Here is a 72089-nt window from a genome sequence, read left to right as displayed (position 1 = left end):
CCATGCCTCTAGAGGGTCAAGACTAAAGAGAAATCCCTATGCCTGAAATGATCAACAGCCTACATAAGCAACTTCTCAAAGATAATGAGGAGACATTTATCAAAGCAGCCACATATACAAACAGTTACTGTAGGCAACATGAAAGATACTTAGTAAATGATCCGGTCCCCTTTTAGAGTTCAAATATGCCAGCAGATTATAGACTATATCTGCCTAACACGGCCATACTGGCTATTCTGTATGTGTGTAACCCTGTGTGATCTGCTGGTCAGGTGTGCTATTCTATTGAGTCATCCTTCCAGACCTGCAGGCCAGTGTTGAGCTCTTATTAACCAGAGCTCAGGGAACAGAACACACACACACACACACACACACACACACACACACACACACACACACACACACACACACACACACACACACACACACACACACACACACACACACACACACACACACACACACACACACACACACACACACACACACACACACACACTCTGCTACAGCGAATTGGACCCCAGGACAACAGTACCATGTAATTGTACAATGCACCAGGGATATGGACCTCGTAGTTAAGCCCTGAGCTGAATATTTAATTAGATTCACAAAGAAATGGGAGGTTACATAACTAGTTATAGACTACTCTGTTAACCATGCTAGTTAAATATGACCTTCAGGAGAACGCATGTGGATCAGGTTTTTTTCAGGGCCGTTCTGATACTCTTTCATGACCAATAGCACATAGAGAATGATTGCACTGTAGGTGGCCTAGTAACCATTCTGACCTCTCCCTCTCATTATATGATTCTGGGTGTTGTTGTATCTGATACAATCAGTGTTTGATTGCTGATCCACAGGCGTCATCAGCCCAGTCCACCTCTCACTCGACTTTTCAACTCCAATCCAGGAACGCCCTGAACATGGTGCGTTGACAGTACTTGGCCAAATCACAGCCCACCTGTGGATGGCTTCCAGCTCGGTGCAGATCTTTTCTACCATAATAACCAGAAAAAGGCCTTTTCAGCAGCTCTTGCTAGGTGCTATAGCGCATATCTTCTGTCCTTTTCTTTGATGCCCAGAGCGGAAAGCAGTCTCCATGTTGATTAGGCAGGGAAGCCATGCCAGCCGACTTCAACTGGGTAAACCCAGACACTCCATACCTTCCTTCGCATCTTATCTGCAAGGAAGTCATACTTTTTGATTCTTGTGCTGGTATGCTTCCACACACCTCTCTGAGGGCACTGTGAGTTCCACAGTCACCAGCTTTTTCTCCTTCACCGCCCATATGATGATGTCTGGACGGAGAGTGGTGACAACCATGTCAGGGAGGAAGATCAGCTTTCTGTCTAGGTCAGCACACATCTACCACGATCTTGCATCTCCCACATTCTGGCTTGTTCCAGAATGCCGTCCTTCCTGGGTGTGGCTACTTCTGCTTCCCGTGGCCTGACTAAGTTGATGTGGTGGCCTTTGTTGGTGGGAGTCCTATTTTTCCTCTGTTGATTCTCGAGGATCATGGCCAGTTCCCTTAACTTGGTCGTGCCTCCATCTGAATTTGCCTAGGGAGAGGGGAGAGGGCAAGAGTGCACTATGTTAAAACATTCTCTATGGTGCCAAGTTTGTTGCAGAGAGAGAGAGGTTTGGGTTTTCAGCGAGGCCCCACCTGTGTAAGTTAGTGAGCGACGGGAGCACGTCATTGTCATGCAGGTGAAAGAGGACCCAAAAGCGACTTGGCGAAAACAGAGTCTTTAATCCAGTAAAGTAAATACAAACAAAAAACACAACTTTCACTCGAAATGACGAGGACAAACTGGAGACTCGATCTTGAACAGCAGGTGAACAGCAGGTTGCCTCGGGAAGGCACTTGAACCAGACAGACTCAGACACCTGCTCACCACGCAGCATCTGAGGAAAACACGACACGACAGGGCGATACACAATCACAGCACGGTGAATTCTAAACAAGGAACCGACAGGACAGGAACGGAACACAAAGGAAGAAATAGGGACTCTAATCAGGGGAAAGGATCGGGAACAGGTGTGGGAAGACTAAATGATTGATTAGGGGAATAGGAACAGCTGGGAGCAGGAACGGAACGATAGAGAGAAGAGAGAGCGAGAGAGTGAAAGAGGGAGGGGAGAGAGAGGGATAGAAAGAGGGAAAGAACCTAATAAGACCAGCAGAGGGAAACGAATAGAATGGGAAGCACAGGGACAAGACAAGATAATAAATGACAAAACATGACAGTACCCCCCACTCACCGAGCGCCTCCTGGCGCACTCGAGGAGGAATCCTGGCGGCAACGGAGGAAATCATCAATGAGTGAACGGTCCAGCACGTCCCGAGACGGAACCCAACTCCTCTCCTCAGGACCGTAACCCTCCCAATCCACTAAGTATTGGTGACCCCGTCCCCGAGAACGCATGTCCATGATCTTATGTACCTTGTAAATAGGTGCGCTCTCGACAAGGACGGGAGGGGGAGGGAAGACGAACGGGGTGCGAAGAAAGGGCTTAACACAGGAGACATGGAAGACAGGATGGACGCGACGAAGATGTCGCGGAAGAAGCAGTCGCACAGCGACAGGATTGACGACCTGGGAAACACGGAACGGACCAATGAACCGCGGAGTCAACTTACGAGAAGCTGTCGTAAGAGGAAGGTTGCGAGTGGAAAGCCACACTCTCTGGCCGCAACAATACCTTGGACTCTTAATCCTGCGTTTATTGGCGGCTCTCACAGTCTGTGCCCTGTAACGGCAAAGTGCAGACCTCACCCTCCTCCAGGTGCGCTCACAACGTTGGACAAACGCTTGAGCGGAGGGAACGCTGGACTCGGCAAGCTGGGATGAGAACAGAGGAGGCTGGTAACCCAGACTACTCTGAAACGGAGATAACCCGGTAGCAGACGAAGGAAGCGAATTGTGAGCGTATTCTGCCCAGGGGAGCTGTTCTGCCCAAGACGCAGGGTTTCTGAAAGAAAGGCTGCGTAGTATGCGACCAATCGTCTGATTGGCCCTCTCTGCTTGACCGTTAGACTGGGGATGAAACCCGGAAGAGAGACTGACGGACGCACCAATCAAACGACAGAACTCCCTCCAAAACTGTGACGTGAATTGCGGGCCTCTGTCTGAAACGGCGTCTAACGGGAGGCCATGAATTCTGAATACATTCTCGATAATGATTTGTGCCGTCTCCTTAGCGGAAGGAAGTTTAGCGAGGGGAATGAAATGTGCCTCCTTAGAGAACCTATCGACAACCGTAAGAATCACAGTCTTCCCCGCAGACAAAGGCAGACCGGTAATGAAGTCTAGGGCGATGTGAGACCATGGTCGAGAAGGAATGGGGAGCGGTCTGAGACGACCGGCAGGAGGAGAGTTACCCGACTTAGTCTGCGCGCAGTCCGAACAAGCAGCCACGAAACGGCGCGTGTCACGCTCCTGAGTCGGCCACCAAAAGCGCTGGCGAATAGACGCAAGAGTGCCTCGAACACCGGGATGACCAGCTAACTTGGCAGAGTGAGCCCACTGAAGAACAGCCAGACGAGTGGAAACAGGAACGAAAAGGAGGTTACTAGGACAAGCGCGCGGCGACGCAGTGTGCGTGAGTGCTTGCTTAACCTGTCTTTCAATTCCCCAGACTGTTAACCCGACAACACGCCCATAAGGAAGAATCCCCTCGGGATCAGTAGAAGCCACAGAAGAACTAAACAGACGGGATAAGGCATCAGGCTTGGTGTTCTTGCTACCCGGACGGTAAGAAATCACAAACTCGAAACGAGCGAAAAACAACGCCCAACGAGCTTGACGGGCATTAAGTCGTTTGGCAGAACGGATGTACTCAAGGTTCTTATGGTCTGTCCAAACGACAAAAGGAACGGTCGCCCCTCCAACCACTGTCGCCATTCGCCTAGGGCTAAGCGGATGGCGAGCAGTTCACGGTTACCCACATCATAGTTGCGCTCAGATGGCGACAGGCGATGAGAAAAATAAGCGCAAGGATGAACCTTATCGTCAGACTGGAAGCGCTGGGATAGAATGGCTCCCACGCCTACCTCTGAAGCGTCAACCTCGACAATGAATTGTCTAGTGACGTCAGGAGTAACGAGGATAGGAGCGGACGTAAAACGTTCTTTTAGAAGATCAAAAGCTCCCTGGGCGGAACCGGACCACTTAAAACACGTCTTGACAGAAGTAAGAGCTGTGAGAGGGGCAGCAACTTGACCGAAATTACGAATGAAACGCCGATAGAAATTAGCGAAACCTAAAAAGCGCTGCAACTCGACACGTGACCTTGGAACGGGCCAATCACTGACAGCTTGGACCTTAGCGGAATCCATCTGAATGCCTTCAGCGGAAATAACGGAACCGAGAAAAGTAACGGAGGAGACATGAAAAGAGCACTTCTCAGCCTTTACGTAGAGACAATTCTCTAAAAGGCGCTGTAGAACACGTCGAACGTGCTGAACATGAATCTCGAGTGACGGAGAAAAAATCAGGATATCGTCAAGATAGACAAAAACAAAGATGTTCAGCATGTCTCTCAGAACATCATTAACTAATGCCTGAAAAACAGCTGGCGCATTGGCGAGACCGAACGGCAGAACCCGGTACTCAAAATGCCCTAACGGAGTGTTAAACGCCGTTTTCCACTCGTCCCCCTCTCTGATGCGCACGAGATGGTAAGCGTTACGAAGGTCCAACTTAGTAAAGCACCTGGCTCCCTGCAGAATCTCGAAGGCTGATGACATAAGGGGAAGCGGATAACGATTCTTAACCGTTATGTCATTCAGCCCTCGATAATCCACGCAGGGGCGCAGAGTACCGTCCTTCTTCTTAACAAAAAGAACCCCGCCCCGGCCGGAGAGGAAGAAGGCACTATGGTACCGGCGTCAAGAGACACAGACAAATAATCCTCGAGAGCCTTACGTTCGGGAGCCGACAGAGAGTATAGTCTACCCCGAGGAGGAGTGGTCCCCGGAAGGAGATCAATACTACAATCATACGACCGGTGAGGAGGAAGGGAGTTGGCTCGGGACCGACTGAAGACCGTGCGCAGATCATGATATTCCTCCGGCACTCCTGTCAAATCGCCAGGTTCCTCCTGAGAAGTAGGGACAGAAGAAACGGGAGGGATGGCAGACATTAAACACTTCACATGACAAGAAACGTTCCAGGATAGGATAGAATTACTAGACCAATTAATAGAAGGATTATGACATACTAGCCAGGGATGACCCAAAACAACAGGTGTAAACGGTGAACGGAAAATCAAAAAAGAAATAGTCTCACTGTGGTTACCAGATACTGTGAGGGTTAAAGGTAGTGTCTCAAATCTGATACTGGGAAGATGACTACCATCTAAGGCGAACATGGGCGTAGGCTTCTCTAACTCTCTGAAAGGAATGTCATGTTTCCGAACCCATGCTTCGTCCATGAAACAACCCTCAGCCCCAGAGTCTATCAAGGCACTACATGTAGCACCCGAACCGGTCCAGCGTAGATGGACCGACAAAGTAGTACAGGATTTTGATGGAGAGACTTGAGTAGTTGCGCTCACCTGTAGCCCTCCGCTTACAGATGAGCTCTGGCTTTTACTGGACATGAATTAACAAAATGTCCAGCAACTCCGCAATAGAGGCACAGGCGGTTGGTGATCCTCCGTTCCCTCTCCTTAGTCGAGATGCGAATCCCTCCCAGCTGCATGGGCTCAGTCTCTGAGCCAGAGGAGGGAGATGGTTGCGATGCGGAGCAGGGAAACACCGTTGATGCGAGCTCTCTTCCACGAGCCCGGTGACGAAGATCTACCCGTCGTTCTATGCGGATGGCGAGAGCAATCAAAGAGTCCACATCTGAAGGAACCTCCCGGGAGAGAATCTCATCCTTAACCACTGCGTGGAGTCCCTCCAGAAAACGAGCGAGCAGCGCCGGCTCGTTCCACTCACTAGAGGCAGCAAGAGTGCGAAACTCAATAGAATAATCCGTTATGGACCGTTCACCTTGGCATAAGGAAGCCAGGGCCCTAGAAGCCTCCCTACCAAAAACTGAACGGTCAAAAACCCGAATCATCTCCTCTTTAAAGTTCTGGAACTTGTTAGAGCAATCAGCCCTTGCCTCCCAGATAGCTGTGCCCCATTCTCGAGCCCGGCCAGTAAGGAGTGAAATGACGTAAGCAACCCGAGCTCTCTCTCTAGAGAATGTGTTGGGTTGGAGAGAGAACACAATCTCACACTGCGTGAGAAAGGAGCGGCACTCAGTGGGCTGCCCGGAGTAGCAAGGTGGGTTATTAACCCTAGGTTCTGGAGGCTCGGCAGGCCAGGAAGTAACAGGTGGCACGAGACGTAGACTCTGGAACTGTCCAGAGAGGTCGGAAACCTGAGCGGCCAGGTTCTCCACGGCATGGCGAGCAGCAGACAATTCCTGCTCGTGTCTGCCGAGCATGGCTCCTTGGATCTTGACGGCAGTGTAACGAGCGTCTGAAGTCGCTGGGTCCATTCCTTGGTCGGTTCCTTCTGTCATGCAGGTGAAAGAGGACCCAAAAGCGACTTGGCGAAAACAGAGTCTTTAATCCAGTAAAGTAAATACAAACAAAAAACACAACTTTCACTCGAAATGACGAGGACAAACTGGAGACTCGATCTTGAACAGCAGGTGAACAGCAGGTTGCCTCGGGAAGGCACTTGAACCAGACAGACTCAGACACCTGCTCACCACGCAGCATCTGAGGAAAACACGACACGACAGGGCGATACACAATCACAGCACGGTGAATTCTAAACAAGGAACCGACAGGACAGGAACGGAACACAAAGGAAGAAATAGGGACTCTAATCAGGGGAAAGGATCGGGAACAGGTGTGGGAAGACTAAATGATTGATTAGGGGAATAGGAACAGCTGGGAGCAGGAACGGAACGATAGAGAGAAGAGAGAGCGAGAGAGTGAAAGAGGGAGGGGGGAGAGAGAGGGATAGAAAGAGGGAAAGAACCTAATAAGACCAGCAGAGGGAAACGAATAGAATGGGAAGCACAGGGACAAGACAAGATAATAAATGACAAAACATGACAGTCATAGACAGATCTGAACAGGAACAGGATTCTGTCAGGATCCATCCTCCACAGCTCACCCAAAGAGACTCCAGGCTCCCAACCTTACTGCTTTGGCCCTTCTCTGATCCTTCATTTGCCTGACTTCTTGCTGCACCAGGAGCCTCCTTTCAGTGGCGTTGGCTTTGGCCCAGCATGTGGTCTTCGTTGTTTCAAGGCCCTGTCTATATCGGCAGATATTCCCCTCTTTTTTGCCAGCAGCACACCCCCTTGCATCCCACTGCTGGCTTGCCTCTGAAGCTAAGCAGGGTTGGTCCTGGCTGCTCCCTGGATGGAAGACCAGATGCTGGTGGAAGTGGTGTTGGAAGGCCAGTACGAGGCACTCTTTCCTCGTCTATTAAAATATCCCAATGTCTCTGGGCAGTGATTGGGGACATTGCCCTGTGTAGGGTGCCGTCTTTCGGATGGGAAGTTAATCAAATGTCCTGACTCACTAAAGATCCCATGGCACTCATTGTAAGAGAAGGGGTCTTAACCCCGGTGTCCTGGGTAAATTCCCAATCTGGCCCTCATACCATCATGGCCACCTAATCATCCCCAGCTTCCAATTGGCTCATTCATCCCAGTAACTATTCCCCAGGGCATTGCTGTAAATGAGAATGTGTTCTCAGTCAACATACCTGGTAAAATAAGGGTTCAAAAAAATACTACACAAATGTCACCGTGCTTCAGCCTGTTTGACGGCTTTGGTGGCAGACCACTTTCTTTGTGTCCTGAACTCAATAATGGCCCCTTGTATCTTCAGGTCTTTGGAGTCCCTGAGGATCATCACCAGTCAGTCTCTACCACTTTGAATTCTACCAGTGATGAGATTGGTAGTTGTAGCTTTGCTATTCCACTGTACAGGCCCACACATGAGAAGCTGGGGGAGACGCCAAGCCATCTGCGTAGGTCTCGGTTCGCACTTCTCTCTCGTGCCCGTTGCTGATGAGGTGACCTCATACAGGGTTAGCGGCCAGGTCATTTGGGGGAGGACACTGTGCTGGTACATCCAGCACAGTGTACATGTGGTTCTTCTGTCCATTAGGGTCTAGTCAAATAACTTTCCCAGGCACTTATTGACGGGGTTATTGACGAATTATGGATTTTCTTTCTCTCTCTGGATCGTCATGCTGAACCCGTCTGTCACCTTTCCTTGTCTTTCTGTCACCTTTCCTTATCACCATGCTTCTCGAATTGCAAGGTTTATTAATCAAAAGTAAAACATTACATTTAGTAAAATATTTTAAGCATTCAGCATAGTTAAACATGATTACTGTCAGTTATTGTGAATCATTCTTTGCAACACAATACATTCAATCAATTGTTGAAATGAGATTAATTGTGTTACTCAGGGTTCCTTTGTTTCTCTGCTACAGGAAGAACAACAGAAAAACCTGCGTTTAGCTATCGACCATCATTTTAAGTGTTCAGCCTCTCTCCCGCTGGTCACAACTGCACGAAGCCAGAGGGGGAGTCGTGTCATCAAAGACCTAACTCAGTGGGATGAGGCCTCAGGTGTAAACCTTTCTTGTCTCCTCTGATAAAAGCCACTTCTTTTGAAGATGAGGATGTGTACTGGGGCTAGGCTGCTGTTTTGTGGAACTCACACATGGAGGGGATTGCAATTAAAAGACAAATGAAGCAGGGATCAAGCTCCACATCACTGGGGAGTGGTGGTCGTGTACTTCAAAATGATGAATAATTCTGTGTGTAAGAGCTCACATGAACTCATGTCCAAAGTGGATGAGACATCTCATTAAAGGAAGCAGCTCAATAAAACATGCATCTGGTCTAATGGATTCTCTCTAAAGATACTCTTCTCCACTATGTCATGTCAGCTGTAAGTTGGAGTGGACAGATCTGGGGAGCACGAAGCTGAATGTTAAGGGGTCAGGATTGATTGATTTTCTCCATAACAAACTTCTCTCTAACCCAGAAAAACATATATAATTCACCATTTAAGTACCAGCCATACCAAAAGCTATATTTACATGTTCTTTGCTACATTGTTTCCACATTGAAGCAGCAGACAATGAGCCTACAAGGTTGACGCCTGGAGCAGTGATAAAAACACATTTTATATAAATTAGTTCTGAAAAATAAATTAGTCAAATTAAATAAAAAGGATGTGAAGCACGTAAAACAAAAAAAGATAGGATATATAGGATATTGATAAGATATATAGGATATTGATAAGATATATAGGATATTGATAAGATACAGTGGGACAAAAAAGTATTTAGTCAGCAACCAATTGTGCAAGTTCTCCCACTTAAAAAGATGAGAGAGGCCTGTAATTTTCATCATAGGTACACTTCAACTATGACAGAGAAAATAAGATGAAAAAAATCCAGAAAATCACATTGTGGGATTTTTAATGAATTTATTTGCAAATTATGGTGGGAAATAAGTATTTGGTCACCTACAAACAAGCAAGATTTCTGGCTCTCACAGACCTGTAACTTCTTCTTTAAGAGGCTCCTCTGCCCTCCACTCGTTACCTGTACTAATGGCACCTGTTTGAACTTGTTATCAGTATAAAATACTTTCCACAACCTCAAACAGTCACACTCCAAACTCCACTATGGCCAAGACCAAAGAGCTGTCAAAGGACACCAGAAACAAAATTGTAAACCTGCACCAGGCTGGGAAGACTGAATCTGCAATAGGTGAGCAGCTTGGTTTGAAGAAATCAACTGTGGGAGCAATTATTAGGAAATGGAAGACATACAAGCCCACTGATAATCTCCCTCAATCTGGGGCTCCACGCAAGATCTCACCCCGTGGGGTCAAAATGATCACAAGAGCGATGAGCAAAAATCCCAGAACCACACGGGGGGACCTAGTGAATGACCTGCAGAGAGCTGGGACCAAAGTAACAAAGCCTTCCATAAGTAACACACTACACCGCCAGGGACTCAAATCCTGCAGTGCCAGACGTGTCCCCCTGCTTAAGCCAGTACATGTCCAGGCCCGTCTGAAGTTGGTTAGAAAGCATTTGGATGATCCAGAAGAAGATTGGGAGAATGTCATATGGTCAGATGAAACCAAAATAAAACTTTTTGGTAAAAACTCAACTCGTCGTGTTTGGAGGACAAAGAATGCTGAGTTGCATCCAAAGAACACCATACCCACTGTGAAGCATGGTGGTGGAAACAAAATGCTTTGGGGCTGTTTTTCTGCAAAGGGACCAGGACGACTGATCCGTGTAAAGGAAAGAATGAATGGGGCCATGTATCGTGAGATTTTGAGTGAAAACCTCCTTCCATCAGCAAGGGCATTGAAGATGAAACGTGGCTGGGTCTTTCAGCATGACAATGATCCCAAACACACCGCCCGTGCAACGAAGGAGTGGCTTCGTAAGAAGCATTTCAAGGTCCTGGAGTGGCCTAGCCAGTCTCCAGATCTCAACCCCATAGAAAATCTTTGGAGGGAGTTGAAAGTCCGTGTTGCCCAGCAACAGCCCCAAAACATCACTGGTCTAGAGGAGATCTGCATGGAGGAATGGGCCAAAATACCAGCAACAGTGTGTGAAAACCTTGTGAAGACTTACAGAAAATGTTTGACCTCTGTCATTGCCAACAAAGGGTATATGACAAAGTATTGAGATAAACTTTTGTTATTGAACAAATACTTATTTTCCACCATAATTTGCAAATAAATTCATAAATCCCACAATAGTTGAAGGGGCGGCAAGGTAGCCTATTGGTTAGAGTGTTGGACTAGTAACCGAAAGGTTGCAAGTTCAAATCCCCGAGCTGACAAGGAACAAATCTGTCGTTCTGCCCCTGAACAGGCAGTTAACCCACTGTTCGTAGGCCGTCATTGAAAATAATAATTTGTTCTTAACCGACTTGCCTAGTTAAATAAAGGTAAAATAAATAAAAATAAGGTGTACCTATGATGACAATTACAGGCCTTTCTCATCTTTTTAAGTGGGAGAACTTGCACAACTGGTGGCTGACTAAATACTTTTTTTGCCCCACTGTATATAGGATATTGATAGGATATGTAGTATATTGATAGGATATGCAGGATACTGATAGGATATGCAGGATATTGATAGGATATGTATTATATTGATAGGATATGCAGGATACTGATAGGATATGCAGGATACTGATAGGATATGCAGGATATTGATAGGATATGTATTATATTGATAGGATATGCAGGATACTGATAGGATATGCAGGATACTGATAGGATATGCAGGATATTGATAGGATATGTAGTATATTGATAGGATATGCAGGATACTGATAGGATATGCAGGATATTGATAGGATATGTATTATATTGATAGGATATGCAGGATACTGATAGGATATGCAGGATACTGATAGGATATGCAGGATATTGATAGGATATGTAGTATATTGATAGGATATGTATTATATTGATAGGATATGCAGGATACTGATAGGATATGCAGGATACTGATAGGATATGCAGGATATTGATAGGATATGTAGTATATTGATAGGATATGCAGGATACTGATAGGATATGCAGGATACTGATAGGATATGCAGGATACTGATAGGATATGTAGTATATTGATAGGATATGCAGGATACTGATAGGATATGCAGGATACTGATAGGATATGCAGGATATGAATCAACAGACTCATTTGTATTTTCTTTCACCTTGTAATGCCCAAGCCAGATCAAGCTATGCAGCAGCAGGTATTAGAGGTGGTGATGGTGAGTAATGTTAGTGGTGGAGGTGGCAGACGACAGTGAGTGCCACTCCAGTCTCAAGCACCACTCTGTGTGTCAGGTAGTGGTACTCTCCTCACCCCTACACAATTCTCAGCTTTCAATCAATCATAGAGCTGCTGCTGCCAGACTGGATAGGGGCTTTCTCACCTGTTTGGAACAACATGCTATTTGCACTACATATGTCATATAAGTAACACCAAATTCACTGAAATGTATCAGTAATGCCATTATAAACAGATGTAGATAATGTGACCTCACCTCTCCATTATTTCCCTTGAAAGCAGCATAGAACATGACCTCGCCCTGCAAAGCAACTTCCCCTCCAATGATGGTAACTAGTCAGTCCACTTATAATCAAACTCTAAAGAGAATTCCTAATGCCAAAGCTATTACACTCCCATTGACAGACTCGCTCTCTACACCCCCTCCTGAAGGTAGATACCGTAAAGCTCATTGAGAATCAGAGCCAGACACAGTGTTTTTCATCTATGGTGACCTTTGATTTTCCATCTGCCAAGACATGCAATTTAATCGGATTGCCTAGTGGGTGGGGAACCTTTACTCCTATGGGGAAGGACTGGCCACCAACATGATGCCATTTACTAAGATAACACTGTGTGTGTGTATAGTCGGTCCGGAGGGCAGATGGGGGGGGGAACAGACAGACACAGAGAGAGTGACTGCAAGGTATTTTTCCTTGGATAATTACAGCTTTGCATATATATGTCTTTAAAATCATATACTTCCTGGTGTGGTTGTGATATCATTCCCTTGCACATTTGAATTGCCTCTTTCCTAAGGTGAAGTATTAATTAATGAACTGTAGTACATTTCAGCCAGAAACAACTGAACACAATACAACCAGGGCTCTGAATCTAAACACAACAAAAATGTTTAGTGCATCTTTTAATTTGCTTCAGGACAGCTCATATAACTGACATGTTAGTTATAGTGTGAATGATGTACAAAGCTGGATATGCATTAAAATAAGATGTGGTTAGATCAAGATTAGATGAGCTACAAAACCAAGTGAAGCTCAATTTCTTTAAAAACCAGAACCCAACCCATTTCAGTCATTGTTTCACCGGTCAAAAACAAACTGGTACTTTCATCAAGTACTTTTGATCCATAGAAGCTTGACTTATAGTATTGCACGTAGCATGGCATGTGTGTTACATTGACAGGTGTGATCTTTGAAATGGTGATGTTCAGTGGTAACAAATGCTGCAATTCATTTTGTGTGAAAAAGGAAGAAAATGACCATGACATGATGTACTTTAATGTTATTAAAAAGTAAATGCCACGCAGGGCAAGGTTTTTAAATGGCACCTTCCGTACGATCTAGAGAGTACAAATTAGAGAAAAAAACGGTGAAAAGTCCAAGATCGCATACATTCATGAACATCTTTTCTAGATACCAATGTCCAATATAAAAGATTCTTCCTCCAAAACGACATTTCATGAAAATACAACTTCAATTTCATGGGACATTTTGTTCCATTTTGACCCAGTCTGAAAGGATACATCTAAAGAGGCAGACGGACTGACTGCCGCTGGAAACGGCCAGATGAGAGCCCCTCTTATTAGGTTAATAGAGGAGCTACATCAGAGGGAGCACTCATGGCATAGAACAACTCTGCAGGATTGACATAGTTCGGTCTGGCAGTTTGATGTTCCACGAGGGGAAATCACGACAGTCGGGGCCTTTACCAACCTCACGTATTTCACAAGAGTGAGAAAGAGTCAAGGACGCACGGTCATGGTTCCCGGATGCAGTTTAGAATCATTTAACTGCGTCAAACATCAAGCACTTAAACAGATCACTGTGGGCTTGAGGTATTAATGAATTAAATACATGAATAAAATGACATTTTTATTATATCGAATACATTTACGTAGGTGTGTTATGTATTGTGTAATGCATTCCCATTGGTATTCATCACCTACTGTGAGTACTACAACATCAACCTGTGAGAGAGAGTGGGGAGAAAGAGAGATAGATATAGATGGAGAAAGAGAGACTGTAACTGTACTCATACTGAAGACTGGTCTGCTTAACGATCAGTCTCTCTGAAACAGAACCACAGGCTGCAGAACATACCAGATATAACGGCAGCACAGCCAAAACAACTATCTGAATTCATAATAACTATCTGTAGGAGGATGTCTCATATGCCAACAGCAGGTTGGAAATTCTCATTACTTCTTCAACGAAAGAAAGATGTAATGATCAGAACTGAAAATTAAACGCTCACAAAGTCCTGCTTTTTGGGGGGGGGGGGGGTGGGGGAAGCGACAGCAAAAATAACATCACAATGTAGCGGATGTGTGGGACTGTGCAATAGATTGATATACAGTATGTAAGACATGGTAGTGACCTCTCATAAACAACCCCAGACCCCCCCCTCTCTCTCTCTCGCTTTCGTCAGAGCAGAGGAGAGCACAAGGACAGGACAGTTCAAAGACTTCTGGTACAGAGAGAGACAGACAGTGAGCTGATGATGTTGACCTGAGGGTTCAGTGCTGCTGGGTAATTGGCCATTCATCCTTTGTGTGTGATTCACCAGAAGTCACGTCCTTGGCGTCCAGAGAGAATGACTGTCCACCCATGTTTCAAAGCACCAGAGAGAGTAAGACGGAGACACACAGAAATAGAGAGAGACAGAGCTGCTAACCACAGAAGTCCATCAGTTCAGTCTACAGTGCATAGAAAGACGTTGTTCCAAAAAAGACATTGGCCGGCAGCCCAATAACATCTCTTCTCTCCCACACTCTCTCACAAATTGTGTCTCCTTTCTCTCAAACACACACACTTCTCTCTCTCACACACACACACACGTTGTTCTCTCAATGTCCCGTTGGCACCTCAGGCTGTAATTTCTGAGACTGACACTCAGCCCTGGAAAACATGAATCTCCTCTTTACTGAAACAATGCTGTCTCACCAACCTGAGAAAGAGAGGAGGGAGATTGATAGAGGAGGAAGGTGAGAAACAAGGAGAAGGTGAGAGGGGGTCAGACAAAGCCTAAATGTGGGAAAAGTTATCCAATGTTATACAAGTTAACTTCCTTGCACTACATAGCTTGAATCTACTAAATTAACATTAACATAAAAACATACAGCATGGCTTCTATATTTAGAAATGTTTTTCTATTTTTTTATTTAACTGGGCAAGTCAGTTAAGAACAAATTCTTATTTTCAATGATGGCCTAGGAACAGTGGGTTAACTGCCTTGTTCAGGGACAGAATGACAGATTTTTACCTTGTCAGCTTGGGGACTCGATCTTGCAATCTTTCAGTTACTAGTCCAACACTCTAACCACTAGGCTACCTGCCGCCCGGCTAAATGCCTAACTGGAGTGTGTAGAGGGGTGTGGAGTGTCACTCACCCCACAGTCAGCTCGGTGAAGGCTGAGGGGCCACACACACACACAAAGACCTTTGACCCCTCAGGCCTAACCAGGAAGTCAGTCAGCATGGAGGCCTCAACCCGCCCCTTCCTGCCTGTCCACCCATCACACGGCTCTGACAGAATATACTCCACCTGGAACCTGGAACCATAGATTAGAGCAGAACAGAACCCATCACACAGCTCTGACAGAATATACTCCACCTGGAACCGTAACAAACGAATGCATCTTCTGCCTTACCAATTGACAGACGGATCACCAGAACACACTGTACACTGAGTGAGCATAGAGATCAAGAGAGTGAACATTCTCGGTCTGCCTAGCAGCAAGACGACATGTCCAGTAACATGTATGTGTGAATGCTGCTTCACAGGTAATGGTTCACATGAGAATCTAGTCAATATGGTAATGATGGGGAGTGTTCACACACCATGAAGACATGCAATAATAGACATCTGAAGCGAGCAAGAACACACACACACACACACACACACACACACACACACACACACACACACACACACACACACACACACACACACACACACACACACACACACACACACACACACACACACACACACACACACACACACACACACACACACACACACAGATTCACCACAGAGGGTCCGTCTTGCTGACATTAGTGCAGCCAGCCTCATAATGACCACCCTCAATATGAATACACAGTAAAACACACACACACACCTCTCATCTTCAGCTGCGAGGCCGTCAAGTTCAGAGTGCCACAGGATGTCTCTTTCCTGTCTGTTGAAGAACATCAGCTTGGTTTTCCTAGAACACACAAAGATCTAACGCCGTCAGAACAACCTTGTCCTTTACAATGTATTCACATCCTCAGGAAGAGAACAATGACTTCCTTGTCCTTTACAATGTATTCACATCCTCAGAAAGAGAACAATGCCAGCCTTGTCCTTTACAATGTATTCACATCCTCAGAAAGAGAACAATGACAGCCTTGTCCTTTACAATGTATTCACATTCTCAGGAAGAGAACAATGACATCCTTGTCCTTTACAATGTATTCACATCCTCAGAAAGAGAACAATGACAGCCTTGTCCTTTACAATGTATTCACATCCTCAGGAAGAGAACAATGACATCCTTGTCCTTTACAATGTATTCACATCCTCAGAAAGAGAACAATGACAGCCTTGTCCTTTACAATGTATTCACATCCTCAGAAAGAGAACAATGACAGCCTTGTCCTTTACAATGTATTCACATCCTCAGAAAGAGAACAATGACAGCCTTGTCCTTTACAATGTATTCACATCCTCAGAAAGAGAACAATGACAGCCTTGTCCTTTACAATGTATTCACATCCTCAGAAAGAGAACAATGACAGCCTTGTCCTTTACAATGTATTCACATCCTCAGAAAGAGAACAATGACAGCCTTGTCCTTTACAATGTATTCACATCCTCAGAAAGAGAACAATGACAGCCTTGTCCTTTACAATGTATTCACATCCTCAGGAAGAGAACAATGACAGCCTTGCATTAGAACAGCAGTCAGAGTACAGCATCCTTCAGTTTCTATTCAGTCAAAAGTAGAAAGGAAATACTCTGCATAACATATCTGAAAGAATGGGATCAACAATAGTAAAACAACTACCAAATGTACCCACTTCATGTAAAAATGCTATTATCTACTTGAATATAAAAGTTGATAATTGTCCATAATTGTTGGTTACACGATTATAATCGATAATTGTGCTGGCCCTAACTACTTGTAACATCTGACATTTAATACTCAAAATATATTTGATTTGATAGGCAGAATATTTTCCATGCTGCTCATATCTATCCAAGCCTTTCATACATTGGGGCAAAAATGTATTTAGTCAGCCCCCAATTGTGCAAGTTCTCCCAATTAAAACGATGAGAGAGGCCTGTAATTGTCATCATAGGTACACGTCAACTATGACAGACAAAATGAGAAAAAATAATCCAGGAAATCACATTGTATGATTTTTAATTCATTTATTTGCAAATTATGGTGGAAAATAAGTATTTGGTCAATAACAAAAGTTTATCTCAATACTTTGTTATATACCCTTTGTTTGCAATGACAGAGGTCAAATGTTTTCTGTAAGTCTTCACAAGGTTTTCACACACTGTTGCTGGTATTTTGGCCCATTCCTCCATGCAGATCTCCTCTAGAGCAGTGATGTTTTGGGGCTGTTGCTGGGCAACACGGACTTTCAACTCCCCCAAAAGATTTTCTAAGGGGTTGAGATCTGGAGATTGGCTAGGCCACTCCAGGACCTTGAAATGCTTCTTACGAAGCCACTCCTTCGTTGCCCGGGCGGTGTGTTTGGGATCATTGTCATGCTGAAAGACCCAGCCATGTTTCATCTTCAATGCCCTTGCTGATGGGAGGAGGTTTTCACTCAAAATCTCACGATACATGGCCCCATTCATTCTTTCCTTTACACGGATCAGTCGTCCTGGTCCCTTTGCAGAAAAACACCCCCAAAGCATGAGGTTTCCACCCCCATGCTTCACAGTAGGTATGTTGTTCTTTGAATGCAAATCAGCATTCTTTGTCCTCCAAACACGACGAGTTGAGTTTTTACCAAAAAAGTTATATTTTGGTTTCATCTGACCATATGACATACTCCCAATCTTCTTCTGGATCATCCAAATGCTCTCTAGCAAACTTCAGACGGGCCTGGACATGTACTGGCTTAAGCAGGGGGACACGTCTGGCACTGCAGGATTTGAGTCCCTGGCGGCGTAGTGTGTTACTGATGGTAGGCTTTGTTACTTTGGTACCAGCTCTCTGCAGGTCATTCACTAGGTCCCCCAGTGTGGTTCTGGGATTTTTGCTCACCGCTCTTGTGATCATTTTGACCCCACGGGGTGAGATCTTGCGTGGAGCCCCAGATCGATGGAGATTATCAGTGGTCTTGTATGTCTTCCATTTCCTAATAATTGCTCCCACAGTTGATTTCTTCAAACCAAGCTGCTCACCTATTGCAGATTCAGTCTTCCCAGCCTGGTGCAGGTTTACAATTTTGTTTCTGGTGTCCTTTGACAGCTCTTTGGTCTTGGCCATAGTGGAGTTTGGAGTGTGACTGTTTGAGGTTGTGGACAGGTGTCTTTTATACTGATAACACATTCAAACAGGTGCCATTAATACAGGTAACGACTGGAGGACAGAAGAGCCTCTTAAAGAAGAAGTTACAGGTCTGTGAGATCCAGAAATCTTGCTTGTTTGTAGGTGACCAAATACTTATTTTCCACCATAATTTGCAAATAAATTCATTAAAAATCCTACAATGTAATTTTCTGGATTTTATTTTCTCATTTTCTCTGTCATAGTTGAAGTGTACCTATGATGAAAATTACAGGCCTCTCTCATCTTTTTAAGTGGGAGAACTTGCACAATTGGTGGCTGACTAAATACCTTTTTTGCCCCACTGTATCTACATTAAGTGCTTAGGGGGAAGGGGCTATACTAGGGGTTGTTTCTGGGTGGATTCATGACAGTGTATTTCACCTGAGTGAGCCCAGGTCCTGGAGAGCCAATCGGATCACCCGAGCCATCGGCGTGAACCCCGTGCCGGCTGCTAACAGGTAGAGGTGAGTGACCTCACGCAGGAGGCGGATACTGAACGGACCATCTGGGCTGCTGACAGACAGGTAGTCACCTAGGCAACCAGGGAAGAGGAGAGAAGAAAACCCATTAAGCTGATAAACCACACAAACACAAAAATAAGAAAAAACAGATAATACATTTAAGAAAAAGACTTCATTATTCAAGCTATCCTGATTTGTAAACCATCAGCTATCCATTTTCTCTTTCATGACGTTTCTCTTTGTACTGTACAGCTAGTCTTTGATGTAACGGAGAATGTTTTTCTTCTTTAACTGACTGACTGGGAAATAAACATCCTCCATCTGTCCCAATGTTGCAGCTGGGCCAGCATCGCCAGGCAACCACACACATCACTCAACACTAGCATATATTCAGGTAATGGGGGCCAGATGAGGACAATTACATAGCCTGAAGCCCTGTCAGTGAGCATAGTTTACACAGAAAGATAAAGAAAGAAGCCTCTATATTTCCTGTCCACTTCTGTGCAGATCGACTGGTAGGACAATTACTTTTCCAGGAAGAAGAAGGTGATTCCACTGTTAAGAGGACAAGACACCGGCCAGGGAATCTGATTCATTGGAGGTGGAAAGGAAAGAAGGGTTATATTCTGGCACCCTGACTATGTAGAAGGCTGGACTCTGAGAAGAGGGGTCGAGATGATAGATGGGATAAAACAACCTGTTTATGAGCTTTTAAATAGAAACTAATTACACCATCAATCCTGTTTGGGGGCTGAGCAATCTCCCCCTGTAATTGATTTATCTGAATAGTGCCTGCGTCTGCTGATGTATGAATAAGAGAGGAGAGAGAGAGGCGAGAGAGAGCAAGAGAGGGGAGAGAGAGAGAGAGAGAGAGGAGAGAGAAAAGAGAAAGGGAGGTGACAAAATGATACAGGATGAGAGAGAGATGAGGAGAAAAGATAAGGTCTAACTAGGGCTGTGACGATTATAGAATTTTAGGTAACGATTAATTGTCATGCAAATGACCACAGTTATTGTCATAATTGTCTTTTTTGTTGAAAAATGTTTTGAACTTGTACTGTATCTTTGAAAATGAGACTTACCTACTAAATACAACAGCATTGGTGACACCCCTATCTCAAAAACGAATGGTTTGGACCGCTTGGACCTTTTGGAAATTAAGCTTCTCCTCCCGACCGTGTCATTCTGCTCGTAAAACGACTACCAAATGTACCCACTTCATGTAAAAATGCTATTATCTACTTGAATATAAAAGTTGATAATTGTCCATAATTGTTGGTGACACGATTATAATCGATAATTGTGCTAGCCCTAACTACTTGTAACATCTGACATTTAATACTCAAAATACATAATGAGACTGGAATTGCAAAGTGCTACTATTAATCATAAGTATATCCCTAATCACAATGGTAAGAGTATAGTCCTCCCTGTGAATGTTAACGTCATCATCATGTTATTACTAACGGTCATGTAAATGCAGTACCCGATCATAATCACAATCAATGCTTGTGTACTGCATTTTAAAGAATAAATGTTGTTAAAGTAAAAAAAAAAAAAAAAAATCGACACACAGGAGTCAAGAACTTCTGTCACCCAGTCTACTTGTGTACGCAGCAGAAAAACATGTACATGAGTTTATGGTAAACAAAAGGTCATCTAATCAATCGTGGTTGGAAGAAAAATAACCTTCCCTCTGGTTCCTGATGTGCTATTTTTTTCCTTCATGTTGTTGCCTACCTTGCTCACTTATCTGAGATATTAATATTCCACAGGGTGTCTAAACCACCTACAGACTGGCGTATGCTGCTGTACATCTCACAAGCAAGCAGTGAAAAAAGAAAAGTTACGCCAATTGATTTTGTGTACCGCCTACGTCTACACATGGCAAGGTTGAAGTAGGAGCACGTTATAAAACAAATACACTTGACCTCTACATATGAATATTCCACTTACATATGAACACACAGCACATGAACACACACATACATTTACAGACACAAAACGCACACAACCTACTCACTAACAACCTTACATTACTTTACTCTTATTATTATCTATCCGAATGCCGAGTCACTTTACTCTGCCTTCATGTATATATCAACCTCAAGTAGCTCGTACCTCTAAACATTGATGTGGTACTCCCTGTATATACCTCTACACATTGATCTGGTACTCCCTGTATATAGCTCCACATTGATGTGGTACTCCCTGTACACAGCTCCACATTGATGTGGTACTCCCTGTATATACCTCTACACATTGATGTGGTACTCCCTGTACACAGCTCCACATTGATGTGGTACTCCCTGTATATAGCTCTACACATTGATGTGGTACTCCCTGTATATACCTCTACACATTGATGTGGTACTCCCTGTATATACCTCTACACATTGATGTGGTACTCCCTGTATATACCTCTACACATTGATGCGGTACTCCCTGTATATACCTCTACACATTGATGTGGTACTCCCTGTATATAGCTCCACACATTGATGTGGTACTCCCTGTATATAGCTCCACATTGATGTGGTACTCCCTGTATATACCTCTACACATTGATGTGGTACTCCCTGTACACAGCTCCACATTGATGTGGTACTCCCTGTATATACCTCTACACATTGATGTGGTACTCCCTGTATATAGCTCCACATTGATGTGGTACTCCCTGTACACAGCTCCACATTGATGTGGTACTCCCTGTATATACCTCTACACATTGATGTGGTACTCTCTGTATATACCTCTACACATTGATGTGGTACTCCCTGTACACAGCTCCACATTGATGTGGTACTCCCTGTATATAGCTCTACACATTGATGTGGTACTCCCTGTATATAGCTCCACATTGATGTGGTACTCCCTGTACACAGCTCCACATTGATGTGGTACTCCCTGTACACAGCTCCACATTGATGTGGTACTCCCTGTACACAGCTCCACATTGATGTGGTACTCCCTGTACACAGCTCCACATTGATGTGGTACTCCCTGTATATACCTCTACACATTGATGTGGTACTCCCTGTATATAGCTCCACATTGATGTGGTACTCCCTGTATATACCTCTACACATTGATGTGGTACTCCCTGTATATACCTCTACACATTGATGTGGTACTCCCTGTATATACCTCTACACATTGATGTGGTACTCCCTGTATATAGCTCTACACATTGATGTGGTACTCCCTGTATATAGCTCTACACATTGATGTGGTACTCCCTGTATATACCTCTACACATTGATGTGGTACTCCCTGTACACAGCTCCACATTGATGTGGTACTCCCTGTATATACCTCTACACATTGATGTGGTACTCCCTGTATATACCTCTACACATTGATGTGGTACTCCCTGTATATAGCTCTACACATTGATGTGGTACTCCCTGTATATAGCTCTACACATTGATGTGGTACTCCCTGTATATAGCTACACATTGATGTGGTACTCCCTGTATATACCTCTACACATTGATGTGGTACACCCTGTATATAGCTCTACACATTGATGTGGTACTCCCTGTATACACCTCTACACATTGATGTGGTACTCCCTGTATACAGCTCCACATTGATGTGGTACTCCCTGTATATAGCTCTACACATTGATGTGGTACTCCCTGTATACAGCTCCACATTGATGTGGTACTCCCTGTATATACCTCTACACATTGATGTGGTACTCCCTGTATATACCTCTACACATTGATGTGGTACTCCCTGTATACACCTCTACACATTGATGTGGTACTCCCTGTATACACCTCTACACATTGATGTGGTACTCCCTGTATACACCTCTACACATTGATGTGGTACTCCCTGTATATACCTCTACACATTGATCTGGTACTCCCTGTAAATACCTCTACACATTGATCTAGTACTCCCTGTATATACTTCTACACATTGATGTGGTACTCCCTGTATATACCTCTACACATTGATGTGGTACTCCCTGTATATAGCTCCACATTGATGTGGTACTCCCTGTATATACCTCTACACATTGATGTGGTACTCCCTGTATATACCTCTACACATTGATGTGGTACTCCCTGTATATACCTCTACACATTGATGTGGTACTCCCTGTATATAGCTCCACATTGATGTGGTACTCCCTGTATATAGCTCCACATTGATGTGGTACTCCCTGTATATACCTCTACACATTGATCTGGTACTCCCTGTATATACCTCTACACATTGATCTGGTACTCCCTGTAAATACCTCTACACATTGATCTAGTACTCCCTGTATATACCTCTACACATTGATGTGGTACTCCCTGTATATACCTCTACACATTGATGTGATACTCCCTGTATATAGCTCCACATTGATGTGGTACTCCCTGTATACAGCTCCACATTGATGTGGTACTCCCTGTATATAGCTCCACATTGATGTGGTACTCCCTGTATACAGCTCCACATTGATGTGGTACTCCCTGTATACAGCTCCACATTGATGTGGTACTCCCTGTATATAGCTCCACATTGATGTGATACTCCCTGTATATAGCTCCACATTGATGTGGTACTCCCTGTATATAGCTCCATTCTTGCTTATTTGATTTTATTTGTCTTTTGATCGTTACTATTTAAAAACGATATCTATATATAAATAATAATAATTCAACTCTGCATCTTTGGAAATGGTTCGGAATGTCAATGTAAAATCTACACCCGCTGTTATTTATCACATACACCGAATACATCTGAACAACCCACTTAGCTGTAACAGTGAGGTTTACTGGGGGCCTCAGACTTACCGATGCTGAGGTTGTTTAGGTGTGGAGTCAACACTCCATCTGGGTAGACTTTGATCATGAGGAAGATGTCAGTGGCTGCAGTCCCCTGTGTGGAGTCCATTGTAGCTGGTACCAGTGTTTCCTCGACTGGCGTGTAGGGCTTCACCACCTCACTGTCTACACATATAGCATTAACATTAGCAATGAATTACATGGGATGCTATGGGATTAGCGGTAGCCCAGATATAGTGTTAGTCAACTGTCTACACATTTCATACGGCTTGTTTTTCTCTGGAGGCCAGGAAGGAGCTGGTACGATGTACATTACTGTCGGTTTTAGATTTTAGTGATGTTATATATATGCAGGCCTCAGCCACGACCCTGAGAGCAACTGATTCAGTGTATCATGCAGCCCTCAGGTTCATTACAAATCAGAAATGTCTAACACATCATTGTGATCTCTACAGCGCTGTTGGCTGGTCGTCATTGACCTTGCATAGGCTTAAACACTGGTATACACTGATATACACTGATTTATAAGGCCATATTGGGTAAACTGATCTGATTGGGTAAAAATCAGAACAGTTATGGTCCCATTCTCATTTGCTTTTAACAGTACCAAGAATTAGAACAGGTCATGGTAGAAATCGTTTTAGTTACTCAGCTCTGTGGTCCTGGAATTCTCTCCTGAACATTTGATGCTCTAGTCACGTTGGTGGAGTTTAAACACTTGGTCGATGTAAATATCATAGAAGCGTGTAATTGTCTTTAGAACGGCTGGTTTTTAGTTGCGACATTTGTGTTTCTTTACGTAATAGTTGTACTGCATATGTGTCTATAGTTTAGTTCAATGTTGTTTTGTCTGAAACGTTGTTCCCCCTGCTGCTGTTGGACCAGATCTCTCTTAAAAAATAGATTTTTTTATCTCAATGAGGAAAACCTGTAGAAATAAAGGTTAAATAAAAAAATAAAATGTAGCGTAGCATAAGCACGAGCAATGGACCGCATGGGCTGCTTTGGGATTAGCGCTTGCCTAGATGTAGCGTTAGTATTAGCATGGATCTAAAGGCTAGGCCTTACCTTGGATGAGGGACTTGAGGTAGATGTGTTTCCCAACCGGCACGTGCATGAGTGTCCCTAGAGGGAGTTGTAACCGGAACACCCAGGTGTCGTGTGTGACTGCTGTCTTAGAAACTAACATACACTCTCTGTAGAAGATGGCTTCAGAGAGAGAGAGAGAGAGAGTGAATAACTAACATGTGATTTTAGTTAATACGGGAATGTAATAAAATCAATTCAGAAGATAAGACAAATGGATAAACATCTCTTTGGATGTGTCTGAAATGGCATTCTGGCTCTTTCCTGACTTCCACTCTCCTTGCCTCCTCAAAACGCATTGGAGGTGAAAGTCCAAGGTCCATCCCCTCTTACATACTCCTCCAAAGCGTTTTGAGAAGGTGAGGAGTGAGGCTGTGAGGAATCAAGGAAAGACATATTGGAAAAGAGCCCCTATTCATACCTCGATCTTTCTTCCTGAAAAGAGAATCATGGAATTCCAGTGGTTCACCAAGCTCCTCCCACTTTCCTTTGGCCGCTTTACGCATGCTGACCTGAATCTTCCCCACAGCACACGCTGTGTGGACTGTACCAGCATAGTGAGAGAGAGAGTGAGAGTGAGAGTGAGAGAGAGAGAGAGAGAGAGAGAGAGAGAGAGAGAGAGAGAGAGATGGGGAGGGAGTTGGTAAACATTAACAGTTAGTCCGCTTTAGCTTATGAAAAGACACAGACCATAAATGTTCTCCTTACCAGCAACGCTTCCATCTACTTCTTGGGCTAGACCTGAAAAAGAGAGACTCCTAGTGAATTGTTTACCAGAAATGTATAGAAATCAAATTCATCACCCTAAATGACTTAAATGTAAAGGTGAGAGAGTAAGAGAGAGACAGATAGACCGATAGAGGGTTTAGTGGAACTGGGCACAGTGTTTATTTCCTCTGGTTGACACAGTCAATATTTCCCTCCAACATTAATAAGTCAGTGATAAACACTGGACACTAATTGTGTCAAGTCCTCTGGCAGGCTGGAACACGGATGGAGAAATCAGCTCTGAAAGCACTCAATAATATAATTACAGCCGATAATGGACTAGGTCTGTGATGGTCATGGAATTCTGGATGACGATAATTGGCCAGTCAAAATGACCATGGTCACAGTAACAACCGTTCGAATAGCAAACAATAATAAGAAAAAACATTTTTTGACACACATTTTCTCCTACTCATCTCCGCTCCTGACTGTACATGCTGTGTAGTGCTGGGGTGTCATTGCCTAGGCAACCGAAGACTCATTTGCTACAACACCTTGCTTGTTCCAGCAAGGAGCAACAATGTTTCAACACGTTAATAGTCCATGTTACATCAGAAATGGACTCAACCGCACAAATGTCCGATCTTCTTTCAGCTGTTCGTCAACACCACAACAAAAAAATGTCATAAAAATGGTATATATATATTTTTTTAAGGGGGTCTACATCCGTTAAAGGGTAAAGGTAATTGTGCCAGCCCTAACTAGGGTACAGGATAGATAGCATTGTGACAAATGTCACAACAAAAACTGTACAAAAATATATATATATATATTGTTTAAACGATAAGAGAAAAGAAAATAATAAAACTATTTACAACGCAGATATGGTGCTGCGTATGGCCGCTAGGGGGCAATGCAGTTCAAACTAACGCAGTCATGGCAACCCATAAACTAAAAAATATTGCCGAAACCATCTGACTTCACCCCATTGTTTCCTATGAGAATGCTCTGTGGGCGTATTGGAAGATCAGGAAGTGTATTTTCAGCAAGTCACCATCTTGCTGGAGGTCTGACGACGATGGTGACTTGAACAGATGCTTTTTTACCGAGAGCTCCGTACCAAACCTCAGAAAGATTGAACAGATGCTTTTTTACCGAGAGCTCCGTACCAAACCTCAGAAAGATTGAACAGATGCTTTTTTACCGAGAGCTCCGTACCAAACCTCAGAAAGATTGAACAGATGCTTTTTTACCGAGCTCCGTACCAAACCTCAGAAAGATTGAACAGATGCTTTTTTACCGAGCTCCGTACCAAACCTCAGAAAGATTGTGGGAAAAAAACTAGTTTACAGTCATTACTATTTTTATTTGTTCAAAATATAAGAACTTTCCTGTTACTGGAATAATAATTGGATCATTTATTTTGCTATGTCCATGCAAAGTCGTGACAAAAAAAAAGAAAGGAAGAAGTTACCCGTTCTATTGCTAATCAACAAGAGAGAAACGTGCTTATAGACAACTGCCATAACTACTCTTGGCCTATGGAAAATATCATGCTTTCGAATTGCTGTTGAAGATGACGAATTCCCTCTTTAGCGGTTACTCCGTGCAAACCTCCACCCTCCGAAAAACCCAACATGAACTCTGACATCGTGGCTACCCTCTCCTTACTCATCAACTCCAGGTCTGACGCCATTGAGAAAATGTTTGGCGCGAACACAAAGGCTTGAAAAAGACTGTGGAGTTTGAATGTGGTGAAATCAAGGATGTGAAAACGAGAGTGGCAAAAGTTGAAAAAAGGTGGAAAAGAATAACAATGTCTACCATAGACGTCTCACTGATCTGGAACAATACACAAGATGGAACCTGAGACTCTACGGCTTGCCAGAGGTGGAGAATGAAGATGGAACCTGAGACTCTACGGCTTGCCAGAGGTGGAGAATGAAGATTGAACCTGAGACTCTACGGCTTGCCAGAGGTGGAGAATGAAGATGGAACCTGAGACTCTACGGCTTGCCAGAGGTGGAGAATGAAGATTGAACCTGAGACTCTACGGCTTGCCAGAGGTGGAGAATGAAGATTGAACCTGAGACTCTACGGCTTGCCAGAGGTGGAGAATGAAGATGGAACCTGAGACTCTACGGCTTGCCAGAGGTGGAGAATGAAGATGGAACCTGAGACTCTACGGCTTTCCAGAGGTGGAGAATGAAGATGGAACCTGAGACTCTACGGCTTGCCAGAGGTGGAGAATGAAGATGGAACCTGAGACTCTACGGCTTGCCAGAGGTGGAACATGAAGATGGAACCTGAGACTCTACGGCTTGCCAGAGGTGGAACATGAAGATGGAACCTGAGACTCTACGGCTTGCCAGAGGTGGAACATGAAGATGGAACCTGAGACTCTACGGCTTGCCAGAGGTGGAGAATGAAGAGAATGAGAACCTTGCCAGAGGTGGAACATGAAGATGGAACCTACGGCTTGCCAGAGGTGGAACATGAAGATGGAACCTGAGACTCTACGGCTTGCCAGAGGTGGAACATGAAGATGGAACCTGAGACTCTACGGCTTTCCAGAGGTGGAGAATGAAGATGTGTGAGGAGAGGTTATCCGTATCTGCCAAGAAGTTTTGCCTGCAGAGAAGAACAAAGTTGGTGATATCATTGATGTTGTGCATCGCCTCAGCAAGAAGCAACAGCAAAATGATTCAAGACCAAGGGGTATTATCACCCTCTTCACTGCCAGATTCTACAGAGAAGCTGTCTGGAAAGCTGCTAGGAAGAACGCCTTCCTTCAGAGCCATGGTCTGCATTTCGCCGAGCATCTCAGCCCGGAGAACATAGAAAGAAGGAACAAGTTGTGGCCAATGATCAAGATAGCACGAAATGAGGGAAAGGCTGCTTACGTCGTCAGAGGACGAGGCTTCATCAACGGTTCAGAAATCCATATTCCTCTCTAAAATCTCACCAGAAGGAACAGATTGATGGTTTCAGCCATGGTATTCTCATTGTCCTTATGCTGTTTACCTAACAAGCATCAGGTGACTATTTTTCAATGAATACTCAGGTACTTCAATGTATTATTTTTTTCTTTTATGACCGGAAGTCCTATTTTGTTTACAAACTTACGAAGAAGATTGAAAGCTATATATATATATTTTTTAAATGTATACAGTAACTAAGATACTGTTTTAAAGGGCATACAGGTCTGCTCTGACTTTACACAGTTATTGCTCTATTTAGTTATCAATACTCATTTCCAAGTGAAAAAGTTCTTAGGAACATGTAAAATATTTTTTATTCCATTTTTTTTGTTCAGTTTTCATATGCACTTAAAATAGTAGGTAACCTTTAATTAAAATTATTAATTTGTATTTTATTTCTCAGAATAGTTCCTGATTACACTAAAGTTGGGTTTTAGTCTCTCTTACTACAAGAACCCTTGGTTTGGTCTTGAACATAATTTTCTTTTGAGTTTAATTTCAAAGACGGATAACGTCTAGCTCAATGTTTATGGAATAAGCTATTTTCACTTTAAATTCACTTAAATGGTGCAGATCTCGGTTCCTTATCGTTTACATTCACTGCTCCTACGTCTTTGACTAATCCTACTACAGTTTATACTTTTATATAATCTTTGTTGTTTTGTCTTTGTCTATCGTTTCTCTTAATGCTATGGGGTTACCAAACAATGTGAAGCGCAAGGCCTTAATTTTTATTTGCTAAACAATTTCGAACAGATTTTTTCTTTTTTCAAGAGTCTCACTCAATTTCTGCTGATGCCAACTTTGGGAGGTCACAGTGGGGCAACGATATTTGGCTTTCCCATGGATCTGAACGCTCCGCTGGTGTCACTACAATGAAAAATACCCTTTGGTGGTAATATTCTACACTCGGAATATGACCCCTTTGGTCACTTTATTTGTCTTGTGATCAGTTACAATGACAATACACTCATTACTGTAAACCTCTACAGGTACAACACCAAACATGAGAATGATGAGTTGCTTGAATCTATAGAGAAACATATACTTCATCGGTTATCTAAATTTCCCAATTTGTTATTATTGTTAGGGGGGACTTTAACATTACTATAGATAATTCAACTGATAGATGGCCCCCAGGTAGGCCAACCAATCAGAATTTGGGTTTAATACTTTTTATGGAAAAGTTTGATCTTACTGATATATATAGAGAGAGGTTTCCGGCTGACAGATCGCTCACTTGGAGTAACAAAACAAGATCATACAATCCAGAATAGATTTTTGGCTTATATCCAAATGTATTGATAGTGAGTGTGTTACTACAAATATTTGTACTACTCCCCTCACAGACCATAGGGGCTATTTACATTGATATAAAAATATTTACCCCTGATAGAGCTTGGTAGAGCATCCTACTGAAAGCTAAATAGCTCATTATTAAATAATGATATAGTTAAATGTGAGGTTAAAGATCTGTTCTCACACTTTTGGGAAAGGGCTTGTGAAGAAACATCTTATTGCAAGAACTGGGAGCTCATTAAACTGGAGGTGTCCAAATACCTTAGAAAATATGGTAGTAATCTTGCTAAGACCAGAAGACCTGAGGAGGAAAACTTCCCTTTCTCAGAGGTCCCCAGCCGACCTCACGGGGGAGGAGAAGATGGAACTGATTGAGTTACAAAATAAACTGGATAATATATATAAATTAAAAGCAGAAGGAGCCTTTATTAGATCTAGGAAACAATTGATTGAGGAGGGAGAACAGAATTCATCCTATTTCTTTAGACTTGAGAAATTTCACTCTAAAAATAACATTATCCATAAGTTAAACATTGATGGTGTTATTACAGATGACCAAAAATTAATCTCCAAATACTGCAGCAATTTTGACAGAAAATTGTATAGCTCTACGTACTGTCAGGAATCCACAGATATGCTTTTTAACTCACTGAATAATGTTCACTATCAGTAATATAGAATCTAAACAGTGTGATGAACCCATCAAAGTGGAAGACATTATAGAGTCTATCAAACATCTAGGAACAATAAATCACCAGGTGTTGAAGGAATTACATTGGAATTTGACAAATTATTTTCTGAGCAAGTAGCTCCCTTCCTATTTGAAGTCTTTTTAGAGAGTATTAAAAAAATGTTCTCCCTCCTACAATGAGTCAGGGGTTAATAACACTGATACCTAAGTCTAAAAAAGAAGTGAGGAACAGACATATTTCTAACAATTTCAGACTAGTATTAGACATACTTGACTACTCAGACCTAATAACTAAGGATAGCTTCATATTATTTTGGGATTTTTATAAAGCATTTGACACTGTAGAGCATCAGTTTCTCTTCCACTCCCTTGAGAGACTTGGCTTTTGGGGGATTTTTTCTGTAAGGCTATTAAGACTCTCTATACAAATGGTAACAGCTCTATCAAATTGAATTATGGGACCTCACATAGATTTGAATTAAAGAAAGGAATTAGGCAAAGTTGTCCTCTCTCTCCATACCTGTTTTTATTAATCACCCAACTTCTTGCAAATTCTTTAAATAATAGTCCTGTACAAGGTATTTCCATAGCTGGTAAACAAATTATTATAAGCCAGCTGGCTGACGATACTACACTTTTTCTGAAAGACGCTAACCAAATTCCCATATCGATCAATGTGATACAATCCTTTTCCAAAGCGTCTGGTCTATATCTTAACATTAATAAATGTGAACTCATAGCTGTCAAAGATTGTGTGACACCTTCATATTATGGTATTCCAGTAAAAGAAGAACTTACATATTTAGGCATAACCATTACAAAGGATCAGAAGTCTAGAGGCTTACTAAATGTTAACCCTCTTATTAAAAACCCCCACAATAAGCTAAATCAATGGCTACAGAGGGACTTATCTTTAAAAGGTAGAGTCCTAATAACCAAGGCTGAAGGTATCTCTAGACTAACATATGGCGCTCTTATCTTTATATTTTGACAGTAAAATAAGCAAGGAGATAGACCAGATGCTTTTCAACTTTCTGTGGAGAAACCCTACCCATCACATTAGGAAAACTGTTGTAATGAACACTTATGAGAATGGTGGGCTGAATTTTCTGGACTTTACTACTTTAAATAATAATTAAGATCAATTGGATAAAACAATTCCTAAGAAGACCCACTTCTATCTGGAATTTTATTCCTCATCAGGTCTTCTCTACTTTTGGTGGCCTTAAATTAATTTTGTTTTGCAATTGTAATATTGACAAAATTCCAGTGAAACTTTCTGCTTTTCATCTGCAGCTTCTTGACATGGTCCTTAATTTATAAACACAATTTTTCTCCACACAGATATTACATATGGAATAATCGGGATATATTGTATAAAAATACTTCTTTATTTTTAGAATATTGGTTCAGAAATAATATCCTATTGGTGAGCCAACTGGTAAATGCAGAGGGTCTTTTACTCAGTTCTAAGGAATTCTTATCACTTTACAAGGTCCCTGTAACACCTAAAGATTTTGCAATTGTTTTAGATGCCATTCCCTCAGGTGCTGCTCTGTTATTCAGGAACGTGTCAAGACCTGACCCTCAGAACCTACCTTCTATTGACCCTGTTGACTCATCAGTAGGAAAGATTGGTTTCTCTTTTGGTCCATTCAACAACAGAGCAATACAAACCTTGTTTCAGCAGGATGTTGTATCTATACTTTATGTCATGCCTTATTGGAATGGATTTATTGATCATATCGGTTGGAAAAAAAGTTTGGATGTTGCCACACACATACCTACTTGTTAACAAAATGAAGGGAGTTTCCTTTAAAATTATTCATAAATATTATCCTGCCAACCACTATATGAAGAAGTTTAAGGAAAACATAAACTCAAATTGCTCCTTTTGTAATGACCACCCAGAAACAGTGTTGCATATTTTTTGGCATTGTATTCATGTAAGAAAACTGTGGAAATATAATTGAACACATTTCTGAAGATTTTACACTATGGAGTGGAGAGATGAACTGCTTGGATTCTTTACATACGATAGAAATAAGCTGAAACATTTTTATGTAATTAATTTCATTATTCTTTTGGCCAAATTTCATATTCACAAATGTAAATTTACAAACACAAAAACACATTTACTTACCCGACAAAAATAAATGGAACTGTATTTTAAGACGGTTAAATGCTCTACTAACAGAAAAGTTGTTAGAATTGTAAGTATATGCATGTCCCTTAAGGTCCTTGTGTAATTGTAATGTGATATTGTACCCCCTAGCTCGATTGTCCATTGTTTATAATTTAAATATACTTGTGTTCCTTCATGTACTTTCTGTATTGATTTGTTGTTAATAAAATAAACTTTATGGAGGAGTTTTTGGAAACATAGCCTGCAACGTCATCTGCGCAATGCAATCTCAATGCTGCCTCCTCTCAATAAGTATCTCAAGTTGAAGGCGGCCATTAGCAACTAAATTATCCTTCTAACTAGTCTGTGTGCAATTTTAAAGTAATCGGTTCGAGAACATACATCTGGTGAAATAGAAGCAATTATTGGTACCATGGTCGTGTTTTTTATTTTTATAACCATGAAAAATGACCAGAAAGATCACCATTTTCCCATTCACTATAATGGGGATACTGTTTTCTGGAAACAATGCCTACAGTAGTATCGCGTTCAGCCTTTAACATGAAATCCTCAATGCGAGGGGGCAGTTGTCCTCCCCTGTGGCTACCAGACAGCCCCCACCTTACTGCTGCACCCACTCACTGCTTACTGCTGCACCCACTGTAGTCAGGACATGGGACTTCATTTCAGGGCTGGGCGATATGGCCAAAATATCATATCACATTTGACGGTACGCAGTTATTTTATGTTTGTGAATAATACAAATTCTAAATATGCTTTATGAATAGTTCCTAGGCTGGCAACACAAATGGTAAGTGATTCAATGGGTCTCTCTCCATTCTGAATGTTTTATACTGTTCAATGCAACTTCAAACAAAAATAATGTTCAGCATTTTCATAGATTTCTGTATTTCCTGCACTTTTGTTATGATTTCCACACTGTGCCATGCAAGGCTGCATTATATGGGCAAAACAATATAGACCTAGTTAATTGGTGAACTCCTGGAATAGAATGATTATTGTTGGAATTAGAGGTCGACTGATTAATCGGAATGGCCGATTAATTAGGGCCGATTTCAAGTTTTCATAACAATTGGAAATCGGTCATTTTGGATGCCAATTTTTATTTATTTACACCTTTATTTAACCTTTATTTAACTGGGCAAGTCAGATAAGAACACATTCTTATTTTCAATGACGGCCTAGGAACAGTGGGTTAACTGCCTTGTTCAGAGGCAGAACGACAGATTTTTACCTTGCAAGATTGAATCCCTGAGCTGACAACCTTACGGTTAACTAGTCCAACGCTCTAACCACCTGCCTCACGAGGAGCCTGCCTGTTACCCGAATGCAGTAAGAAGCCAAGTTAAGTTGCTAGCTAGCATTAAACTTAATCAATCATAATCACTAGTTATAACTACACATGGTTGATGATATTACTAGTTTATGCAGTGCGCATTCGCGAAAAAGGACTGTCGTTGCTCCAACGTGTACCTAACCATAAACACCAATGCCTTTCTTAAAATCAATACACAGAAGTATATATTTTTAAACCTGCATATTTAGCGAAAAGAAATCCAGGTTAGCAAGCAATATATATGTCACTTCTCTTGCGTTCCTTGCACACAGTCAGGGTATATGCAACAGTTTGGGCCGCCTGGCTCATTGCGAACTAATTTGCCAGAATGTTACGTAATTATGATATAACATTGAAGGTTGTACAATGTAACAGGAATATTTAGACTTATGGATGCCACCCGTCAGATAAAATACGGAACAGTTCCGTACTTCACTGAAAGAATAAACGTCTTGTTTTCGAGATGATAGTTTCCGGATTCCACCATATTAATGACCTAAGGCTCGCATTTCTGTGTGTTACTATGTTATAATTAAGTCTATGATTTGATAGAGCAGTCTGACTGAGCGATGGTAGGCACCAGCAGGCTCATAAGCATTCATTCAAACAGCACTTTTGTGCGTTTTGGCAGCAGGTCTGCTGTTTATGACTTAAAGCCTATCAACACCCGCGATTAGGCTGGTGTAACGATGTGATGTGAAATGGCTAGCTAGATAACTGGGTGCGCGCTAATAGCGTTTCAAACGTCACTCGCTCTGAGACTTGGAGTAGTTGTTCCCCTTGCTCTGCATGGGTAACGCTGCTTCGAGGGTGGCTGTTGTCGTTGTGTTCCTGGTTTCGAGCCCAGGTAGGAGCGACTGGCAATACAAAAGTGCCTATAAGAACATCCAATAGTCAAAGGTATATGAAATAGCATGAAAGTGTTCGTGACTCACGTGGTCGAGCAACTGCTCTCTCCTTGACTGACAGGGGTCAGGGCTTGGTGTGGGAAGCGGCATGTATCAGGAGGGAGTAAAATGGCTCAAGTAGAAAACAATCAAAACTGACAGTACACTCGCCAGAGTTTCCCATCACATTTAGAAAACCAAACACTGACAGACAGTTTCCCATCACATTTAGAAAACCAAACACTGACAGCGCCAGGGTTTCCCATCACATTTAGAAAACCAAACACTGACAGTGACAGGGTTTCCCATCACATTTAGAAAACCAAACACTGACAGTACACGCGCCAGAGTTTCCCATCACATTTAGAAAACCAAACACTGACAGTACACGCGCCAGGGTTTCCCATCACATTTAGAAAACCAAACACTGACAGTACACGCGCCAGAGTTTCCCATCACATTTAGAAAACCAAACACTGACAGTACACGCGCCAGGGTTTCCCATCACATTTCAAAAACCAAACACTGACATACTGTTATAGAAGGTAAAGTAAAAAATCCAAACCGGTCCGTGCATAGTACAATATGGTATACCGCCCATCCCTACCTTATGTCCCACTTCTCATCAACGTGGTGTTTCATTTCAGTGATGATGTAAGACAGCGTGTTCATACAGTAGATGTCCAACAATGTATTTCGCTGTGCCTGTGATAACTTCTGCAAATCTGTGTACGCGACCAATACACTTTGATTTGATATTGTTAATGCCACGGTATGAGGTGTTTGACTTTGAGAGCTTGCGTTTTGTACTTGCAGAGCAATCATTACGTTTCTCCATCTGAGCCATCACAGTTGTTCGATGTGGCATCTTGTAGTCTGGTTCTAGATATGCCATTAGTGCATTGAAGCCGATATCCTCTACCATTGAAAATGGCTGCATATCAACTTCAATCATTTCTGTAATCAGCGCTGTGATTTTCTCACTCCGTCCAATATCGCACTTCTTTCGTGTGAAGACTGAAGAGCCTGTCTAATGACTGTTGTTTGGGGCCTGCGCTGCTGCTGCCAGCAACGGTTCGGGTGTTAATTGGCGCACCGATCCCTTTAGCGGGATCATTTTCGTCAACATCCACTGAATTGCAGAGCGCCAAATTCAAATTAAATTACTAGCTTTTTCAATAGGAGAGAGAGAGAAAAGTTCTGCTCCAAGCTGCTCGCGCATGCAAAACTCTGGGGACACACAGTTATCCACTGACGCGATTTGATCATTCTCGCTCATTTTTCAGAATAAAAGCCTGAAACTATGTCAAAAGACTGTTCACACCATGTGGAAGCTACAGGGAAAGGAATCTGGTTGATATCCCTTAAAATGGAGGGTAGTCATGCAATGGAACAGAGAGATTTCAGAATAACAGCACTTCCTGGTTAGATTTTCCTCAGGTTCTCTTTCACCTGCATTATCAGTTCTGTTATACTCACAGACAATATTTTGACAGTTTTGGAAACTTTAGTGTTTTCTATCCTAATATGCAATGTATATGCATATTCTAGCTTCTGGGCCTGAGAAATAGGCAGTTTCATTTGGGCACGGTTTTCATCCAAACATCTAAATACTGCCCCCTAGTATCAAGAGGTTTTAAGGTGCCTCCCTTTCAGACGGTTAAGCATTGCACCTGTACTGCCACTGTTGCTCAATTCCACCTCGCAAAGTTTGCATTTCATCACCTCCTCATTTAACTTCTCAAATTATTGCCAAACAGGACTTTGCTGCTCTCACATCCCTGTCATTTTTCCAACTGTTAACGACGATAAAGTTCAGAGCGCTTTATATCCGTGGCAAATCATTTGAAAGATGCATATCTCCACCTTCTAACATTACAGCACTTTTGCGTTAGGTATGTTCCCGTTATGATGATGATCGGGAGCTGTTAGTGCTAGGTGTGATAACTGCACTGCGATTTACATTTTATGGGAGGAAATAAGAAAAATCTATAATAATAAACATAGTTTTTCAGTTAACGATGCCAATTTGGTTTCAACGTTCACACCCCTAGTACAGGATGGTTAGGGAGAAAGAGAGAGTATGGCTGTAATAGATGGATAAAAGAAAGGAGATTGAAAGAGGCGGCTACGATAACGCATGTCAGAAAACAGCTCCCTGGCATAGTGCACAGTCACAATGTTGTATCAAAGGAAGCTGCGACTTACGTTGACGCAGTATGTAGGACATTTTCCCCAGAAGAACTTCCACCCGTAGAACACCATCTTGCAGGTCAACTATGGTACAGCCAGAGCTTGGGAGCTGCGAGAGGAGAGAAAATAAGGGAGAAGAGGGAAAGAGGAGAGAGAAAAGGGGGGGGGGTGGTTAAAGAACAACTACTGCCCATTCTGGCTCACATTTCACTCAAATCTTGGCATTTTAAAATTGCAAAGTGGGGATGTTTACCTTCCGTTTGGTGTAAACCACAATATTGACTGTGACATCAGTTTGAAACCAGTCATACCTAAAAACAAATATATGTACAGATACAGTATGTTCATTACCTTCTCACATCTATCACACCTCACATCATCCAGTCTGTCACCATTGTCAATATCATAACAGTTGTTCTTGTTGTTTTGTGAGTGTACCTGGGCCGGGCATCTTTGGGTTGGGTTGGTGGCGGGGCGGCTGAGGGTTGCAGTGATGAGGAGGGTGAGGGAGGGGTGAGGAAAGCAGGAGGGAGCATGGAGGTGGGCGGAGGAGGGGGGGCTAGACCTGAGGAGAGAGAGAGACTAGAGTAAGGACTCTAATTTCAGCCATGCGGGATATAGAACACCCACACACAAACACCAGACAGTACAGAGAAAATCGTGGGGGGGTTTCTGCACTATTTTTATTGTTATTTTGTACATTACCATTTAAATGAGTGATGCTGTCCTTTATCACAGACTGAGCTGTGGAGACAAATTAGAAAGGGTCAAAAAAACATCCTGCATGAAAGAGAGACTACGGTGCATTAAAGTCCTGAAACAGAGGGATTGTGTGTTACTGTACCTTTGAGAGCAGTGCTGACCTTCAGAGCCATCCTCCCTACCAGACACTCCTTTAACATGGACTCATAGTTCACCCACCGGTGGACCTGCTCATATGGCCACAGATTCAGGGACAAAGGCAGACATGGAGAAAGTGAGGAAGAGAGCTTAGACACGCACGGCATCATAACACACATGTGCGTTAATGTTTTGAACTTGTGTGTTTTAACATGTGAACTTCCAAGGTCGTCCTTTAACTCGGGAGAGTCCAATGAGAGCTGACCTGGTCAAAAAGGTCTGTTCCGTCTATCCCAGCTGCCTTCATCAGTTCCTCTTCTCCTCCAGGGTGGAAATCCATGTAGGGGCTCACATTATAAACCATGCCTGAGACACACACAGGAAATAACAGTATTTATTCACTAAATAATCACAAAGGGCAAAACAAATAGCTAACTCGTGTAAGAAATGACCAGCATTGGAGGGATGGTGGCTCCCAAAAGCCTAACTGAAGTATAAGATGTAATACTGTAAGAGGTGTGACAAGTTAGCGCCCTCTGCTGACAGAAACTAATGTCTAGTCTTATACATGGAGTATACCAAACATTAGGAACACCTTCCTTAAATTGAGTTGCAACATTTTGCCCTCAGCACAGCCTCAATTTGTCGGGGCATGGACTCTAGAAGGTGTCGAAAGCGTTCCACAGGGATGCAGCGTTGCAGTTCTTGGCACAAACCGGTGCGCCTGGCACTGACTACCATAACCAGTTCAAAGGCACTGACATCTTTTGTCTTTTCCATTCAACCTCAATGGCACAAAGACAGTCCATGTCTCAATCGTCTCAAGGCTTAAAAATCCTTCTTTAACCTGTCTCCCCTTTATCTACACCGATTGAAGTGGTTTTACAAGTGACATCCATAAGGGATCATAGCTGTCACCTATGTCATGGAAAGAGCAGGTGTTCTTAATGTTTTGTATACTCAGTGTACAGTCAGTCTACATGTATGTGGGCCCACACACAACAACAAATATAAACAGTGAATTCAGCCAATACATTCAAATAAATGGTTATGAATGATTAAACTATACACATTGCAATGTATGGTGTTGGGGTAGTTGAAGGCTGTGCCCAGCCTCCAATTCTTTCTATAGAAAGCCTTCTCACAACAAAGACACATACCCTACTCAAAGACATTATCCCAACAAACAACATTATCCTCTCAACAAAAAGTAATTATCCCACCAAATACAACATTATCAACCCCAATAGAGACATTATCCCAACAAACACAGCACTATCCTCCCAACACAAAGACATGGCCACGCTGTAGCTGGGTGACTTACTGACCCTGAAAAAGGAAAGGGTCGCAGGGAAACACTGTGTATGAGAGGAGAAGGTATGTACACCACAGGGAACCTTCATTTGTGTATACAATCGCCAATAACTGTCTTATAGCCTACTGATATTAAATTGGTTAGCTAATGCCGCCATCACACATCCCTATGGGAGTGCTGATGTGTGCGATCAACAAATCTGAAAACATGAAAAATAATGAGGCATGATGATAATGTTATCAGCATACGGTTGTGTAATTCCATATTTCTTCTCTACAACCGAATGCTGCTTCGGGGTTGTTATTTGTTTGTCAACTAAGTCCAAAAAGGTTCTTCCTGTGTATCAAGCATATGTGAGTGTATGAGTTAGGGTAAGAGAGAGAGGTATAGGGAGGGAAGAGAGAAAGAGAGGCACACAAAGGGAGGGAGGGCACCCCTGTTCTGCTCTGAATAAGAAGAAGTGGACAAAGTCCTAGACACTAAATCCTGCATAATCTTCCTTCATAGCAAATGCAATTAAGCTTTATTACTCAATGTCCTTGGACAAATGAACCCACTCCATGACTACCAATGAGTGCATTTAATCTCAATGACGCACATGTGGAAACGAGAGGATGAAATGTGTTAGATTCCTTACGAAAGTGATTCCTCACGAAACACAGACAAAAGAAGACCATGATTTGGGGGATGTTCACTCTATGTAATCCATATACAGTGCCTTCGGAAATTATTCAGACCCCTTGACTTTTTCCACATTTTGGTACGTTACAGCCTTGTTCTAAAATGGATTACATGTTTTTTTCCCTCATCAATCTACACACAATACCAGATAATTACAAAAACAGGTTTGTAGAAATGTTTGCAAATGTATTACAAATAAAAAACTGAAATATAACATTTACATAAGTATTCAGACCCTTTACTGTGTACTTTGTTGTAGCACCTTTGGCAGCGATTACAGCCTCGAGTCTTCTTGGGTATGACACTACAAGCTTGGCACACCTGTATTTGGGGAGTTTCTCAAACTCTGTCTGTCAGGTTGGATGTGGAGCAACGATGCACAGCTATTTTCAGGTCTTTCCAGAGATGTTTGATCGGGTTCAAGTCCGGGCTCTGGCTGGGCCACTCAAGGACAGTCAGAGACGTCTGCATGTCTTGGCTGTGTGCTTAGGGTCTTTGTCCTGTTGGAAGGTCAACCTTCGCCGCAGTCTGAAGTCCTGAGCGCTCTGAAGTCCTGAGTGACCATCAGGTGCTTGTCATCTCCCTGACCAAGGCCCTTCTCCTCCGATTGCTTAGTTTGGCCAGACGGTCAGCTGTAGGAAGAGTCTTGGTGGTTCCAAACTTCTTCTATTTAAGAATGATGGAGGCCACTGTGTTCTTGGGGAACTTCAATGCTGCAGATTGTTTTTGGTACCAATCCTCAGATCTGTGCCTCGACACAATCCTGTCTCGGAGCTCCACAGACAATTCCCTTCGACCTCATGGCTTAGTTTTTGCTCCGACATGCACTGTCAACAGTGGGATCTTATATAGACAGGTGTGTGCCTTTCCAAATCATGTCCAATGAATTGAATTTACCACAGGTGGACTCTAATCAAGTTGTAGAAACATCTCAAGGATGATCAATGGTAACAGGATGCACCAGAGCTCAATTTTGAGACTCATAGGAAAGGGTCTGAATACTTGCGTAAATAAGATCTGTTTTTTGTTATTTTTTTATAAATTTGCAAACATTTCTACAAACCTATTTTCACTTCATTATAGGGCATTGTGTGTAGATTGATGAGGGGGAAAAACAATGTCATCCATTCTAGAATAAGGCTGTAACGTAACAAAACACACTGTAATAGTTATTTGGTGGAAGAATTGTTGACATATTTGACATTTGTATTTAAAACCATAATTGAGAAATTATTTATTAAAGTTGGCATATTATGATATTTTGTCCTAACTTAGGCTTCCTAAGACTCCATAATGTTACTTCTGTAGGTGCTACAAAGCAAAAATTGATGTCATATGAAGCTATACTGCCTTCTCTGTAAAGTTAGTACTTAATTATTACTTTTTCTTTACATTAACTTATGAATATTGAAAAATATAAACATGATATTGAAATTGGCACATGTTTTAATATATGGTTGAACATTATATACTCTACAGACTTAGCAAAGTTCCAGAGTGGGACCTCTGCTACTAGTTATGACCCAGGGCGGCAGGGTAGCCAAGTGGTTAGAGCGTTGGACTTGTAACCGAAAGGTTGCAAGTTCAAGTTCAAATCCCCGAGCTGACAAGGTACAAATCTGTCGTTCTGCCCCTGAACAGGCAGTTAACCCACTGTTCCTAGGCTGTCATTGAAAATAAGAATTTGTTCTTAACTGACCTGCCTAGTAAAATAAAGGTACATTTTTTAAATAAATAAAAAACATTGTTAAGCATTAACAAAAGAGTGAATGTGAAGATTTGATTCAAAATAGTGAATTGCAGAATGTGCAATGATACAAGTAGGAGGGCTGTGATTGGTTACATTGCTGAACTATGCCAATTTAAAAAAGGGGCCATAACTTTAAAACTTGCAGAGATCCCAGTCTGGAACTTTGATAAGCCCGTAGAGTATATAATAATATATTGCATTTTTAAACATGTTTTCTATATTCATGTTGTGTGATTAAATATTCATAAATTAATGTAAGACATTTTTGTGAAATCAAAATACTACTTATATTACAGAGCAACTGGTAAAGCCTCACATGAAACACATTTTTGCTTTGTATTGCAGCATCTACAGGTTAAACATTATTGGCCATTAAAGGAGGCCTAGGTAAGGCAAATGTGTAATAAATATGCCACCTTTGATTAACTATTTCTCAATTATGCTTTTAGATACAAATATCAAATACAATCTTTCCCTGAAAGGACTATTCTATGGATTACATTTAATGAAAATCCCCAAAATCGTGTCATTTGTGTTGACTGGGTATCGTGGGGAATCACTCAATTAGGACTACGGAAGGTGGAGAGAAGAATTGTGTACAGATAGTATGCGGCTATTGTGTGTATGTGTACTTTTCACATTTATTTCCCTGAACAATTTAAGTAATACCACAGTTTCTCCAACTCTAGCCCTGGAAAGGCATTGAGCCCTTGACTAGTTAAATCTAGTGTGTTAGTACTGGGCTGAAACAAAAACCGGAAAAACACCAGGACCAGTATTGTGTGTGTGTGTGTACAGTATAGGGCTAACTTGTGTAACCTCGTATGCAGGTCCAGCAGTCATCACGTGTGTTGTGTTTTTGCAGCTCCTCCTCCGTGACGTCTATAAGTCTGCCTCTCAGCCCTGTCAGGTCCCGGCCACTCTTAGCCACACGGATCCAGTCCATCAGACTGTGGCCAGGCTTCAATGCTACCTGAAACAACATGGAACAGCCCTCACAGTCAGAAAAGGTGGTATCATGATAACACAGCCTTACACTTACAGTTCAGTAAAGTGGTGTCAAAGGGTGTGGCATGATGACAATCAATTTAAGGTTGACATTGCAAACAGGGTCTTCTAACTCAATATAAAATTGGACTACAGAACGTTCACATGGTAGGACCACAATAGTCTAATCCATTGATGGAACATCAACATTATGTATGATATATAGGCATGACTCTCACACAACAATCATGTCGTCAACTACCGGTACAGTACCTTGTTCCTGCCGGACTGACCGGCTGGAGCAACACGCTGCTGAGAGCTGGCTGCAGGGAACGACTGGGATGGGACGTTCAGCATCGCGACTCTTCGAAAGCAGGCCAAATTCCGGAGGAATCCTGTATAAGACGGGTCTTCGATTAACACGACAATAAAGGACCAACTCTTAGAGGTGTGAACCACTGTGAAATTAGGTTCCCGTTGTGTCACAAGAAACACATTTCTCTGAAGTGACACTAGTTGAGTAATTTAGCTGACTATCTAGCTGACTGGCTAGCACCCCGGAAGAGCAAATTCACAACAAAACGCCCAAATATGTCCATAATATCAGACGTATGAAATAACCGGTGACCTAGATCTCGACCGAACCAAATTACACTTCAAAACATTGTTCGTTCAAAAATATTTGACTATGTAAACAACACCTATTTGGCGTTGTCACTGTTAAAAACTACATTCCCGCGGTAGCTGCAGACGGTGTCGCAATATGATGACGAAATTGTTAAAACACTTAAAGTAAAACTATGCAAAATACCTAGAGCGCCATCTAGTGTAAGGATACATTTCAACAGTCGCTCTGATACAGTACAAACCGCTCTGAAAAATTCCGAAGACGATGTAAATAAAGGTAAAATAGGACTCATATTTATGCTTTTATACGGTATATTTTTGGCAATATAAATGTGAGTATTTGGAAATGCTAAATTCTAACTTAGTACACGTAGCCTACCTGGTATGAAACCAGAGAAAAAAAAGGTCACATTAGAAACATATTTCGCTCTTCCTCCATCTCCCTCCTCCTCGTCCTCTTCTGAATCTTCGTTGGAATGATTTAACATTCCAATATGTTAATAATTTCCATAGGACTACAGTTATTTTGTCACAATTCAGAAATGTGACTATCCCATGTATCACATGGGCCTTGTACGTACAATGGCCTACTGCAAAACAATATAAAAAGACGGTTTGAATGTATTTATATGACCAACCAGCGTCAGTGCAGGGACAGTTCTATGTCCCTACATAATCTGATTAGTCAAATCTCACTAAGAGGATTCCTAGATGGGAATAGTTTCTTCTTGACACGTGACTTCAAAATAAAAGCGCAGTGGGTTATAGGTTTGATGTGCGTGAGAAATTCAACAACATGCATAATAATCAATCTCAGATTAAAAATGTATTGTGGCAACCATGAGCGAGAAAGTTAGTCTGGGAAACAGGCCTGTGTTTGATCATCTTCAACAATGTGTGAGCTGCTCCTATCACTTAACAGCCTGATACAATCATTCACAGCTGACCACGGTGTGTTGTGCTCTAAGCTCCAAACACACACACACACACACACACACACACACACACACACACACACACACACACACACACACACACACACACACACACACACACACACACACACACACACACACACACACACACACACACACACACACACACACACATTCGGTAGATGCGTGAAAGAGCTGCTGAATGGCCAGTTGGGCAGTAATTTGAGGGAAGCTTGTGCTGACTAGAGCAACACCTGGACACAGCAGGAGTTCAGGAAGGACGGACATGGGATGGGTAACAGACAGACTCGGCCAGGCCAACCGAAACCAGTTTCTCACACACACACACACACACACACACACACACACACACACACACACACACACACACACACACACACACACACACACACACACACACACACACACACACACACACACACACACACACACACACACACACACATGCAAGCTTGCTGTGCCTTTTGTCATGTTTTATATAGTTAATACATTTTAGTTTATAGTTAATAGACTGTTCATTTTGGGTAAGAAGTGTAGCTAATAGGTACGCTGTGCATACTTTTTTATTAGTGGTAGTTGGCTAATATTAAACGTATGGCCATAGTAATCCATAAGGTGGCAGTGCAACCATGAGCCTGAGTCTCTCTGCTGGTACACTGTTCTGTAAGGTGTTCTGTAGGTGGCAGTAGATACTTACAGTGACAGGACACTATGGTTGACTAGCTGTTATGAAATCCTTTTCGTTTTTGTCACAAACATCTTGTTCTGAACATGAACATTCTGACAATATTCAGCTAAAGCAGATGACTTGATTTGGTGTAGGCCTAAAGGAGCAGTTGAGTTCTGTTTTTAGGTATTTTCCCAGGTAAAAGCCCATAGCATAAAACATTGTTGCTTAAAGAGAATGTGGTTTCAGATGGTTTCATCAGATACTGTAATCTCCGATTAGGACATGTCCATGTTTGCACCACGAATACACTTTTTACCCAGCCAGTGCAATATCTTTACCCATGATCCTCTCCTAAATTACATGATGCTCTTAGACTGTAAATGCTCTTGATTGGACAAATAAACTCCCCACTAGAGATGACAGACGGAGAGACACCTGAGAGTATAAATGCAAAGTAGCAGTGATTGTGATAGGTATTTATTTGTCTGCTTCAAATGTGTCACATTATTTTTCTGTTCCGCCCCTTCTCTTCCTCTCTGTCTCTCTGTCTCTCTGTCTCTCTCTCTCTCTCTCTCTCTCTCTCTCTCTCTCTCTCTCTCTCTCTCTCTCTCTCTCTCTCTCTCTCTCTCTCTCTCTCTCTCCCTCTCTCCCTCTCTCCCTCTCTCTCTCTCCCACCCCATCCCCCACTCCCCTCTCTCTCTCCTCTCTGTCTCTACCACCCAGATCCGACCCTAGTGTAGCAGCACAGGGCAGATAATTACAATTTCAAAACCATTAGCCAGATCATTACCAGCTAATCCCCTGTTTGGTCTGATGAGTCACGCATTACATTTTCGACCATGCAGGCTGGACAGACAGCTTAGGGTCTCCCTCTCCCCAACATGGCCCTTCGCGTGTCTGTCTGTCGTCCGGGCCCTTTGCTAAGAGGCCAAAGGGTCAAGGGTCCTCAGAGACACAGACAAGGAACCTAGAGCTAGATCTACAATAATTAACATTCAAACTGTGAAAACCCCACCATACAAAATGATGTTTCCCTCTTCATTGGTTCATTCTCCTCTATTGAACAGACTAATGTATGTTGTTGAGCAACAAAGACGTGCCATGCTATATGGTAGAATATATACAGCAGCAGGCAGTTAGCAGAAAGCCTAGCGATGCACCCATCAGACCGTGTGGTGCCATCATCAGCAATGGGATCCAGCTAGCTGGTGCCGAGACTAGGGTTTCCATGACAACACTGCCAAGTGACCGAGGTGGATTTCCAAGATTGGCGGCTGCTTTGCGCCAGTGTCCAAATATGGATAAACATACTGTCACTCATTGCTTCATTGTCTTTGTCTTGTGAAAGGTGAAAAACAGATCACTTTTTTCCCCCCTATGTGTTCTGACTGTACGATGTCATTCTCAATCTAATGCTGTCATTGATATTTGCAAACTATCGTAAGCATTGACGGTGATGTGTGAAGGGTACATTTCAGTGTAGGGAAAGAAGTGGCTGTGTGAGAAGACACACTGTTTCTTTAGATAGGTTAACAGAGGATTGCAGTCCTATAATTACACATAGAATCCTGGGTTTTCTATGATTGCAGTTCACTGATTTTGATGAGAAATGTCTCCTTTCTGACAGTGGTGTTAATGTGGCAGAGTGAAGGGGTGATAGCAGAATCCTCATTTGATATTGGATTAACATGTTCTACCTGTAAATCTAGGTAAATCTACCTAAAATGTATTTATATAGACAACTGGGTAGCTCTTTTTTTATAGTACAGAAATTCACAAGTATTAACTAAAAATATACTTGTTAAAATGATAATGACATTTCCCAGCAGAAACAATCAGAAACAAATATACTATATGACATAGAGCATACTTCCGTACCCCTTCAAACATTCAACCTCCAGCTGCATACCCCCTCTAGCACCAGGGCCAGCACACTCTCAAATGTTGTTTTTTGCCATCATTGTGAGCCTGCCACACACACACACACAATACAATACATTTATTAAACATAAGAATGAGTATGAGTTTTTGTCACAACCCGGCTCATGGGAAGTGACAAAGTGCTCTTATAGGACCAGTGCACAAATAATAATAATATAATAATAATAATATCATAATATATCATTTTTTTCTTTATTTAGCAATCTTGCATATAAAACTTTATTTTGTTCATTGAAAATGTTGAATAACTCACCACAGGTCAATGAGAAGGGTGTGCTTGAAATGATGCACATAACTCTGCAATGTTGGGTTGTATTGGAGAAGGTCTCAGTCATAAATCATTTTCCCCACACAGTCTGTGCCTGTATTTAGTTTTCATGCTAGTGAGGGCCGAGAATTCACTCTCACATAGGTACGTGGTTGCAAAGGGCATCCATGTCTTAACAGCGCGATTTGCCAAGGCAATGGCAGTGGCAGTGGCAGTGGCTTCTGATTAAATAACATTTTCACAAAACCGCTTGTTGCAATTTCGATGAGACTCTCTTGTTCAGATATTGGTAAGTGGGCTGGAGGCAGGGCATGAAAGGGATAAAGAGGGCCTCCCAAGTAGCACAGTGGTCTAAGGCACTGCATCGCAGTACTCGTCGTGCCACTAGATATTCTGGGTTTGAGTCCAGGCTCTGTCGCAGCAGGCTATGACTGAGAAACCCAAGGGGTGGCGCACAATTGGCCCAGAGTCGTTAGGTTAGGGGAGGATTTGGCCGGCAGGGATGTCCTTGTCCCATTGAGCACTAGCAATTCCTGTGGCGGGCCGGGCGCAGTGCACGCTGACACGGACACCAGGTGTACGGTGTTTCCTCCGACAAATTGGTGTGGCTGGCTTCCGGGTTAAGTGGGCATTGTGTCAAGAAGCAGTATGGCTTGGTTGGGTCGTGTTTCAGTGAATCATGGCTCTTGACCTTCACCTCTCCCGAGTCCGTATGCGAGTTGCAGTGATGAGACAAGACTGTAACTACCAATTGGATACCATGTAATTGGGGAGAAAAAGGGGTAAAAAAATGATTTAAAAAGAAAGGGATAATGAAACCAGCTGTTTGTGTCATCCGTTTCGGGAAAGTACCTGCATAATTGTGCACCCAACTCACTCAGGTGCTTCGCTGTATCACATTTGAGATTGTCCGTAAGCTTGAGCTCATTTGAACACAAAAAAATCATACAATGATGGAAAGACATGTGTGTTGTCCTTGTTAATGCAGACAGAGAAGAGCTCCAACTTCTTAATCATAGCCTTAATTTTGTCCCGCACTTTGAATATAGTTGCGGAGAGTCCCTGTAATCCTAGACTCAGATCATTCAGGTGAGAAAAAACATCACCCAGATAGGCCAGTGATGTGAGAAACTTGTCATCATGCAAGCGGCCAGACAAGTGAAAATTATGGTCAGTAAAGAAAACAGCAAGAGCCTCTCGGTGGATGCTGCAGTGTACCCAAGAGCCTCTCGGTGGATGCTGCAGTGTACCCAAGAGCCTCTCGGTGGATGCTGCAGTGGACCCAAGAGCCTCTCGGTGGATGCTGCAGTGTACCCAAGAATCTCTCGGTGGATGCTGCAGTGGACCCAAGAGCCTCTCGGTGGATGCTGCAATGTACCCAAGAGCCTCTCGGTGGATGCTGCAGTGGACCCAAGAGCCTCTCGGTGGATGCTGCAGTGGACCCAAGAGCCTCTCGGTGGATGCTGCAGTGGACCCAAGAGCCTCTCGGTGGATGCTGCAGTGGACCCAAGAGCCTCTCGGTGGATGCTGCAGTGGACCCAAGAATCTCTCGGTGGATGCTGCAGTGGACCCAAGAGCCTCTCGGTGGATGCTGCAGTGGACCCAAGTGGCGTCGGGAGCAACTGCTTGTACGTGTGTTACCACTCCACTATGTCTCCCCGTCATGGCTTTTGCACCATCAGTACAGATACCAACACATCTTGACCACCAAAGTCTGATGGATTTGGTGTCACAAAGCTGTCCAGTAATTTAAATATATCCTCTCCTGTTGTCCTGGTTTCCGGTGGTTTGCATAAGATGATGTCTTCCTTAATTTAGCCCCCATAAACGTAACAGACATATACCAGGAGCTGTGCCAGGCCAGCCACATCTGTTGACTCATCCAGCTGTAACACATAGAATTCACTGGCTTGTATGCGAAGCAGTAATTGTTTCAAAACATCTCCTGCCATGTCCCTGAAGCATCGTGAAACAGTGTTGTTTGATGAAGACATTGTCTGACTAGTTCTTTGAGCCTTTTCCCCCAGAATTGTCCCAGCCATATCCGGGGAAGCAGGAAGAATTACTGTCAGTCCACAATAGTATGGGGCTTGCCTTTCCTAGCCACTCGGTAGCTCACCATATGAGACGCTTCTAGCCCCTTCTTATTAATGGTATCTGTTGATTTTACACATGTCTAACTACTCAAAGTCGTCTTAATTTTTGCTCAAAAAACTCCCACGGCTTATTTTTAAAATTGGCATGTTTTGTTTCCAAATGTCTGTGCAAGAGTGAAGGTTTCATTGAGTTGTGAGATAGTTATTTTGCACATATAACACACTGTGGCAGAGGAAAGGCACCACTCCAAATATAAATGAACCCCTAATCAATATAGTTCTCATCATATTTGCACCTCTTCGATGGTCCAATGTCCCTGTCTGTTGTTTGGTGCTTTCCTGGGTTAGGGGACGGTAGCTCTTCGGCTGCATCAGATTCACAACTGTCAGTGTCCATGCTAGCTGGGCTAACAACAAATGTAGAATTGTGGATGTGTTCGTGGAAGCAGAACAAGTTGTGTCGACGACAGGTGCAGGTGTAGTACTGCTGGTAGTAACAGTACTACCAGTAGAGCTGGTATGTGTCTCTATGGACGCAGGCCTTACTTCTTTTGAACCATTTGTCAGTTTTCAAGGAAATGGAATGAGCAGCAGCTAAGTTTGGCTACATAGGGACTGTTAGTGGAATTCCCGCGAGAGAGTAATGGTTAATGTGACTGGATGTTAATTATTTGACTAGGCTACCTGTATTTGACAATTGTGTTATTTCGCTGAACAATAGATGGTTTCATTTTATTTTGGGCAGAGAAACGAGGCTACTCAGGTGAGATATAAACCCTCAGCCAAATGTACAGCCTGTTGGAAAATATAAATGGACTGTTTGAATTTTATTTGTATTTTTTTTAATCACATTTTTAGTTGGTGTATCCCCGACGGCATTGCGCGTACATGGGAATACCTGACCTAGAGGATATGCATAGTGATAAATACTGAACATGTTGATTTCTCTTTTGATAGATCTCTCAGAGCCAGAAACCTGTCCGGATGTTTCATTGGCTCTCCTGTGCCCTGACTCTGATGGACCGCTGGCTGACTAGAACCTTTGAAGTGATTGTGTTCAGTCTGATTGGCCGATTGGCCGTGTCCAACATGGATTCATGGTTACACCGGGTCAACTCTCCATGAATCATCTCACAGAGTCGCGACCTATGACCTTCCACTGCCCAGCCAATGGCTTTGACCACAGCCCACTTAATCAGTTGCCATTCATTTATACATACATTTCTATTCATCCGATATGTGGGTTTTATGTGTGGATAAATCATGTCTTTGGTTATGTGTGTTGTTTGGCAGTGTTAGAATGACTATCTGTCAATGGAAATTAAGGTTCACTTTGTTTTTTTGTTTTCTTTTCTTCTTTTCTTTTCTTTTCTTTTGTAACAGTGTTTTTATTGGAATTTCACAATTTTCACCCATACAGATACAACAACAGAGACAAAGCAAAAAAACAGCACTCACTTACATATACCTACGCATATATATATATATATATATATATATATATATATATATATATATATATATATATATATATATATATATATATATATACATACACACACATACATATACATACACACATGCATACACACATATATACGCGTACACACATACATACACATACATACATACCACACACACCCATACATACGTACACCATTTTCCTCTTCCCGCTCGGTGCTTCTCTCACCCCATCCCCATCATTGCGTCTCTCAATACATACAAGGTTCACTTTGTTAATAAACCATATTTGTCACATATGAATGTTCAAGTTTCTTTAAAAAAAACGTGAACATTCATATGTTCACGTTCCATTTACCAGTCAAACAGAATCCCAAGGCCAAGAAGGAATGCATCTCACCATGGCTCCAGGGACCCAGTGATGTCACGGTGTCCTAATTGGCTTGACAATCCTCGTCCATCTTAGTAGGCCGAGGGGGTGGGGGAGGGAGAGAGTGAGAGAGAGTGAGGGGAGGAAAGAAAGAAAAAAGAAAGACAGAAAGAGAAGAAATGCCCCATGTCAGGATCCAGGACTGACAGAACAGAAACATCCCCCTGAGAAAGACTCGGTTGGACTAAACCAACTGAGACCCCCATACCTACTCCATTCCACATCTAATGTTTGGTGTCTACCAGTGGGAGGGCTAGGGCCTGTCAGTCAAAACATTGAGGACATGCCGCTGTTTCAAAACATGTGCTTAAAGGGTGTGAAGTTTAACTGCAGTGGGGCTGGAAGCAGCAGTAAAAGTCTCCTTGAAATTTAAGAGACATAACTGCCTCTAGCCCCCTCTCCTCTCTGGTACTGCAGGGGGCTGGATGTTTATAAGAGACAGACATGCATCTAGCCCTCTCTCCTCTCTGGTACTGCAGGGGGCTGGATGTTTATAAGAGACAGACCTGCATCTAGCCCCCTCTCCTCTCTGGTACTGCAGGGGGCTGGATGTTTATAAGAGACAGACCTGCATCTAGCCCCCTCTCCTCTCTGGTACTGCAGGGGGCTGGATGTTTATAAGAGACAGACCTGCATCTAGCCCTCTCTCCTCTCTGGTACTGCAGGGGGCTGGATGTTTATAAGAGACAGACCTGCATCTAGCCCCCTCTCCTCTCTGGTACTGCAGGGGGCTGGATGTTTATAAGCGACAGACATGCATTTAGCCCTCTCTCCTCTCTGGTACTGCAGGGGGCTGGATGTTTATAAGCGACAGACATGCATTTAGCCCTCTCTCCTCTCTGGTACTGCAGGGGGCTGGATGTTTATAAGAGACAAACATGCATTTAGCCCTCTCTCCTTTCTGGTACTGCATGGGGCTGGATGTTTATAAGAGACAGACATGCATCTAGCCCTCTCTCCTCTCTGGTACTGCAGGGGGTTGGATGTTTCCGCTGTCATGTGTCACATCACATCAGCAACGCCATGTGACAGTTATGAGTGATACAAACTAGTGCACCAGAAAACAGTTAGGATGGTCTTCTATTGTGTTCTGTCTACATTCATCATTGTATAACTGCATGAGATTGTTTTTGCCTAACAGACCAGATTGACAGATAAAAAGGGTGAACACACACACACGCATTCAAGCACACACACACATTTACACATACATGAACACACACACAAACACACATACACACACACAGTCTGTAGCCTTTAGGATGTGTGTGATGGGTTGAATAAACTGTTTTGTTTTGTCCTAATCCCTATAACCCAGGCTTGTGTCTGCTGGCTCTGTGGAGATGAGAGATGTCACTCACTGCTGTAAGCTTCCTCTATCCTCTGACACCACATGATCCTGATCATGATCATGATCTTTAATGTACCTTATTTTTCTGTGTTTGTGTGTGTGTGTGTGTGTGTGTGTGTGTGTGTGTGTGTGTGTGTGTGTGTGTGTGTGTGTGTGTGTGTGTGTGTGTGTGTGTGTGTGTGTGTGTGTGTGTGTGTGTGTGTGTGTGTGTGTGTGTCCACTTGTGTGTGTGTGTGTGTGTGTGTCCACTTGTGTGTGTATGTGTCTATATCTGTGTTCATAGAGCGAGTGTTTTTTGGCTGTGCAATGTCTTTGGTGAGATTGAAATGAGTTTTGAACACAAGTTATGCACGTTGGTCATGTCTAACAGCCTTTTACAGGTGCTGGGATATACTCAGCTCTGCTTAATGGTGCATTTAGCAGCTACAATAATTAACTCGGTGGAGGGACTGGATGATAAAGTTTAACTGTGAGACACACACAAACACATGTACGCACGTGCACACACACACGCATAAGTGAACACAAATACACACACACACAATAAAGCACAAATGCACGCACACATATACAGTGGCTTGCGAAGTTATTCACCCCCCTTGGCATTTTTCCTATTTTGTTGCCTTAAAACCTGGAATTAAATCAGATTTTTGGGGGGATTTGTATCGTTTGATTTACACAACATGCCTACCACTTTGAAGTTGCAATTTTTTTATTGCGAAACAAACAAGAAATAAGACCAAAAAAATATAAACTTGAGTGTGCATAATGTTCTCCCACCAAACGGCAATACTTTGTAGAGCCACCTTTTGCAGCAATTACAGCTGCAAGTCTCTTGGGGTATGTCTCTATAAACTTGCCACATCTACCCATTGGGATTTTTGCCCATTCTTCAAGGCAAAACTGCTCAAGCTCCTTCAAGTTGGATGGGTTCCGCTGGTATACAGATTCTCAATTGGCATGAGGTCTGGGCTTTGACTAGGCCATTCCAAGACATTTAAATGTTTCCCTTTAAGCCACTCGAGTGTTGCTTTAGCAGTATGCTTAGGGTCATTGTCCTGCTTGAAGGTGAACCTCCATCCCAGTCTCAAATCTCCGTAAAACTGAAACCGGTTTCCCTCAAGAATTTCTCTGTATTTAGCGCCATCCATCATTCCTTCAATTCTGACCAGTTTCCCAGTCCCTGCCAATAAAAAACATCCCACAGCATGATGCTGCCACCACCATGCTTCACTGTAGGGATGGTGTTCTCAGGGTGATGAGAGGTGTTGGGTTTGCCCCAGACATAGCGTTACCCTTGATGGCCAAAAATCTCAATTTTAGTCTCTTTCGACCAGAGTACCTTCTTCCATATGGTTGGGTAGTCTCCCTACTTGCCTTTTGGCGAGCACCAAACGCGTTTGCTTATTTTTTCTTTAAGCAATGGCTCTTTTTCTGGCCACTCTTCCGTAAAGCCCAGCTCTGTGGAGTGTATGGCTTGAAGTGGTCCTATGGACAGACACTCCAATCTCCGCTGTGGAGTTTTGCAGCTCCTTCAGGGTTATTTTTGGTCTCTTTGTTGCCTCTCTGATTAAGGCCCTCCTTGCCTGGTCCATGAGTTTTGGTGGGCGGCCCTCTCTTGGCTGGTCTGTTGTGGTGCCACATTCTTGACATTGTTTAATAATGGATTTAATGGTGCTCCATGGGATGTTCAAAGTTTCTGATGTTTTTTTATAACCCAACCCTGATCTGTACTTCTCCACAACTTTGTTCCTGACCTGTTTGGAGCGCTCCTTGGTCTTCATGGTGCCACCTGCTTGGTGGTGCCCCTTGCTTAGTGGTGCTGCAGACTCTAGGGCCTTTCAGAACTGGTGTATATATACTGAGATCATGTGACACTTGGATTGCACACAGATGGACTTTATTTAACTAAATAGAACAGGGCTCCGGGCAGCCGAGCGGAAATGGAGGAAAACTCGCCTCCCTGCGGACCTGGCATCCTTTCACTCCCTCCTCTCTACATTTTCCTCCTCTGTCTCTGCTGCTAAAGCCACTTTCTACCACTCTAAATTCCAAGCATCTGCCTCTAACCCTAGGAAGCTCTTTGCCACCTTCTCCTCCCTCCTGAATCCTCCTCCCCCTCCCCCCCCTCCTCCCTCTCTGCAGATGACTTCGTCAACCATTTTGAAAAGAAGGTCGATGACATCCGATCCTCATTTGCTAAGTCAAACGACACCGCTGGTTCTGCTCACTCTGCCCTACCCTGTGCTCTGACCTCTTTCTCCCCTCTCTCTCCAGATGAAATCTCGCGTCTTGTGACGGCCGGCCGCCCAACAACCTGCCCGCTTGACCCTATCCCCTCCTCTCTTCTCCAGACCATTTCCGGAGACCTTCTCCCTTACCTCACCTCGCTCATCAACTCATCCCTGACCGCTGGCTACGTCCCTTCCGTCTTCAAGAGAGCGAGAGTTGCACCCCTTCTGAAAAATACTACACTCGATCCCTCCGATGTCAACAATTACAGACCAGTATCCCTTCTTTCTTTTCTCTCCAAAACTCTTGAACGTGCCGTCCTTGGCCAGCTCTCCCGCTATCTCTCTCTGAATGACCTTCTTGATCCAAATCAGTCAGGTTTCAAGACTAGTCATTCAACTGAGACTGCTCTCCTCTGTATCACGGAGGCGCTCCGCACTGCTAAAGCTAACTCTCTCTCCTCTGCTCTCATCCTTCTAGATCTATCGGCTGCCTTCGATACTGTGAACCATCAGATCCTCCTCTCCACCCTCTCCGAGTTGGGCATCTCCGGCGCGGCCCACGCTTGGATTGCGTCCTACCTGACAGGTCGCTCCTACCAGATGGCGTGGCGAGAATCTGTCTCCTCACCACGCGCTCTCACCACTGGTGTCCCCCAGGGCTCTGTTCTAGGCCCTCTCCTATTCTCGCTATACACCAAGTCACTTGGCTCTGTCATAACCTCACATGGTCTCTCCTATCATTGCTATGCAGACGACACACAATTAATCTTCTCCTTTCCCCTTCTGATGACCAGGTGGCGAATCGCATCTCTGCATGTCTGGCAGACATATCAGTGTGGATGACGGATCACCACCTCAAGCTGAACCTCGGCAAGACGGAGCTGCTCTTCCTCCCGGGAAGGACTGCCCGTTCCATGATCTCGCCATCACGGTTGACAACTCCATTGTGTCCTCCTCCCAGAGCGCTAAGAACCTTGGCGTGATCCTGGACAACACCCTGTCGTTCTCAACCAACATCAAGGCGGTGGCCCGTTCCTGTAGGTTCATGCTCTACAACATCCGCAGAGTACGACCCTGTCTCACACAGGAAGCGGTGCAGGTCCTAATCCAGGCACTTGTCATCTCCCGTCTGGATTACTGCAACTCGCTGTTGGCTGGGCTCCCTGCCTGTGCCATTAAACCCCTTCAACTCATCCAGAACGCCGCAGCCCGTCTGGTGTTCAACCTTCCCAAGTTCTCTCACGTCACCCCGCTCCTCCGTTCTCTCCACTGACTTCCAGTTGAAGCTCGCATCCGCTACAAGACCATGGTGCTTGCCTACGGAGCTGTGAGGGGAACGGCACCTCAGTACCTCCAGGCTCTGATCAGGCCCTACACCCAAACAAGGGCACTGCGTTCATCCACCTCTGGCCTGCTCGCCTCCCCACCACTGGGGAAGTACAGCTCCCGCTCAGCCCAGTCAAAACTGTTCGCTGCTCTGGCCCCCCAATGGTGGAACAAACTCCCTCACGACGCTAGGACAGCGGAGTCAATCACCACCTTCCGGAGACACCTGAAACCCCACCTCTTTAAGGAATACCTAGGATAGGATAAGTAATCCCTCTCACCCCCCCCCCGTTTAAGATTTAGATGCACTATTGTAAAGTGACTGTTCCACTCGATGTCATAAGGTGAATGCACCAATTTGTAAGTCGCTCTGGATAAGAGCGTCTGCTAAATGACTTAAATGTAAATGTAAATGTAAATATGTGACTTCTGAAGGTTATTGTTTGCACCAGATCTTATTTATATGCTTCATAGCAGAGGGGGTGAATACATGTGCACTCTTTCCATGTATTACATTTTCCGTTTTTTTTTTTTCATTTTCACTTCACAAATTTGGACTATATTGTGTATGTCCATTACATGAAATCCAAATAAAAATCTATTTAAATACAGGTTGTAACGCAACAAAATAGGAAAACGCCAAGGGGGATGAATACTTTTTCAAGGCCTTGTACACACTGTGAAACTACATATTGTCTGACGAGTAATTTTCTCCGCTCATACAGGAGTAATAAAGTCCTAGTAAACTAATTTGGTGGGGATTTATCAGGGGGTGCTGCAGCACCCTCTGCACCTCTACTACCCACGGTTATGTCTTCATTAGTCTTAGATGTGGCGTGGACAATTACAGGCTATTAAAATATCCAACATGACAAGTGAAACTTTTGTATTTATGTTTCTTTCATTTGCAGCATAAAAACTTTATTTTTACCTTTTATTATTTATTATTTAATTTTACCTTAATTATCCTTTTGTTTCAAGGACTTAGTCTAAAATTACACCATCGGTTAGTTTTCCTTGACAGTGTTCTCATTAATGACCAACAACAAGTGATTAAAGATATTATGTACGTGATATAGGGAACACTAATAATCAGTCCAGTAGGATAGCAGATAGGCTTAACCTTTTCATATTTTTATTCAATTCAACACTTTCGGCTAATTCATGTATTTGGATCAGACCCAGTTGTGTGAAGGGGATCGTGCCTGGGCTCTGATATCCCTCATAAAGACCATATGACCTAATAATTACCCTGCTAATGATATCATCATCCATCCCCCGCTCCACTCACTCCGCCACGCACCGCCAGTCTCCTTCAAAAACAAAGAGAGATACCATGTACTGTGTCAAATCACCTCAGGTAAATTATGTCTCGTTAAAATAACTCAGGGCCGAGGGTAGAACTAAGTGGACCACAACCAGTAAAGACAATTGTTTGACCTCAGTAGTTTTCAAATTGGATTCCTGTAGAGAAAATGAAACTTTGGATTCAACTTTTGTTTGTTTAACTGGAAACCTTGTGAAGCCTTTTGTTTTTGTAACTCCTTTGACTTGAAGCTCTGTGCGGCCTGCTGTACGTGGCTAAAGCCTAGTTAATTAAGCTTCATGAGTTAGTTTGGGAGCCTAAAACAGCAGTTCCAGCTGTGATGGTTCACCACATTACAGAGCCCCACGGACCTCTTCTGCTGTGATTAATTACTAAAATAATGATTCACTTAGTAGCCTCTGCTCCCACTCAGCTCAAATCATTCCCCACTGGAGCCAATACCCACATAACGTTCTGTCAGAAGTTTGAGTCAAATGTAAAATCATTTGCATGTAAATGCATCAAATGTCTGCAGCTGGAAGTGCTTGCATGTGTTGTTCAACCAGATCAGATCCGCTAGACTAGGTCACCATTTTGAATCTTCTTTTACAATATTTTAAAAAAAAAAGTGTGTGTGCATATGTGTTTGTGTGCCTATGTGTGGCATCATAGTTTCTCCTACCTCTCCTCGGCACTGTGAGTAACATGACCACTCAGGTATGTCTGGTTCTCACCTTCGTGTTTAATCTTAGCAAACACATCCTAAATAGATCTCTACTATCCCTAAAGACACACTCTCTTCTCACAGCCCATCACTTCTCCTCTCTCTTAAAGAAAACAGTTGTATTATGTCAGCCGGTAATAAAGTCTCTGATAAGTACATGGCTTGTGTTTACTAACAAGTAAAGGTGAAATTTAACACCTATCTCTAAAGTAAATATGCACACTCCTGCTCCCACACATCACATACTGTATCTCAGAAAGAGAGGGGGAGAGTGGGAGTGAGGGAGAGAGAGAGGTGGGGGGACTGATAGAGAGTGGGAGTGAGGGAGAGAGAGAGAGAGGTGGGGGGACTGATAGAGAGTGGGAGTGAGGGAGAGAGAGAGAGGGGGGACTGTGAGGGGGAGAGAGAGAGAGAGGGGGGACTGATAGAGAGAGGGCGTGAGGGAGAGAGAGAGAGGGGGACAGGGGGACTGATGGGAGGGAGGGGGAGTGAGAGTGGGCGTGAGGGAGAGAGAGAGAGCAGGGGGACTGATAGAGAGAGAGAGAGAGAGAGAGAGAGAGAGAGGCTCAGGTTGTGAATGCGGGGTAAACATGCTGACAGTGTGAGCACAGCTGAGAGTGCTTAACTCACACTACCGCCCTGCATAGAGCCCTGCATTGTTCCACAGGCGCCTCTGGCTCTTTTCCTCCTGATAATTACACCTTATTTCACTTAAAACAAGCCTCCAACAAACCAACACAAAAACACTTGCCTTTTCTCTCCTCTCGCCTGTTACATTGCCTTCATTTTCTCTCCTCTGCATCTCCCTCTCTATAAATCTATGCAAGAGAAGAGTGTTTAATCTATGTAAGATTGTATGTTCATGAGCTAACATGTCCAAACTCAGGTATGCTGTGCCACAAGACATTGGTATTAGCTGTGGGTGCAAATGCAAGGTTACTCATGACACACAGTTTGATATATTTGATACCATTCCACTAATTCCACTGCATCCTCCCTAATTAAGATGCCACCACCTTCCTGTGTCACACAGGCTCGGCTCCCAACCATCTATGCTACACTTACACCCCATCCCCCGCCTATAGATATATACAACACTAAATATATCTTACACATCACCTTCAGTAGACTATCACTGTCTCTTAGTTTGGAACGAGCAACAAAGCAGCATGACTCCATCAATGTCCAGACAGAGTGAATGAATAGTTGAATCCCCCATAGAGACAACCTGTTGTCCCTCTCATAACCACAACACACACATGGCCTCGGCTCACAGGTCACCAAATTGGATGACATAGCTTAAATCAGCTCATCAAACTGAGGGAAATGAGGCAAGTCTCCATGGTATCATATATTGACTGAATGACACCATCAGCGCTTAAAATGTCTTCACTCTTTACTCAAAACATCATGCCACCATCACCAGTGAGAAGTGGGAGGAGGTACAGTATTTTGACAGAGATAATTATGATTGCAAGCCAATATCAGTCAGGCGTCCGTATTGTTTATTATGCATATATCATGTAACCAGAGTTAAAGAGGAGACCCAGGTGTTGACGGAAAGACACCTGTATTTTAAATGGTGTTGATGGACACCAGTGTGCCAGGATGGCACAGAGCCAACATGCCAATGCCATCTGTCTCCTCTTCTTCTTCCCTCTCTTCCTCATCCTCATCCTCCTCTCCAATCATCTCCTGGCCAATAAATGTCAATATGAGACAGGCAGACAGATTAATCCCACACACACACACACACACACACACACACACACACACACACACACACACACACACACACACACACACACACACACACACACACACACACACACACACACACACACACACACACACACACACACACACACACACACACACACACACACACACACACACACACACACACACCTCAGCTCAACAGCAAACACATGCTTTGCTAATCAGCTTAGCATTTAAAACTGACTCTCTCTTTCTCCTTTCCCCCCACCCCCTTCTTTCTCCATCTCGCTTTCTCTCTCTTCCTCTCTTCCCACTTCAATCTCTCCCTCTCTCCTTTCTCCCCCTTCCCCATATCTATCAGCCCCAATCAACTACACTTTCTCTCTCTTTCTATCCCCTTCTGCCCCCTTCTCTCTCAGCCCTCCCTCCTCCCCATCCCTTGGAGGAGGATTGATATCTAATTATGTCAGGTCACTCGTCCAGATGGACCCATCGCCCGTCCTTTTGTATCCCTCCTCACCACTCCCACAGGCCCTCTGACCTCCTACAGCATCGCCCTGGAAACCAACCTGTCTGAGCTAGCTAGGTCCCCATGGGCAAAGTGTGAGGGGGAAGGGGGATGAGACCCTTGGGTTTACTCAGGGAAGAGATGCAGAGAAGGGTGGATAGGGGGAGAGGAGGAGAGGAATACTTGGTATTCCAGGCCGATCTCACGGCTGGTTAAGCTGCATGAATAGATGTAGCTGGCAGGGAGGGTGGCCATGGATGTGTCTCTCTCTCTATCTCTCTCTTGATCTCTCTCTCTCTTGCTCGATCTCCATCTCTCTCTCTCTTCATCGTCATCTCTCTCTTTCTCCTTAGGTCTCTCTCTCTTTATTTTCTCTCTCTTCCTCTTTCTCTCTTTTCTCTGCTCTGGTGCCAGACAGATGGTTCAGTACACAGACAACAAGCATTTGTTTGAAGAGCTTCAATAACTCCACTAATGTGAAAGAGAATAAAGCGATAGTGAATAGGACATTATGTAGGACATCATATTGCAGGGTTGGGAATATGTCTGTCTCTGTGGTGATGTTTTAAACAACCAAGACACATATATAGTACAGTGAAGACTGTTATATATTTGATTTGTTGATAGTATAACCTTGCTGCTTTGATTTTATTGAAACGGGTAGATGTATGATTTTCTTTATGGTTTTCAGATGGTGGGTAATTTCTTCCAAAGGTCCAGGACTTTCATTCTAACATTGACTCTCCACTAATTGTGTTCTCCCCCGAGACACTGAAACACAGCAATCTATTTTAGGGCAGTAACCACTTGTCATATGCATTCAATTACCCCTTAAGAATTGAGTATTGAAGTTGTAATTTGTAGGGCAGCATACCCTGACTGATCTCCCACACTGCACTGGGCTAATCATACCCTGACTGACCTCCCACACTGCACTGGGCTAATCATACCCTGACTGACCTCCCACACTGCACTGGGCTAATCATACCCTGGCTGATATCCCAGGGTGCATTGGTGCTGATGTTTGGCTATCCATGCCAGTCCAGACTGCCAGCTATAGTTGGGAACTGTTGTGTACCAAAAAACTACATTTCCAGCAACCAAATTGCCAAGTTAGAGTTTCAGTTTAAATGAAGGTTTGTCATTGATGTCATTGTAGAGTAAACTACATTTTGTCATTGATGTCATTGTTGAGTAAGCTCCATTTTGGCCTTGATGTTTAGTTAAAGCACACATTTCAGAAAGATTAATTGTCACCTGACATGAAAAATGAAGTGTCTTTACTATTGGGATGATGCACGTATTTACAGCACACTTCAGCTGTTGGTTTGTTTTTCACGCCCTTCATGGATCGTTATTGATGTGTATATCAGTCTGGGTAAGAGAGATGCCAGAGTCATAAATTAAAGCCAACCAACAATCTCAGAGCCAGGAAGGAGGGCAGAAATCAGAGAGCAAAACGTTACCCAACTCATCGCAGCACTTAGTGTGTCCGCTCTGATGCAATCACGTCTACTACACATCTCAATACTTTTATAAGCATTCATAAGCATATATAAAAGCTTCATGAAAGGTGTTATACATTCTTATCAATCTGTACTGTACCGAATCATCTCAGATTCTCAATATATTCCCAACAGCCAATACATAAACCGCATAGACTGTAAATCTGTGCTATGCCTCTTTGATTTTAAACACAGGCATCATGAGGACAAGCTTATTTACTGTCTGAGAGGAAAGAACAGAAAAATAAATAACAGCAAACAGAAGTCTGGACGAAGAGATGAAAACCGTCATTATGGTTTGTTGGGTATCTCCCGCTTCACATCCGTCCGTTGCACTCATTTCCAAATGTCAAAACACACGCTTTTCTAAGACACTCGAAGAAAATAACAAAAAGAGCAGATTTCTAAACCAACGGTGCATTATGCACAGCCACTTGGATGGTGGATGGGCTTTCCTGCCAAGGTTGAAATTTCCATTGCTAATATGAACTTTGCTTATAATGTTAGCTAGCATCGCTTCCTCAGCCTCTCGTTATTGTTTTTCCACTAAAGTAAAGCAAAGCCGCGAAAATTCCTGGGCAAATATAAACTTTGCTTAAGTACTTATATGGCTGTTTTCTCTCTCCCATATGGCGGCCAAAGGCACAAAGCCTCAGAGAGAATACAAAGCCCTCCCTGCTCCGTTAAGCCCATCCCCACCCACGGACAAAAGACCCAGGGCCTTCAAAGGATCTGGGAGCCTTTAACCAGTTAACAGGAGTCGGACGAGTTGGACCATCAGTGTTTGAGAATGCTTTGCTTCACAAAACCTTTCAGAGATCATTCAGCTTCTCCTGCTGACTCCCACTCCATTGAAGGGATAAAATTGACAAGATGAACTCCCTGCAAATATACTGTGCCCATTTTGTAAATAGCCCATCCAACCCACTACCTACCTCATCCGCATATTTGTTTTTGTTTTTCTGCTCTTTTGCACAACAGTATTTCTACTTGCACATCCTCATCTGCTCATCTATCACTCCAGTGTAAATTGCTAAATTGTAAATACTTCGCCACTATTGGCCTGTTTATTGCCTTACCTCCTTACTTCATTTGCACACACTGTATACAGATTTTTCTATTGTGTTATTGACCGTACGTTTGTTTATTCCATGTGTAAATCTGTGTTGTTGTTTGTGTCGCACTGCTTTGCTTTGTCCTGGCCAGGTCGCAGTTGTAAATGAGAACTTGTTCTCAACTGGCCTACCTGGTTAAATAAAGGTGAAATATATATATTTTAAATGTTGTTCTGTACTCATTCTCTCTCACTCTCTTCCCTTTGTTCTGTCTCTCTTGTAACTTCCCTTGGAGGGTAAGTCATTATCACTTTGTGAGATTGAAATGAAACAAGCTGAAATGAATCTTAAACCTGTTGTTGTTGTTAGGAGTCTGAAAACCAACTGAAGTGCGACTAAACCCCATGCTGATACAGAGAAATGTCATTTTCAGATGGAAATGTATTTCCCTCCTAGTCATCTACATACAGTGTATGTATACTACAAGCTACACATACTAGGCCACACACACACACACACACACACACACACACACACACACACACACACACACACACACACACACACACACACACACACACACACACACACACACACACACACACACACACACACACACACACACACACACACACACACACACACACACACACACACACACACACACACACACACACACACACACACACACACACACACACACACACACACACACGGCACTGTGGCTGAACATAGAGTAATTGCTGGGGAGAGATTTAAGATGTAAAGCCTGACTGCTGCATGTGTCTTTATGACAAGAGTGTGAAGTGTTATCATTAGTGATGTGATTAACACCTCCTCAACAGGGGGTGGGCTGGGTGAGCCGGGCTGGGGTAGGGTAGGGTAGGGTAGGGGAAAGAGGGTGTGTGTGTGGGCGTGTATGTGACCATGTGTGCTTTCTCAGTTGCAGCTCTCCTTCTCTTTCTTTTCTTTCATTCTCTCTTTCTACTCTTTATATCTCTCACTCTCCAAGACAATACCTTGTTGGCGAAGAACGCATTCTGTCAATATTTAGTAAATATGGAGAAGTCTATGGCCAAATCTCTCAATGTGTATTTGCTTCTCTCACTGATTGATTTATCTGTCCTCAACTAATGTTGTTTCAACCTTCTATTTCTTTCTCTTCCTCTTTCCCTCTCTGTGTCTGTCTTTCTCCGTCTCACTGTCTTTCCCTCACTTACTGTAATTTACAGTGTAACTTCTATATAGCATAGAATTACAATTAGTATTCTCCCTCCATCCTTACCTCCCTGTGAGTGTCTATAATTACCCTGTTAATATATTACTGCACAGCATCGATTACCTGGCTAATCTGATCCCAAGTCTGCCATTGATTCTTGAGCTGTGAGCGGCCCGACAATAAGCACTTTGAGCTGAGGGCCGCTCAATAGCGCTCCCACAATGGGCTCTCTCACTCAGCTAATAGGCTAAAACAAGCCAAACATTTTGGTTTCCTACTCAACACCAATGAAGAGTATGGGAGCTGAATGCAGATGACTTTCTTAAACCTCTCGAGTGTAGGTGGGCAGTATTTTGATGTTTGGATGAAAAGCGTACCCAAATCAAACTGCCTATATCTCAGGCCCAGAATCTAGAATATGCATATAATTGTCAGATAAGGATAGAAAACACTCTAAAGTTTCCAAAACTGTCAAAATATTGTCTGTGAGTATAACAGCACTGATATTGCAGGCGAAAACCTGAGGAAAATCCAAAGAGGAAGTGCCTTCTATTTTGAAACCTCCCTGTTCCATTGCATACCTTCCCTCCATTTAAAGGGATATCAACCAGATTCCTTTTCCTATGTCTTCCACATGGTCTGATCAGATTTTAGACATAGTTTCAGGCTTTTATTCTGAAAAATGAGCGAGAAAGATCACATCGAGTCAGTGGATGGCTTTTTCGAATTTTCGTCTGCCCGTCATGACCTGCACGAGCCTGTGGATTTCTGAACAAAACTCGCCAACCAAATGGAGGTATTTTGGATATAAAAAGAATGTTTATGGAACAAAATGAACATTTATTGTGTAACTGGGAGTCTCGTGAGTGCAAACATCCGAAGATCATCAAAGATAAGTGATTCATTTTATTGCTTTTCTGACTTTCGTGATCAATCTACTGCTAGCTGTTTGTCATGTTTTGTCTGCTGAGAGAGATGTCCTTACATAAACGTTTGGTTTGCTTTCGCCGAAAAGCTTTTTTGAAACATGACATGCCAGGTGGATTAACAGCAAGCTAAGCTGTGTTTTGCTATATTGCACATGTGATTTCATGAAAATTAAATATTTTTAGTAATTTAATTTGAATTTGGCGCTCTGCAATTCAGCGGATGTTGACGAAAAATGATCCCGCTAAAGGGATCGGTGCGCCAAGAAGTTTTAACAAGCATTTTTTTCTCTCCCTCTTCTATCCCTCTCTCTCTCTCTACACCTCCTATTGCACTCCTCTCCTCATCTTGTTTCTCTATTCATTTCCTTTTTTCTCCCTTTCCCTCTCTCCTTACCTCTCCCTCTCTCTTTCTCTCCAAATCTTTCTCTCTCCCTCCATCTCTCCTTATCCTTCTCTCTTTCTCTATCTCTCCCATCTTTCTCACACTCTCTCTAGCTCTCCCTCTTTCCCTCTCCTTACACACTTAGGAAAAAAGGTGCTATCTAAAACTTAAAAAGGTTTCTTCAGCTGTCCGCATAGGAGAACCCTTTGAAGAACCATTATTGGTTCCAGATAAAACCCTTTTGGGTTCTATGCAGAACCCTTTCCACAGAAAGGGGTTCCACCTAGAACCAAAAAGGATTCTACCTCGAACCAAAACGGGTTCTCCTATGGGGACAGCAGAAGAACCCTTTTGGAACCCTTTTTTCAAAGAGTGTATCTCTAATTCCCTCTCTCTCCTTCTTTCCCTCTCTCTCTATCTAGCTTTCTCTTTATCCCTCCCTCTCTCTTTTTCCCTCTGTCCCTCTTTCCTTCCTTCCTTCTCTCTCTCCCTCTTTCAGTCCGAGGCCCATCTGAGGGCCAGCTGGCTTGAAACAGCTGAAGCTCATAAATCACAGCAGAGAGGCAGAATTCCATACGCCACGTTGGCATGCGCTCTGTCAGCCATGAAATAAAGATGTAGTGGAGCAGTGGGTCAAAGGATATTACCCCCCACTAGCACCATCGTATACCCCCTCCTTCCACCTGCATGATGACATCCTCTCCCCAGGAAGTCGGTCTGAGTCTCACATCCCTGTGGTTAGGTTTGTGTGGTCCCCACTAGCCTTCCATAATTCACAGCTTGTAACACCTCAGCAGTCTCCGTGTTCCCCTGCCCTCCCACCATAGTCCCCCACCCTGAACTCTCGGTCCTGGGTCCGGACTGGGCCCTGCTGCCCCCCACCCTCCTCTCCCAGAAAGGCGGACAGGTCACCCTGTGGCTGACAGAAACCTGACACTCAGACAGAGTATCTGTAATGATGTCAAACACACCAGGGCTATGTGGCCTCTGCTAGGAGCATATCAGTCACAAGAAGGGAACAGGGACACACATCTTTATGACTGCCTGTCAGTACTAACATACAGGACCCACATGCTCACACACACACACACACACACACACACACACACACACACACACACACACACACACACACACACACACACACACACACACACACACACACACACACACACACACACACACACACACACACACACACACACACACACACACACACACACACACACACACACACACACACACACACACACACACACACACACACCCTCTTCTGACCCTGGTAGATTCCTGACCCTTCCTCCTTTTGTTTTTCAATGTGTCATGCTGTATGTGTTGGCATGTTTATCCCAGCTCTCATGTCATCATGACACACACACTAATTCAGGAACAAGCAAGACATGGATTATCCAGATATCCTCCATGTGATTCCCATGTGCTCCAGTAGCTCAGGCAGCCATGATGAAGTCTGGGCAGCTGGTCAGCCAGCCACAACAATAAAGCCTTTCACATAGTGACACTACACTACATTAACACACACTCTCCTTTTAGTTTTCCTCTTAAATATTTATTCCTTTTACATCCTCAAACGTCTTTTATAAAACATTGACTAAAAACAACGCCATATGGCCATGAATTGATAGATCTCCATCAATACACACACCAGACTCATTTATGTTGGTGTACACATTAATTAACGTATTGCATGTAACCTGGATATTACACTTTCTATGTCTTGATGTGTTCATGTTTTTGCATCACTTTTTCAACAACTGCTCCAATGAACCCTTCCATGGTGTAGAATATAATACTAATTATAAACTGGATGGTTCAAGCCCTGAATGCTGATTGGTTGATTACTAAATAAACACTGATGTATTTCTTACCTTCAATTCAAATTTGTCCCAACCCTCCCTCTCTTTTACCCCTCCTCCATCTCCCTTTCCCATCTTCTCTCTCTCCTCCCTCCCTCCCTCCACCTCTCTCTCTCTCTCTCTCTCTCTCTCTCTCTCTCTCTCTCTCTCTCTCTCTCTCTCTCTCTCTCTCCCCCCCCTCTATCTCTCAATCTCTGTCACCCCTCTCCCTCCACCTCTCTCTCACTCTCTCTTTCCCCCTCTATCTCTCAATCTCTGTCCCCCTCTCCCTCCCCTCTCTCTCTCTCTCTCTCTCCTCCATCTCCCTTTCCCATCTTCTCTCTCTCTCTCCTCCCTCCCTCCACCTCTCTCTCTCTCTCTCTCTCTCTCTCTCTCTCTCTCTCTCTCTCTCTCTCTCTCTCTCTCTCTCTCTCTCTCTCTCTCTCTCTCTCTCGCTCTCCCCCTCTATCTCTCAATCTATGTCCCCCCCCCCTCCCTCTCTCTCTCTCTCTCTCTCTCTCTCTCTCTCTCTCTCTCTCTCTCTCTCTCTCTCTCTCTCTCTCTCTCTCTCTCTCTCTCTCCTCTCTCTCTCTCTCTCTCTCTCTCCTCCCTCCCTCCACCTCTCTCTCTCTCTCTCTCCCCCTCTATCTCTCAATCTCTGTCCCCCTCTCCCTCCACCTCTCTCTCTCTCTCTCTCTCTCTCTCTCTCTCTCTCTCTCTCTCTCTCTCTCTCTCTCTCTCTCTCTCTCTCTCTCCCCCTCTATCTCTCAATCTCTGTCCCCCCTCTCTCTCCCCTCTCTCTCTCGCTCTCCCTCTCCCTCTCTCTCTCTCTCTCTCTCTCTCTCTCTTTCTCTCTCTCTCCCCCTCTATCTCCCTGCCCTATCTCTCAATCTCTGTCCCCCTCTCTCTCCCCTTTCTCTCCCTCCCCTCTACCCCCCCCCTCTGAATTCAATTCAATTCAAAGGGCTTTATTGGCAGGGGAAACATATGTGTACATGTCTCTCTCTTTGTGTGTCTGTCTTTTCCTCTGTCTCTCTCTGTCACTGTATTTTTCCATTTATATTTATGGGGCTGTATTGGCATGGGAAACATAGGTTTACATTGCCAAAGCAAGTGAAATAGATAAAAGTGAAATAAACAATAAAAAATGAACAGTAAACATTACACTCACAAAAGTTCCAAAATAATAGACACTTCAAATTTCATATTATGTCTATATACAGTGTTGTAATGATGTGCAAATATTTAAAGTACAAAAGGGAAAATAAATAAACATAAATATGGGTTGTAATTACAATGGTGTTCTTCACTGGTTGCCCTTTTGTTGTAGCAACAGGTCACAAATCTTGCTGCTGTGTTTGCACACTGTGGTATTTCACCTAATAGATATGGGAGTTTATCAAAATTGGATTTGTTTTTTGAATTCTTTGTTTATCTGTGTAATCTGAGGAAAATATGTGTCTCTAGTATGGTCATACATTTGGCAGGAGGATAGGAAGTTAACAAGGATCAGGCTAAGACCCAGATGCAGACACAGATGCGGATAGTACGAGTCTCAGAGTTTATTATAGTACAAGACGTAGACAAAAGGTAGGTCAAGGCAGGTAAAGAGTCATAATCCAAATCAGAGTCAGGCAGGCAGGACAGCAGGCAGGCAGGACAGCAGGCAGGCAGGCAGGCAGGATCAGGACAGCAGGCAGGACAGCAGGCAGGCAGGATCATGACAGCAGGCAGGCAGGCAGGATCAGGACAGCAGGCAGGACAGCAGGCAGGCAGGATCATGACAGCAGGCAGGCAGGCAGGATCAGGACAGCAGGCAGGACAGCAGGCAGGCAGGCAGGACAGCAGGCAGGCAGGCAGGCAGGACAGCAGGCAGGACAGCAGGCAGGACAGCAGGCAGGCAGGCAGGATCAGGACAGCAGGCAGGACAGCAGGCAGGCAGGACAGCAGGTAGGCAGGCAGGCAGGCAGGATCAGGACAGCAGGCAGGACAGCAGGCAGGCAGGCAGGCAGGATCAGGACAGCAGGCAGGACAGCAGGCAGGCAGGCAGGACAGCAGGCAGGCAGGCAGGCAGGCAGGATCAGGACAGCAGGCAGGACAGCAGGCAGGCAGGCAGGATCAGGACAGCAGGCAGTCAGGCAGGCAGGACAGCAGGCAGTCAGGCAGGCAGGACAGCAGGCAGGCAGGCAGGATCAGGACAGCAGGCAGTCAGGCAGTCAGGCAGGCAGTCAGGCAGGCAGGACAGCAGGCAGGCAGGCAGGATCAGGACAGCAGGCAGGATCAGGACAGCAGGCAGGATCAGGACAGCAGGCAGTCAGGCAGGCAGGACTGCAGGCAAGATCAGGACAGCAGGCAGGATCAGGACAGCAGGCAGGATCAGGACAGCAGGCAGTCAGGCAGGCAGGACAGCAGGCAAGATCAGGACAGCAGGCAGGATCAGGACAGCAGGCAGTCAGGCAGGCAGGACAGCAGGCAGGCAGGCAGGATCAGGACAGCAGGCAGGATCAGGACAGGCAGAAGGGACAGAACTGTGAAGACTAAGAAAACCAAAAACTAGAGTACAGGAAACACTGGAACAGGCTGGTAGGACTTGACGGGACAAGACGAACTGGCAACAGAGGGGGTTGGAGACAAGCACAAAGGCAGGTATAAATACTCAGGGCATAATGAGGAGAGATGGGAGACACCTGGTGGGGGGTGGAGACAAGCACAAAGGCAGGTGAAACAGATCAGGGTGTGACAGAATTGCAGCCCACATTTTGTGGGCAGTGTGCACATAGCCTGTCTTCTCTTGAGAGCCTTATCTGCCCACGGTGGCCGTTCTCAATGGCAAGGCTATGCTCACTGAGTCTGTACATAGTAAAAGTTTTCCTTAAATTTGGGTCAGACACAGTAGTCAGGTATTCTGCCACTGTGCACTCTCTGTTTAGGGTCAAATAGCATTCAGTTTGCTCTGTTTTTTGTACATTCTTTCCAATGTGTCAAGTAATCCTCTTTTTGTTTTCTCATGATTTGGTTGGATCTAATTGTGTTGCTGTCCTGGGGCTCTGTGGCATCTGTTTGTGTTTTTGAACAGAGCCCCAGGACCAGCTTGCTTAGGGGACTCTTCTCCAGGTTAATTTCTCTGTAGGTGATGGCTTTGTTATGGATGGTTTGGGAATCACTTCCCTTTAGGTGGTGGTAGAATTCAACGTCTCTTTTCTGGATTTTGATCGTTAGCGGGTATTGGCCTAATTCTGCTCTGCATGCATTATTTGGTGTTTTACGTTGAACATGGAGGATATTTTTGCAGAATTCTGCATGCAGTGTCTTAATTTGGTGTTTGTCTCATTTAGTGAATTCTTGGTTGGTGAGCGGACCCCAGACCTCACAACCGTAAAGGACAATGGATTCTGTAACTGATTCATGTATTTTTAGCCGGATATGAATTTGTATGTTGAATTTTATGTTCCTTTTGATGGCATTGAAGATCCTTCTTTCTTTGTCTCTCAGATCGCTCACAGCTTTGTGGAAGTTACCTGTGGCACGGATGTTTAGGCCGAGGTATGTATCGTTTTTTGTGAACTCTAGGGCTATGGTGTCTAGATGGAATTTGTATTTGTGGTTCTGGCAACTGGACCTTTTGTAGAACACTATAATTTTTTGTCTTACCGAGATTAACTGTCAGGGCCCAGGTCTGACAGTATCTGTGCAGAAGATCTAGGTACTGCTGTAGGCACTTCTTGGTTGGCGACAGAAGCTCCAGATCATCAGCAAACAGTAAACATTTGACTTCAGATTCTAGCAGGGTGAGGTGCTGCAGACTGTTCTAGTGCCCTCGCCAATTCGTCGATACATTTGTTGAAGAGGGTGGGGCTTAAGCTGCATCCCTGTCTTACCCCCCCAGCCCTGTGGAAAGAAACATTTTTTTTGCCCATTTTAACCGCCCACTTGTTGTTTGTATACATTCATTTTATAATGTTGTATGTTTTCCCCCAACACAATTTGTATAGCAGCGTCACTCCCTGACCATAGAGAGCCCTTGTTTCTCTATGGTGTAGTAAGTCAGGGCGTGATGAGGAGGTGTTCTAGGTTAAAATGTCTATGTTGGTGTTTTGGTCTGGCTCCCAATTAGAGGCAGCTGGTAATCGTTGCCTCTAATTGGGGATCATATTTAAGTAGCTGTTTTTCCCACCTGTGTTTGTGGGATATTATTTTGTGTTTGTGCACCACGTAGTCATGTTTCGTTGGTCCTGTATTTGTTTTTGTTCGAAGTTTCACTTGATAATAAAGATGTGGAACTCTACGCACGCTGCGCCTTGGTCCGTCTCTAACCCGATCGTACCAGAATATCCCACCACAACAGGACCAAGCAGCTTGCCCAGGAGGAGAAGGTATCCTGGACTTGGGAGGAGATATTGGATGGGAAGGGATCCTGGACTTGAGAGGAAATCCTGGCAGGACAGGATCGCCTTCATTGGCGGCAGACGCAAGGAGAGAAGGGAGAACAGTGACAACTGCGCGGTTCGCGGCCACTTAGAAAGCCCAAAAAACAGCCCAATTCTTTTTTTCGGGGGGTGGGTCACACAGGGTGGTCGGCGGAGCCGGGGACCAGAGCCCGTCTGGGAGAGGATGGAGAAATTGGAGGGGAGTAAACGGAGGGAGTTAGCTCCTCGTTCTCGTCCTGAGGAGCGTGCGATCAGTCTGGTGAAATTTGTGCCGGCTCCACGCACCAGGTCTCCAGTGCGCCTCCACAGCCCATTACGTCTTGTGCAATCTCCCCGCACTCGCCGTGCGGAGTGTGTCATCGTTCCGGTACAATTTGTGCCAGCTCTACGCACCAGGTCTCTATTGCGCCTCCACAGCCCAGTACGTCCTGTGCTTGCTCCCCGCACTCACCGTGCGGAGGTTGTCATCTGTTCGGTACCAGTTGTGCCGGCTCCACGCACCAGGTCTCCAGTACGTCTTCCCAGTCCGGTACGTTATGTGTCTCCTCCTTGCACTTGCCCTGAACTGCGTGTCC

General features: G+C 43.7%; 1 protein-coding gene across 2 annotated transcripts; it reads right to left on the bottom strand.

The window, feature by feature from the left end:
* Positions 1–13072: 13072 nt before the first annotated feature.
* LOC124005886 (cytochrome b5 reductase 4) lies at positions 13073–43806 on the bottom strand. Of its 2 annotated transcripts, XM_046315523.1 has the most exons (17): positions 43534–43801; positions 42801–42922; positions 42360–42513; positions 38060–38160; positions 37799–37883; positions 37660–37698; positions 37393–37519; positions 37208–37265; positions 36970–37063; positions 25422–25454; positions 25135–25257; positions 24696–24836; positions 23637–23792; positions 18758–18908; positions 15938–16024; positions 15206–15367; positions 13073–14763 (listed from the first exon to the last, which is right to left on the bottom strand). In XM_046315523.1, exons 1-17 carry the CDS (start codon positions 43640–43642, stop codon positions 14709–14711), a joined length of 1797 nt encoding a protein of 598 aa, XP_046171479.1. In that variant the 5' UTR covers positions 43643–43801; the 3' UTR covers positions 13073–14708. The 2 variants fall into 2 exon arrangements, with proteins under 2 accessions (XP_046171479.1, XP_046171478.1); XM_046315522.1 differs by lacking the exon at positions 13073–14763 and having other exon boundaries at positions 15224–16024; positions 43534–43806.
* Between the last annotated feature and the right edge of the window lie 28283 nt (positions 43807–72089).

Source organism: Oncorhynchus gorbuscha, linkage group LG19, assembly GCF_021184085.1.
Source record: "Oncorhynchus gorbuscha isolate QuinsamMale2020 ecotype Even-year linkage group LG19, OgorEven_v1.0, whole genome shotgun sequence".
In the NCBI taxonomy this organism is placed as follows: Eukaryota; Metazoa; Chordata; class Actinopteri; order Salmoniformes; family Salmonidae; genus Oncorhynchus; species Oncorhynchus gorbuscha.
Note: the sequence above shows the minus strand (reverse complement) of the source record. Positions and strands in the feature narration are given on the sequence as shown.

Bases quoted from the DNA above. Each gene is read 5' to 3' on its own strand.
- LOC124005886 (XM_046315522.1), bottom strand. From the start codon at position 43,642: ATGTTAAATCATTCCAACGAAGATTCAGAAGAGGACGAGGAGGAGGGA. The intron at 37,699-37,798 runs GTACAGTAACAC...TTGTCTCCACAG, and splicing joins GGTCAGCACTGCTCTCAAAG to CTCAGTCTGTGATAAAGGAC. The intron at 37,520-37,659 runs GTAATGTACAAA...CTCTCTCCTCAG, and splicing joins CAGCATCACTCATTTAAATG to GTCTAGCCCCCCCTCCTCCG.